Genomic DNA, 67,598 nt, shown 5'->3' with positions numbered 1-67,598 from the left:
CTCCTACAGTCTAATGGTTTAATAGGGTTCGGAGGGTTTCATAAGGCTCAAAGACGGTCAAAAAGGTCCATCTAGGGTTAGGAAATTGTAACTAGATTGAAACGGTAATTAGGGTTTTCTAACGAATTGGTTGGAAACTAATTCTACTTGCCAAGTAGGATTTCTAGCCAAGAAATATAATTTAAAGATTTTATTTAACTCACTAGAAAAGAATACAAGTGCTTCTACAAGCATACTTGTCTTTAGAAAATGACTAGATTGCTCGGCGTGAAAATATATAATTTTATAAATCTCAAATCTAATTATGACGGATTATTAAAATTAAAAAGAAATTTTTAGTAGCAAATCCAAGTAATTAAAATAAAATTTAAATATTTAACGAAATTTTTATTTACCAAAAATCAGGGTCGTTACAATATCTCACCTAATTGCATTAGATTGATTTTCAACACAATCCCTTTAATGTAGGAAACATTAGAACGTGTATATATTTTTCCTATTTATTTCCGAACTCTATACCAATCATGGTGTAAACTTACCATGAAATCTAAGTTAATTAACCATGATTTCTGAACACTTTACTAATAAAATGTGAACATATTGCATGTATATACTCGTTTGAATTTAAATTTTCATTTGAACACATTGGAAATGGAGTTAGTGGGATTGGTATCTACCCCAAGTATGTTTTAAAGTTACTAATAAGCCTTTAATGTATCCGTAATTGATGGGTGTTAATCTACATCAAATTCCACTAATGTAGGTATAATATACGGGCCTATATGTATGGATATTTAATGAATCCCTCTAATGTAGGTATAATATACATGCATATATGTATGGATATGTATGCATATCTCGTTAAAGGGCAAAAGAGGGAACTCAAACACTAAGAGGATGAAAACATAAGCATGAAAAAAGGGCAGGATGAATACTTACATGACATAGATAAAGAGAATGGATATTTAAATATTCCATTTTTTTTGATGAACTTTATTCCGTAGTCGATTGTGTGCGCATACCCGGCGAGTAACTTTCCTAGAGTGTGCACGTGTCGCAATAGATTATTTTCTCCAGTCTAATATACAAATCTACCAGGCCACAATTTTCTTTCCTTCTACGTGGCCCCTTTAACCACCATTTGTCCGAACAGTGATACTGGTACAGATATTATGTACAGATATAATATCTGTATCGATCAGCTTGTACAAATCTTTTTTGTCCTGTTTTGAGTCAACAAAAAGTGATTGGAACTGTTTATTTTGTTTAAAATACATTGTTTACGGTTTCTACGAAAAATAAGCTAAATCCAATATTAGTTAAGGTAGCTACAAAACGTCAAACTTTGTCCCATAATTCAAGCCTAAATTTTAGAGCAAAGTTTGGATGTTTCGTAAATGCTTTTACCCGTGACGGATTGAGCTTATTTTTTGTAAGGACCATAAGCAAAGTATTTTACTAAATAAAATAAACGGCTCCGATCATTTTATTTAAAACCCAAAATGAGCCCAAAAATAATTTGTACCACTGGTACATAATTTAAATCTGTACCATTAGACTTTCTGCATTCCGTTCGGCTAAATAAGCCAAGTGGCTTATTTTTTTGTCTTTATTCAAAAAAAATCGTATTTGTTAATTTTTCGTCAATTTTTTGGAGATTATTGCATCATCATGACGAGAGGAATTTAAAAAGTAAAAAAATATGATCCAAATCAATTTTTTTTTGAATAAAGACGAAAATAAGCCAATGAGCCAATTTTTTCGTCTTTATTAAAAAAAATTTGATTTCGATCATAATTTTTTACTTTTTAGATTCCTCTCGTTATGACAATGCAATAATTTCCAAAAAATTGACGAAAAACTAACAAATACGAAAAAAATTTAAAAATAAAAAAATAAATCACTTGATTTATTTAGCTGAACGGGTAGCCCACCCGCCTTTTTGTCTTTCCCATGTAAGCATGGCTTTACCCGGTTGGCCATTTACCCCACCTGCTTTTTGCCCTCCCAGGCAAGATTCTTTCTTCTCCTTGCTCCCCCACTTCTTTCCTTTCTACCAAGTTACCAAGACAACTCACATCACAGTGCACGAGTCTGGAGACAGAGGGAGAGGGAGAGAAGAGAAGTCTGGAGAAGAATTTTGAAAACAAAAAAATAAATCACTTGACTTATTTAGCCGATTTAGCCGAACGGCTACTGTTTACATCATATTTCACCGCCTGTCGATAATCGACCGAAAAGTGGCAATTATGAAAATGCTTCATATTTTATTATTATTAAGAATTCATATTAATATTAGAACTAATATTAGTATTCCTTTTATTATTTTTATTTGCATGCAGGACACTTGGCTTGCTCCTACACATGTGGAAGTTAAAAGGACACTTGTCATGCTCCTACACATTTGAAGGGAAGTGGGAAGTTATTTTGACAAGTGGAATCAAAAGATTGAATGAAGACTAGTGGAGAAGTTAGGAAGTTATTTCATACGTTTGTTGTTTTCTATAAATTGTCTTTTAAGACTTCATTGCAATTCCTCGCCAACAAATCAAAGTCTATCTTTATTTGTCTTAATTTTTGGCACTACTAACCCATTCGGGTTATAATTAGGAATAGGAGTAGAATTTCATATTCTAAGCTTAATTTAGGATCTTCGATGTGTCGCTCACGGCGATAGATCAATTGTTGAAGATTAATGGAAGTCTCTTCCATTCGTCTTCTTTCTTATCACCAATCTCACATTTGACTCGACTATCATTTCTCTTCCGATGAAGTCCTGAAATACGGCGTGGAACCACGGATCCGTCTTGTAGAGACATGGCCGCATTCGTCCTTATTTTTGTTGTTGATTTTGTTTCCCGAAATCTCTGTCGATTTCAATGGAGGGAAAAATTGGTAAACAGCTACCCGCCTTTTTGTCTTTCCCATGTAAGCATGGCTTTACCCTGTTGGCCATTTACCCCACCTGCGTTTTGCCCTCCCCAGGCAAGATTCTTCTCTTTGCACCCCCACTTCTTTTCTTTCTACCAAGTTACCAAGACAACTCACACCACAGTGCGCGAGTCTGGAGACAGAGGGAGAGGGAGAGAAGAGAAGTCCGGGGATCCTCACCACCACCTCTCTCATCAACACCCCGCCGCTCCAAATCGCCATGCACCGAAATCTCTCCAAAAATCTTTTCCCCGGAAGAGAGGTAGACCGAACTCACCTCCCTATGTATATTTATATATTGCTATGTAATACTATCGATGTTCGGATGTTGTACGTTTGAAGTTCTGTTGCGAGAACGAGAAACCCGAGCCGAACAGTAAACTTTCGAAAAGCTTGGAATTGGAACCTTAAATTGCTATAAAAAAAAAAACTAATTAAATGTTCGGGCCCAGTTTATTGGATGTTGCCCAGTAGGTTAGGACTGATTTTAGCACTCCATAGTGTATACAACAAAAACAAACTACTCCCTCCGTCCCAAATTTTTTATCCGATCCGCAAAATGGAGTGTTAAAAATAATTCAAAATTTTTTCACAAATTAAAAATACTTATTGATATCTAGTAAGTTGTTGAAAAACTTTAGTTTTTTCTTGCAAAAATTATATTATTTTTAACACTCCGTTTTGCAGACCGGACAAAGAATTTGGGACGGAGGAAGTAGGAGAGAGTGCAAATCGAGCTCCAACCAAAATCTGCGTTTTTGTTAAGTTGCTCAAACAGAAGATCTGATCTGTCCATCTTGTTCGTCTCCTCGAGACTGTTCGGATAATGGTATAATAAGCCTCCACACAATGTCTAGTTAGGCCACATGCGCCGATCGAAGTTTTGCATGTGTGAGCTTGCCACACTCTATAATTTTTCATTGGCGTGAGGTATAGAAAGAGGGGACATCATGCGGATGTCACCTCCTGCGTGTCTGATGACCAGGGAACTTTTAAAAAGCTTTGGTATAATTACAGTTTAGTCCCTTGTATTCCGTTTGTTTGTAAATCCATCCTAGCATACTAAGAAAGAAATAATTTTTTAAATCCCAAAGTTAAGTAGTTCCGGTTCGATGTCAGTTTAATCGCATAATTAAATTATTTTCATGATTAATTCCATGGCATGATAAATTTTCTCGCATGACTAATTTCATCACATGATTTGTTAGTATTGTAAAATTAATTATTGTTAGCCTATTAGCATGGACTACATGATATGTTGTTGTACCGATAGATGGACAAATAAGTTCCCGAGTTGGTTGCGATGTGCAGATTTAACACATTAGAAGCGAAAATAGAATTAATGAAAAAGAAAATAATGTGAGAGATTGTGATATTGATTCTGGGCAATCTGGTTTAGAACCCATGGAAGCATATGGTTGGTGGTTGTTTTGTTGAAATTGTTTGGTTTTCGAAACCCTGGGTACGGCATAGTGGTGATTGACTCTCGGATGTTGGGACGGGTCATAAGTGAGGTATTGTGCTTGTGTCACAACCCGGGCTAGAATGTGCTCGTGTATGCATCTGATAAAGTTTTATCCAAACTTATGGTCGCGGATGAGATACTCGAGTACATAACTTAAGTATCTTTCATCCGGATCTGAAAAAGGAGAGTCGGACCACACCAGTGTCTTGTGCCAGAGGTTAAAGGTAGGAGCAGATCTGTGGATAAGATTCGAATTTCACTTAGGTTGAAAAATAGTAATAAAATGATTGATTGTTCCTTTTTTATGTTATGTCAATGCATTTCAATTATATTTTCTTGTTGCTTGTAAGTTATTGGTTTCGGGTGGATTTTGGCTACTGAGTATCATCATTTTTAGTACTATGTTATCCTCGTAACTCAAAAGCTAGGTACTTAAGACGGAACGATAGTGCCGTTCAAGCAAAACCGAATTCAACCCTACTACGGGCGGAGGCGAAGAACCTTGGTTGCCTTACGTTTAGTGGCTCTGACAGATGTTTGGTCAACTTTATTTTGGAAGCTTAACTATTAAATTTGGAAATCGTGATATTCTGACTTATTCGGAACCTTAAATTTAATTTAATATGGTTGTAATATCAAGACTTATACTTTTGAATGACTGACGCAGTAAATCGAATTAATCTTTTGGGGGGAAATTATTTTTTAATATTTATTTAACGTTTTCGAAATTTAAGGCATTTCAACTTGGTATCAGAGCCTAGGTTTAACGATAATTGCGAGGATGTGAGTTATGGGTAGAAGTAAGTTCGTGAGTATTTAGTTTTGGGGTAGCTAAGAATAAGATATATTCACTATCGCCACATTCTTTCAAATTATCAATTTCTTAGAATATTCTATTAATGAAAATTAAATTTTAAAATGTAGGAAGATGAGCCATTTGTCAACATCAGAATCGAAAGCAGATGACCTGAGCTTTGACACCTACGGATCGTGGAAGCAGAGAGGACATCAGATCATCTCTTGAGATGAGCGTCGGCTTAGGGGAAGGGTCAAATGGCAGGCAGAGGAAAGCATCAAATGGGACATCAAGAAGGTGTACGAGAACTCCTCGTATTACTCTCCGGAAAAGCAAAAGTTACTGGTGAGCTACCGCCTCAAGAACCATGGCTTGAAGTATAAGAAAGCTCGAAAGATTCTTGCCAATGACGTGCAGTACGAGCGCCTGAGGACCGAGGCTTTAGCCCAGCCCTACGTGTCTTACTGACCACAATCACCAGAGAGCATCGGCTCCCACTTCTCAGGACAGCCAGCACTGCCGGTCTACATAAAGATTGGACTCTGAAGATAATGAGGACTCGGAGGAGCCGCAGTCAGACTAGGGTGGTAGTCGTTATGCTCTGATAGGACCTTGGACGATTAGTACTAGGATGGAAAGGGTCGTTGTACTTTTGTAGCAGTGCTACCGTGAATAAAATAGTGCCACAAAAGTACATCGACCCTTCCCATCCTAGTACTAATCGTCCAAGGTCCTATCAAAGCATAACGACTACCACCCTAGTCTGACTGCGGCTCCTCCGGGTCCTCATTGTCTTCAGAGTCCAACGAAATCTCTATGTAGACAAGAGGTGCTGGCTGTCCCGAGAAGTGGGAGCTGACGCTCTCTGATGACCATGGTCGGTAAGACACGTAGGGCTGGGCTAGAGCCTCGATCCTCAGGCGCTCGTATTGCGCATCATTGGCAAGAATCTTTCGAGCTTTCTTATACTTCAAGCCATGGTTCTTGAGGCGGTAGCTCACCAGTAACTTCTGCTTTTCTGAAGAGTAGTATGGGGAGTCCTCGTACACCTTCTTGATGTCCCATTTGATGCTCTCCTCCGCCTGCCATTTGACCCTTCCCCTAAGCTGATGCTCATCTCGAGAGATGATCTGACGTCTTCTCTGCTTCCACGGTCCGTAGGTGTCAAAGCTCAAGTCGTCTACTTTCGATTCTGATGTTTACGAATGGCTCATCTTCCTACATTTTAAAATTTAATTTTCATTAATAGAATATTCTAAGAAATTGATAAATTGAAAGAATGTGGTGATAGTGAATATATCCTATGCTTAGCTATGCCAAAACTAAATACCAACGAACTTACTTCTACCCATTACTCACGTCATCGCGATTATCGTTAAACCTAGGCTTTGATACCAAGTTGTAATGCCCCAAATTTCGAAAACTTTAAATAAATATTAAAAGACAGTTTCCCCCCAAAAGATTAATTCGATTTACTGCGTCAATCGTTCAAAAGTATAAGTCTTGATATTACAACCATATTGAATTAAATTTAAGGTTCCGAATAAGTCAGAATATCACGATTTCCAACTTTAACATTTAAGCTTCCGAAATAAAGTTGAACAAACATTTGTCAGAGCGACTAAACGTACTGCAACTAAGGTTCTTCATCTCTGCCCGTAGTAGGGTTGAATTTGGTCTTACTCGAACAACACTTCCATTCCGTCTTAAGTACCTGGCGTTCGAGTTACCAGGGCAACAGAGTACCATGAGCGATGACGCTCAGTAGCCAAAATCCACCCGAAACTAATAACTTACAAGCAGCAAGAAAATATAATTGAAATGCATTGACATAACATAAAAAGGAAACAATCAATCATTTTATTACTATTTTTCAACCTAAGTGAAATTTCGGATCTTATCCGTAGATCCGTTTCTACCCTTAACCTCTGGCACAAGACACTAGTGTGGTTCGACTCTCCTTTTTCAGATCCGGATGAAAGATACCTAAGTTATGTACTCTGGTATCCTATCCGCGACCATAAGTTCGGATAAAACTTCATCAAATGCGTACGCGAGCACATTCTAGCCTGGGTTGTGACACAAGCACAATACCTCACTTATGACCTGTCCCAACATCCAAGAGTCGATCACCACCATGCCGTACCCAGGGTTTTGAAAACCAAACAATTTCAACAAAACAACCACCATACGTTTCCATGGGTTCCAGAACCAGATTGCCCAGAATCAATATCACAATCTCTCAGATTATTTTCTTTTCCATTAATTTTATTTTCACATATGTTAAATCTGCACATCGCAACCAATCCGGAAACTTATTTGTCCATTCTGCACAACAACATATCACGTAGTCCACATTTTATGAAACATGCTAATAGGCTAACGATAATTAATTTTGCGATACTAACAAATCATGCGATGAAATTAGTCATGTGAGAAAATTTATCATGCCATGGAATTAATCATGCAAATAATTTAATTATGCGATTAAACTGACATCGAATCGGAACTACTTAACTTTGGGGTTTAAAATATTACTCTCTTAGTATGCTAGGATGGATTTACAAACATACGGAATATAAGGGACTAAACTATAATTATACCACAGTTTTTCAAAAGTTCCATGGTCAACAGACACGTAGGAGGTGACATACGCGTGATGTCCCCTCATCCTTAACCTCAGGCCAATGAAAAATTATAGAGTGTGGCAAGCTCACACACACAAAACTTTGATCCGCGCATCTGACCTAACTCGGCGTTGTACGGAGGCTTATTATACCATTATCCAAACAGTCTGTAGGAGACAAACAAGATGGACAAATCAGATCTTCTGTTCGAGCAACTTAACAAAAACGCAGATTTTGGTCGGAGCTCGATTTGCATACTCTCTCTACTATGGAGTGCTAAAATCAGTCCTAACCTACTGGGCAACATCCAATAAACTGGGCCCGAACATTTAATTAGTTTTTTTTTTTTATAGCAATTTAAGGTTCCAATTCTAAGCTTTTCAAAAGTTTATGGTTCGGCTTGGGTTTCTCTTTCTCGCAACAAAACTTCAAACGTACAACATCTGAATATTGATAGTATTACATAGCAATATATAAATATACATAGGGAGGTGAGTTCAATCTACCTTTCTTCTGGCGAAACGGTTCTTGGAGAGATTTCGGTGCATGGCGAGTCGGAGCAGCGGGGTGGTGATGAGGATCTCCGGACTTCTCTTCTCTCCCTGTCTCCAGACTCGTGCACTGTGGTGTGAGTTGTCTTGGTAACTTGGTAGAAAGAAAAGAAGTGGGGGAGGAAGGAGAAGAATCTTACCTGGGGACGGCAAAAAGCTGGTGGGGTAAATGGCTAAACATGGTAAGCCATGCTTGGCTTATTAACCTTTTTAGTTCCAAAGTATTAACTTTGTCTCATTTTCGTTCCCAATCTAAACATTGCTAACATTTGGTCCCCATTATATTAATTTTGTACCAATCAAGTCCCCATGCCAACTCTAACGCCGTGAGTCCCATCCGTCAAAACGAGGGACATTCCTGTCATTTTGTCTACTGCCAATTTTCTATCACATAAAAAACGTAAAAAAAAAAAAAAAAAAGAAGAAGAAGAAGAAAGAAAAGAAAGAAAAGAGGTGGAAGAAGAGCAGATCGATGGGGTTGTCGAAGCAGTGGACTATTGGGACCTTCTATAGCGGAACAACAACGAAGAGGAAGCACAAGAGGATTTTAGAGAAGGAAACGACGACGGAGAAGGGTTCGGAAAAAGTGAAGGTGAGGGTTGAGGTTGTGCCGGTGACGGCGGCGCACGGGGACGATTGCGGTGTGGCGGCGGCGGCGGCGGGGAAGGACGGGAACAGGCGGCCGCAATTGTGCGAAAGATAAGACTAGTTGCGTTCTTTGCTATCTGAACGGGTTGAGCAACAATCTTCAGTTCTTCACCCATTTTGAAAGGTCAATTGAGTATTTGAGTTGAGTATGGTTTGTGATTAAGCATTTGGCTATTACGATTATTATCACTTCCACTATTACGATTAGTGGATTTTTACTAATTAGATATGGGCTAATTATTTTTGTGCACATCCGTGGGTGATATGCTTTTGATTTGGGTTTTGGCAAATGATTTGTTTTTGTTTTTGTCTTGGTGCGGAAACAGAGTAAATTTGGGGATCTCTCGAGTCTTGAAACTTGTTTTGATTTTGGCTCGATTCAAGTGGAATAATTTTAAGCTCGATTCAAAAGCATGTGGGGTTATTCTTTTCCAGCCATGGCCGCTGCCGTGGCTTTTTTTCAACTGAAAAAAAAAAAAAAAACCATGGCCGATTCAAGTGGAAAATTCTTTTCCAGCCATGGCCACCACCGTGTTACTTTTTCTTTTTTTTTTTAGTGGTTTTGAGGTTTGGTAGCGAGTTTCTCAGCACAACAGTACATACAGGGGATGAGGATAGGGGAAGGGAAAGAAGATAGGAGGGAGGAGGACGGTGGGGGCAGCCGGCGACCATGGCGGCGGCAGCCAAAACATGCTCTTTTCTTCTCTCTTCTTTTTTACGTTCTTCCTTCGACAGAAACTTGGTAGAGGACGAAATGACGAAAATACCCCTCATTTTGACGGACATGGCTCACGGCATTAGAGATGGGGACTTGATTGGTATAAAATTAATATGTTGGGGACCAAATGTCAGCAATGTTTAGATTGAGGACGAAAATGAGACGAAGTTAATACATTGGGGACCAGAAAGGTTAATAAGCCGCCATGCTTACATGGGAAAGACAAAAAGGCCACGGTAAATGCAGAAAGTATAATGGTACAGATTTAAATTCTACAGTAATGGGTACAAATTTATTTTTGGGCTCATTTTGGGTCTAAATAAAATGATTGGAGCCGTTTATTTTATTTAGTAAAATACTTTGCTTATGGTTCTTACAAAAAATAAGTTCAATCAGTCATGTCTAAGAGCATTTATGAAACATCCAAACTCTTGAATTTTGGGACAAAGTTTGATGTTTTGTAGCTGCCTTAACTAATATTGGATTGAGCTTATTTTTAATAGGAACCGTAAACAAAATGAACAGTTCTGATCACTTTTTGTTGACTCAAAATAGGACAAAAAAAAATTTGTACATGCTGGTACAGATATTATATCTGTACCAGTAGCACCGTTCGGGTAAATGGTGGTTAGAAGGAAAGAAAATTGAGGCCGGGTAGATTTGTACAACTAGACTGGAGAAAAGAATCTATTGCGACAAATGCACACTCAAGGAAAGTTACTCTCTGGGTATACGCATGCACAATCGATTACGGAATAAAATTGAGGTAACGTCCAAAAAAAATTTGCCAGATTAAATAAATTAGCACATAAAATTTTATATCTATATATAAATATATATATATATATATATATATATCTATATTCTTTAAGAGAAAGGAAAAAAATTTCAGGTCGTTACACAATCAAACCCACCCGAAACCCAAATATACAACAAAGCTCAAACAAAATAAACAGGCCAACAAAGATCCACCCAGCTAATCCAACCCCACAAAATCCTAACCCGCCCCCAAACCGCTGCTGCGCAAAGCACCGTAAGCAACACCACACTGCCAATACCACCACCCAACCGCCTCGCCGTTAAGCAGATCCGGTCCCTCCTAGAAGACCGGAGGCAGGAATGAATCCAACAGACCCACCAAAGTAAAACTAATGGTGCCCTACGACGACGGAGAGGAGAACAAAGAGAGGGCATTGGTAGAACAGATCAGCCGCCTAACACCGCCTCTCCATGAACCCCCAGGATCATGAACGCGAACAAAAGCTGGAACCAACACCGCCAAGTCAACCCCTTGTCCGGCCTGCACCTTTGAAGTGATTGCCGGCCAAAATCAGCAACACAAAGACGACCAGAAAATGCAGATCATTGGGGTCGCACACCCTTCGCGGCCATACCTCCAAACCTCCGCCACCACTGCGAAATCCAATTTGCCTACCAGTTTTGAAAAACCTTCAAAAAATAGTTAGAAAACAGAAGAAGAAAAAAAACAACTCTCCTCCAAACTTCAAAACAGATCATGCTCCCAACACCACAACCGCCGACTGCCACCATGACTGCCCGAAGCACCCGAAGCCACTAGGCACGCCGGAGGAGCCAAGAAACGTCCGGCCGGAGGCAATGAGACGCGGGTCACCATCGCCACACCCTCCTTTTTTTAGTAGCATTGCTATTGAAAGGGTAATGATATACAAGCAAAAGTACTTTTATTTCATACAGAATGACATTGCAATATTATGTTCCTTTTTTTACCTTCATAAAACCGAAACATGGATTGTTGTGACATACCACTATAATTCAAGAATAACACTACCGTTGGTCTCGAGGGATGTTTAGAATTAAAATTGGTAAATAATTTTTCTTGATTTAAAGTCCATGTTGTGTTACCATGTGTACAATACCGTATTTGCGTCCAAAAATTTCTCTGCAGAATTTACTAAGCTAAATGACTCGAAACTTAAAACAATCACAAACTGCCTGCAGTATGGGGATAAGATTGTTCTTAGCCTAGACCCAAGAAAACAAGCACGAAGATCAGAAAAAGAATGCCTAAGAGCATAAGCACATGGATAATGTCATACTAAGACGTCAATTTTGGAATATCATGCCGTCTAATACTTGTTTCCGTTAGTTTTTGGAACAATTTCAAAGATTAATTAAACTTTCTTTTGTTCAAAAAAAAGAAGAAAAGGATGCCGATGTCTGCCAACTAATGGTATAATACTAGCAAGTAGCAAGCGCAGACATAGATCCAAATACAAACACTTGACACCGTAATGTTAAAGAAGTGGGACCCAGAAAAATTAAATAAATAAATCTGTTTTTATTTCTTAATTTTATTGTCCAACCATCAATACGAACACTGTATCTACACACACTCAAAAGTAAAAAGACCGCCACTAAACTTAGCAAGTGATAAGTCATATCTATTAACCCTAGCTTGAAATAGTTTTTTGTGTTTTTAATGATCATGACGACATGTCCCCAAATGTGTCTCAAGTGAACCGTGGGTGTCCTCGGTGCATTCTAAATGTGTCCCCCTCCTCAGCATCTGCAACATGAGTACATCGAGTTAGGTGTGTCGGTACTTCATAAATGAGACATAAAAACAACAATGTAAAGTACATGTAGACTACCAAATTACTAATCAATAGGGCCCAGCAACTTTTCAGTTGATCATTCATGTTTGAGAATCAAGTTTTCCAAAAGATTTGTCTGGTTAATCAATTATTTCAAAAGACTAACCCCGTTCCGTGCACTAACTAAAATAAATACTCCTTATTTTATGTTTTCTGAATTAAAAGTGATGTAATGTGAGAGAATGATCTCTCTGTCTCGTAAAACGAAAAAAAGTACTTAATTAAAAAATAAGAATTTTAGTGAAACGAAGCCTAAGTTTGGTTACCAAGCTTTTCCTCTTTGACGATAATTGAATAGCTTAGATATAAATAAATTGGATCCATTTCCTAATAGCTAGCCCGAAATATAACTTACTCTTGAACAATCTATGATCACTTAGACTCATAGAGCTCACATCTATAATTACCTTAAGGTAATATATAACCTTATCCATGCAAAGTATAGCGCCCGTGCTCGCACAGATGCACATATAGTCAAATATAGCTATAGATACGTTATATATATGATCATACCTTGCATAAAATGCTAGTAGTACTGTACGTCCCTTCTTGAATTATGTTTATGGGTATTATAATAAGCTGAAGCAGTTGTAGGGCAACTCTCCTTTGGCAGTTGATCATCACCGGCCAGAGAGGTTAAGCCAAGAGAAGCACATATATGGCATTGCATATATACAGCAGCATGCATGCACCAACAGCCGTCAGAGGGTTGCCCTATAACGGGTTCGCTTACTTGAATCGATCCATCGACCTCCTTTCATGCATGTGGCGGCGCAGCCATAGTTTTGAAGACATGTATAAGCGCCGAGTAGTGCTTTAATTTATAGCCATTCCAAGGCCGTAGCCCTAATGGAATAAACCGTTTAAGAAATGGCATATGCCCCTGGATATCCTTTGTTTAATGCCTTCCTTTTTCACCCATTCCATGCCAAACACTCCTTATAGATTCTCTCTCTCTCTCTCTGTGTGTGGATTTGGACTTCGTAGTTGCAGGGAATGATAGAAAGCATGTCCACTATCGAGAGAAGATGCCAGCATTTGGAAGAAATAATTGAGTGCGAAGTCACCTGCTGATAAAAAGCGGTAAATCGAATTCGTAAGACACCCTTTGTCTTCAAATAATCCAATCGTGTACCAATCATATCGCATGTGAGATTTCTCATTGGTCGGTGATATACTTATCAGATGTATGCGCAAGATGGAGTAGAAATTTGGTCTTTGAGGCATATCCCGTGTTATATCCTTTCTGATTTTCATTTGCTTTATGTTGGCGGCCTTTTGTCTGTTCGAACTGACAATGCATTTCCCAATGGGGAAGGATCCGGTTTCGGACCAATTTGGTCCATTTGTTTGCATCCGAGTTTTGAATGGCTCAGATTTGTTTGGATTTATTTTTATTATAAAATATCCAAAACACTCCGAACAAATTCACTTTTAGACGGCTCAGATTTGTTCGGATTTATTTTTATTATAAAATACCCAAAACACTCAGAACACATCTGAGTCATTCGAGCCGTTCAAAACACTTTTGGACGGCTCGGATGCAAACAATAGACCAAACTGTTCTGAACTAAATGGATTGGATCCGACCCCTTCCCAATGATTCCCGCAGACCCTAAATTTTTTGCAATTACCTTTGTCTTTAATTAATATTTGTCTCACACATATATAGTTGTTTTTTGTATGTACCAAGATAACATTTTTTTTTTTGTGTGCATGGGAAAAAGGCATGTTAGTGGACGATAGTTAGGTTGAATTTCTCATTGCTTGTAGAACATGGAATTTACTGTATTTACAAGTGATAACTGCTCGCAAAATACTTTTAACTGTCATTTATAGCCATGGCAAAAAGAACATGTGCCATAGGAGGTGTAGCACCTGAAGCGGTTAATGATTGCATTTCGATCGTATACAATGTACGTTTTACATGTAACGCCCCGATTTTCTAAAGAATTTCGAAAGTATTAACCCTAAAATACACTGAATTTTATAAACTACTAGGCCCCTATTTGTCGTTATACAAAATGTACATACAAAAAAATACAACAAAAAAAATCCAACATTTTATTTAAATATCTTCAGAGCAACTCCAGTCTTGATTCAGATCTCAAGCATACTTGGTCTCCACTCTTGGTATTCTTCCTGTGTCAAACAGCTCCACCATTGAACCCTGCACCCTCTGGCAAATTGATCGCTGAAGCAAATGATTTACCAGGATACAAACGTATCCGTGAGTGATAATTCACCCAGTAGAATAATCCCAATCCTACCAACCCCTTACTCTACATTTAGCAGATCAACAATATATCAATTCATAGGAGGTACAGAATAATAACACATCGCCCTTTCCTTTACTATCCATTATCTTACATGAAATCTAAGGATCCTTTCCACAAGATCCTTTCCTCCTATATCCACTAACTTTGACCGTCCCATGGAATAACTCTCCATTTATTTGTCCTGCACCAAGGTTTTAAGCGAATACTACTAAATTATGTATCCAGTCTGGATTCGCTGACAACCATAATAAAGGAACAGCTCACCATGACAACTCAGCATTAGCGGTCGCACTATCTCATTGTCAGGATCCTTTACCGTCTCCCAACTCTACACTCTGGGTATTTTACCATACCCTTAATCTACACACTGGGTACTATACCGTATTCAAGGATCCTTCACCGTTTCCCAAAATACTGTACCCGGAGTCTTTTACCGTCCTCCACACACACACACTGAGTACTGTACCGTATTTAGGATCTTTTACCGTATCCCAAATACTGTACCAGGAGTCATTTACCGTCCTCCACACACTCTGAGTACTTTACCGTACTCGGGGTCTTTTACCGTTCCCTAACTCAACTAAAGGTACTTTACCGTACCAGGGTCCTTTACCGGCACCCAACATCCTTAATCAACTTTACCATTTTATCCTTTACTTAACCACGTCTACTTGTTCACTACTCGAAACCACCCATGAACCCAAGCCCATTCCAACACGAACAACATGATACAATCAATAACAGCTCGATTCATAACATAATACATTTCAATGAGATAAAAAGTACATATCAAATAATATTGTGCGAGTAAATAAACACATAATATTTTATGATTGGACCGATACCCTTAAGATTCGTTGAACAAATAAATTAATTAATTATAGCATGCGCTTATTCTACTAAAAATAAATCAACCACATACTTTAGGTTCAAATTGAGAATTAAAGTATATTCAGGGGGCAAACTGCAATTTCATAATATCTCACTTTAAAAGAAAAACGTGCATGCTACAGTAGCCTTCGATTTTAAATTTTTCAGGAAACAGAGTACTTCTAGTTTGACTCGCGGGTATGACAAATCTCATTATAACTTTTTAAATTTATCATATAGAAATTATTTAATACTTAGGAGAAAATAGGAAAGCAATTATTCTACCTTAAATCCGGCCGAAAGAGCGGGTACTAGTTTGTGCACGATTTCGGTAAAATGAAAAAGACGGCGGCAGCAGCAGGGGACTCGAGGCTAATTGGAAGGTGATTTGTGAATACTTGGTGATGTAGTGATTGATTGATAACCTGAATATGATGTACGGAGGGATTTTATGTAGAAATTCGTCTCTCTCTCTCTCTCTATTCTAGACTCAATAATAAAATTGGGAGTGAGATAATATACTGGTGTTCAATTTTCGAATTTATGTGGGTATGTATAATGGGAGAAAATAAGGTAGTGAGAATGTGAGAGGATAAGTGTGAAAGTGGTAGAATGGGAAAGGAGAGTGAATGAGAAAGATACTGATAATGATAAGAGAAATAGAGGACAAGTGCCACATTTGGTGGGGTTTTCTTTAATGTAATGTATGTGGACGCGTATATGTATAAGGTGAGAATGTATGTGGACACGTTTATGTATAAAGTGAGAATGTATGTGGACGCGTTTATGTATAAGGTGAGAATGTATGTGGACGCATATATGTATAGGATGAGAGAGAAAAAGAAGTGGAGAGTTAATTTAAATAGAATTCTAGTTAGGATTTAGATAGAAAAGATAAGAGATGAATATGAATCCCTAATTTTCTGTATATCTAAAGTTTAAATATATATCTTAAACAATAGCGCAAATAATATCAACTGTACACGTAATAATATATTTTAATTATTCAATCTAATTAATTATTGAATTAAAAATTTAACAATATAAATTTGTATTAAAAAAAATTAGGTCAAAAATCCGGATCGTTACATTACATGAACCAATCACATCTGCTAAAACAATTCTACTTGCACATGATCAAGCGCGGAGAGGGCATTTTTTAGGCAATTCGGTTAAGTTACGAGAGAAGAAAGTAAAAATTAACTGACCAACAAGACATGCAGCGTATGTGATTTTGTTTTCATGATCAAGACCTTATTGACAGCCCTGAATATGGGAACAATAGATATGAATAAAAATGCATGCATGCGATAATGTAATTTAAATCATGGCTTATGGATTTTCACCCAATTGTGGGCTTATCTCAACCTAAAAAAAAAAAAAAAATACTCATCAAAATAGTTTTGGATATGAAGAATCTCACAAAATCACGTTTGTGATTGACATGTAATCTCGCGATATTTATATAACACCACAACTTTTTATCGACGACATTTCACTTGCGAAAAATTACAGCGTCGATTAGTAAGCCTATTCTAGTTTCAGCTGATCACTTCTTTTCTTTTTTTTTTTTGCTCCGTGAAAGTCAGTATTGTTAGTTGTTGAACTCGTGTCAAATGCATGAGTACGTAGACACTAAACTACCGCTCCAATTGTGCCGACCACCTCCTATTGGGCTGGGAAACGAAACTTAATTTTGGCCGAAATTGGATAAGCTGGGACTTTAGGGTTGTAGCATTGCCACATGATGCTAGTAGGTCATTTTTCACTACACAAGTGTGAAATCCACACATTATACTGATTTTAGAATGAAACCCACACCCACACCAATATGTTGTGGAAAAGAGTTCTCAAGCAACGTGTGACAATGCCTTAAGAGCAGTAAATAATTTCCGGTGGAAAGTTTTTTAGGAAAATCAACTTTCCTGTAAAATTCTGTATTCAATTACGAGGAAAGTTATAAGACCCATAACTTCAACTTTTCCACTGAAACGAGAACTAGCCCCGCACCCGGAGGCAGCCTTCCTTGAATCGGATAGCCATTGATTCTTGAATGCAAATAATTCTACAAAATAAATCTTTCCAAAAGGAAAGAATTCTAGTTTTCCTGTAAGATTTTTTGTCAAGACAAAACGAAAAGGAAAAACTTCACCTCATTTCACTTTTCTTGAAAATCTATTTCCCATATAACATTCCCGACAACTGAACGGAGCCTAGATTCATTTGATCATCAGAACCGAATATTGAAGTGGTAGACCTGCGAAAGGCCCACACACATATTGTTTAAGAGAACCCACCAGGCCACCACTCGAGTGGATCATACTCAACTCTTCTATATGCTCGTACCATTATTCTGTTGAAATCAATGGTATCTAATTCTACCACACCCCTCCTGCTTCAACATTGGGAAAACTAGAAACAGAAACTTCAGTCCCAAAGGTAGGAAAAAGAAATCACTCACTCTCTTAACTCTACACACATCGCCAGGCAAATGCAACCATTGCTGTAATCAACCAAACGCATCCACATGTATGACTTGCGGGAAAATTTCATAACCATCATTCCATTAATCCAATTACCACTGGGAGATTGGAATACAATTATACGCATTATTAAACATAAAACACGCATAAATCCAATTATCTAAGATCGTACCCGAACTGTGCAGTGGTTGGCAGACATGTACTAACTGGAATAGCTTCTTTTTCTTTTCTTTTTTTAATTTGGAACGAGCTATTTTGATCTGCGTAGGAAAAATCCCCTTTCCTATCGACTATAAAGAAATCTTGTGAAAATCCAAGACGTGAAATCAACTGACAGCAATTCGTCCATTTATCATACTACAAAAATACATTAACAGATTTTGATCGTTATCCAAGCTTTCTTGAAAGAGGCTTTTCAAGCTCCAGTCCCCTTTTGTACTCAGATAGAAAGCAAATAATCCTTGTACATACACAAAGGTGAATTGCATTGAAAGGGCTCTTACAAATCAATATATCAATCTTACAGAGAATGCTTTCCTTACTGGAAACCATCTTGATCAGGCTATTGCAAGAAGGTGGACAAATTACCAGGACAAAAATAGATTAGCCAACTGGTTATGGCCATTGGGACATCAATTTGGGACCTAAAGACATTTTCCAAATGAAGAGACTGAACTAGTAGAGAGAGTTGTAGGTACGGCAGGTCAAAATAATAGAGGATATGCAAATTAACAGAGAAGGAATTAGGGTGAGGTTCAAGAGCCTACTCTCACCCAAGAACCCTGCCACAGTTATTGTTGCATCTGCAATCACTCGCGCAATAGTTCCAGCTTCGGTGGAAAGCAATCCGCCATTGTAGGTTCCACGAGATAGCCTCGATGACATAACCCGAGAGAGGAGAGACAAATTGACACCTGTGTGGAAACAACATAATGAAAAATGGAATCGCAATAGGTGTCAAGTACAGCTTAAAGGTTGTGATGTTCTTCAATGGAGGTGGGAGATTTTCTTATCACTTGCTTGAATTTCCATACTAATATATAGAGGCAACACCTAGATTTGGGGAGGCTTGAAGTTGAATTTGTCGTCATCTAAAAAGAATTACTTATTGTAATCTCTTCTAGTTAATTGTGAGGAGGCATAATGCAAATTGGGTTCAAACCACAAATTCTCGCTGGTAATTGTCAGAATAGCTTTGTTTGGAGAAATGACACCAGGTTCCCTGTGCATTCCAATACGAAGATAGGAAGTACCATATTCAGGGAATACAAAGGTCTATTACCAGACCAAAAGAGCCTTTCTAGGTTTCACTGAGACTAGATATGCCTAAATTGTCTAACCAACCTTCCCTCTTAAGTATTGCACAAAGCAAATCTAGTACTCCATACAAAACAATACCATCTTTCAACACGAGAGAATAGAAGAGGTGCAATTTTTGTCCTTCAGAAGGGGTAATTCCTGTTTAGGGGACTGCCTCCTTTCCCTTGTACACGCGACCATTACTTCACAATCCCTGGTTACATTTGTCATATAAATTATCAAGCAAAATGCTAACCTCAGCCCTAAGGGTGGAGGATAATATGTAAAAGGTGCATTGATATCCGAAAAAAGTGTAATGATATCCGTGAGATACGTTTTGATATCTGAAATTGTTCTTTGCATATTATCCTACGACTATTGGACGGAGGTAAGCAAGACCCAATTATAAAAGAAATAATGAGTTCATCAGATATGTAAACTTACCCTCCAGAACTTCAGCAGACACGAACACAATGAGTCCAGAACATACATATTGTGGCACAGTATAATTACCAATTACATGGAAGCTTAGGAGTATGCCCACGCAAACCAAAATTTCAGAAGCTAACAACATTTGTCTGCAATAAACTAAAATAAGTCAGTACGTCATGGTAAAAAGGATATAAGTTTCAAGGAGTGTCCTTGCAATTACCATGAATTTGTGTTACTACAGAATGTGCAGAACCAACTCTTCCTATTAGCAAGCATACAAGGAATAACAACTTCCATCATTTTTTCAACCGTCATGCTAACAAAATACCGCTATCAAGACAAGCCTTAAACGCTTATTAGGTGTTCCACCGACGAAAAGACAGAGAGATAAACAAGTATGACAAACACAGGCTAAACTTTTAAAGATACCTGATTGATCCAAGTAAGTCTACCAATATTAAAAGGCTAAATAATAAAAGGTCAACAAAAAACCGATATTAAAAGGCTAAATAATAAAAGGTCAACAAAAAACCTAAGTACAAGTCCTCGCTTACTTTTTACTGAGGTCACTATCAAAGAAGTGAAGGAAAATAATTTACATCAAAAGAAAACCCCCAAATTACCTGTCTTCAAACATGTTGCTGAAGTAGCTTCCAACAGCAATGTTTACTGGAAGAACTGTTAGGCCAAGACATGCAAGAAAAACCGCAACTGTGCTTGTGGACCAGCTGAAGTAGTATGTGGTGATGACGCTAGATTCAGAGAGTAAAATCTCCATTACATATTTGAGCATGAAGTAAATAAGCAATTGAACCTGAAAACACACGTAGAAATAATCATGTTTTGGCAAGAAAAAAGACGATTATATTGTGTGCTTTTGAGACGTATATAAATTACACAAAGTAGAGAGTTAGGAGAAGAATGTATCCAGGACATACGAACAACCGAATCTAGCTATCTAAAATAGATAATTTCCACTTTCAAACAAGCTTCTTGCGCAAAAAGCCAACTGTATTACACATTTTTCTGATCTTCAATGAATAACCAATGGGCTGTCTTAAATTTCAGCCCAAACTCCAAAATAATGTGCCACAGGCTACAGAGAAGATATCATTCATCTAACTTCGTCTCAATAAAAACTATTCCCCCCAACTCACGTATCTGCCATTCGAATAACAAAGGGGAATTTTTAGTTACACCCCCCTTACTTTATTATTAGATACATACACCCTGTGAACCTTCGACTAAAGTGAGAATATGAATGGCGTTAGAAAAAGTAACAAAAAGTCAAAATTACTCATCCAAAGCCATCAAATTAGCATGACTGCCACTTTGCTCCTTAGTTTGGCCTAAAAAAAGGGGCCACCTAGATATACACATATATGTACTTGATACTCTCTCTCTCTCTCTCTCTCTCTCTCTATATATATATAAATATATATATATATATATATATATATATATATATATTTATATAGAAATCTTCAAGTAAGGACCTTAAAATAAGAACCTTATATGCGGACCTCCCCATTTTTCGCCTTTCCTGATCGAATTTCGATGATCCGAGCCGCTCAATGTGTTCAGAACGTGATTTTAAGGGTACCCACAAGAAATCGGCAAAAAAAATGACCGGGAAGGGCTTGATTTGAGCAGTTTTTATTTGAACCGTTCAATAAAAAACAAACAAAAACTGCTCGGATGAAACCCTTTCCGGTCTGTTTTTTTGCTGATTCCTCGCGGGTACCCTTAAAATCACGTTCTGAACACATTGAACGGCTCGGATCGTCGAAATTTGATCGGGAAAGGGAGGTCCGTATTTGTTTTTTATTAAAATGAGGTGGTCCTTATTAGAAGGGGACTCATATATATATACACACACACACGCACACACACACTATTAAAATTTCAAAATGAGTTTCCACTAATTTCAAAATACAAAAGTAAATCAATGTATTCCTCTCAAAATTGGAACTCTCACGTCTCACAAAAAATCAAAGACCAAACCCTAGAAGCCAAAATACCCACATCCCCCATGTTTCTTTTCTTCTCTGTTTTTTTTTTGCTCAAACCCACATCCCAATGTTGTGATAACAGTTCACGTCTAATCCAAGGCCCACTTGATTACAACCATGTAATCCCTCTCTCTCTCGCTCCACACTTTTTTCAGGAGGGAAGGTAAAGAAGCATCACAAAGAGAGAGTGAGAAAGAAAACCTTCCGAATCCAACATTCTCCATTTAATTATGTCTCTCCCTCTCTCTCTGGAATTGGTTCGAAGATAGAAGATGCACAGAAGTTCCTTTCAACTCAATGCTGAAGTTCCTTTAGTCCATCCTTAGATGACAACCCAAGGCAACCAAGTCCTCGTCGACACAAATCCCAAGTCCAAATTATGTTGACCACGTAAATAATCCTAACAGTGTTGAACTTAATCAGAATCGATTTTGTTCACTATGTATCCTTTTTGCACAAGATTGATTGAATACAGGGGACTTCCACCATTTTTTAGAGTGATTAGAGAGAGTAACGTAGACCCAAATCTTTTATTCTCAACCTCAAAGATCTAAATATTTGAATCGCATTTTCGGGAAGACGAGAAACCAATTCCAAGTTCAAAAAACTCCTTCCGAATCAAGAGAATTGGTAAAGTATCCAACTCAAAACCAATGGCTATGAGTGGAGAGGCCGCCCAAGCTCATATACTAGTTTTGGAAGAGTTATAATTAACTGATGTAGGACAAACTCCAACACATAGAAACGATCCATAACACATAGATCCCAACAAACAATAGTGCACTTAAGACACAACAAGGGGAAACAAATTCTCCAAAACCTATGTTACCTGGAACGCGGAAACAACAATGCACTTAAGGCACAACAAGGGGAAACAAATTCTCCGAAACCTGTTACTTGGAACGCAGATTGTTCTGGTACAAGGAACGAGAACGCAGTACACCACATGCTTAAATTGTATGCGAGGGGTAGGCTTCTATAGATAGCAAAACTATAACTTACTCGACCAAGCAATAAAGATCCAGTGCAACTAAACATTGTTTGTCAAATTATTCATACAAAACACATTTCTAGGAGTATAAAGACTGAACTTTTAACACTTTCTCCCACCGAAATTCCATTTTCTCTCTATTTTTACTATTATAAGTTGACATTTTAGGGAAAACAAAGGGGATCGCTTTAGATCGCTAAATTTACTGTTTTGGAACAGTAGTGTACCATGTTTTGTACCATGTTTTGGAACGTTCGTACCAAAACGTAATTCGCTAGGGTAGTAGAGTTCCCTGGTAACATAGTCCAAAACCCTAGCTTTGATACCATGTTAAAGCATCCAACTCAAAACCAATTGGCTATGAGTGGGGAGGCCACCCAAGCTCATATACAAGTTTTGGAGGAGATAATTAACCGATGTGGGACAAACTCTAACAAGAACAATCATGCACAAAAGGATGAGAAAGAGAAGTGAGGATTACCACATCAATAGTTTCGTTCATGATCCCATCCCCTTATCACCACCCATATCGATTGCCAACGATTAAGCTTCGGAGAGAGAGAGAGAGAGAGAGAGAGAGAGAGAGAGAGAGAGAGAATTTCTCATTTCCTTACCATGAAATTCATGATAATTTTGTCATTTTTTAAAGAAATTGCTAATTTAGGGTACTATTGTTACACATTCTCTTAGTTTGGATAGAAAGTTTAGTCGAAAGTTCAGGTGGTGTATGTACCTAATAATGAAGTATAGGGGGTGTAAGTTAAAATGGGTTAAAGTACAGGCTATGTAGTATGGATACGAACACGGACATGAATAGGGACACGGACACGGACATAGGACATGAGAATTCTAAACAAATGGGGACAAGGACACCGCAAAGTACACAACTAAAATAAGTAAACAAGTAAATAATATTAATTTAAACCAATGGAAACATAGCTATATGTAGATGCATGAATATCAATATGTATAAACAAGCATCATATATACATCACATTAAACTTCTAACCCAAAATATTTGAAGTAATACACATTTACCCCCCAAAAATATTTCAAAATTGCATATTTAACCCCTTTCGTGTCCCCATACGTCCCCACTGTGTCCCCCTTATCCCAACCATGTCTCTTTCAAAAATTAATTAAATTTAATGGACACGCCATGTGGCGTGTCCCATACGTTTTTTTCGTGTCCCTGCGTCGGACACAAGGACACGCTGGCCTCTTGGAGTGTCAGTGCTTCATAGAGTACATGGGGTGTAGCTAAAAAATCCCCAATAACAAAATCATCAACACAAGCTTCGTCAACGTTTGAGAGTTATACTTTGAAGTAGGAAATTGAAAGTCAAAAACTACCTTTACAGACGGCGTGAGTAATCTATATGCTGACGCTATAGATGCGGCTGGTTGACGAGACTCCTCAGGAGGTTCTTCACTTCCATCACATTCTTGGTCACCATCCTCATCTTCTTGGGTTTTTTCTGAACCTAAGAGCAATGGTTGCGCAAGGCCGTCTTCAAGAGCACCGTCATCTATTTGATCTGCCATCACAAAAGATCCATCATCTAGTTAGCAAACATAAAATATGGGAACATTAAGCAAGTAAAAACGAAAAGCTACACTTGTCTATTACTATAACCAGGGCATATATGAAGGCAAAGATTTATGGAACAACAGTTTGAGCAATTCAAAATGGTAAATGGCACATGCCCATCAGGCGAAAAATGACTGAAAACCAACCAACTTCTCTGCACTACGTAAGAAAATAATGAATATCGTTAATTGCAAGAAGAAATGTTGAAAAACAAAATTACAACAAAGAAACAAGGCAGACCCATTATTCTGGAGATAAAAGGCATAACTCTCCAATAATTTCACGATTTTGGGCAACTAACATGGGATTTACTAAATTACCCAAGCAATAAAATGTTCGAATGAAGTTATGAACAATGTTTTCGTAGAGGCAAGTAAAAAGAAAAACTGCAACTCAAGTATAGCCAGTTTGTAGATGTACTTTTAAGCACTTCTACACTACACGGAAACTCAATAAAATTTCAAGAGTTAATCCAATCTTTTTTGCATTAAAAAAGAAGTGAACAATTGTATTCAGTCATAAAAAATTAGAGCAAGTAACATTACAGAAGTTAAAATACCATCATTTGGTGCTTGGGGAGTATGTTGCTCTTCAGTCTCACGTGAAGGTTCTTTAAATGCTATCCATAACCACACTAAATAAACTAGCCATGCCACAGCCATTATCCACCCAGGCAAAGTATTTTGGTTAAATGTGATCCCGTGAATCGTAAAATCAATTTGAAGTAAACCACCAAGTGCGGGACCACAAGCCATTCCAAGAGCACTGGCACTAACAAAACCTGCTGAAGCCTGCATGCGGATTTTGAGTGGCACACAATCACTAATATAACGCCGGTTAACAGCCCTAGCAGACCCCAAACTGAAAATATGAAAACAAAAACACATTTATTGTGAAGTATATTATGAGGTAAAGTTGCAATTTCAACTGCGACAAACTTGATACAATTAGCCATTAGGGTCCTAGGTTTAATATGAAATACAAGAAAAGCAGGAAGTACCTATGAACAAACACAATTGATAAGAAAAATGAAGCAAAACATCTTAGTATGAAAATTAAATAGTCTTAGTACGAAAATTAAATAGCTAATTATAGCATCCCGAATTGCATATACTTGCTTGATTTTTGTCTGGTCCATAATCTTATGGTTTACCGTTTACCTTCTAACAGCATTCCATTACCGTGCAACTATTGATATCACTGAAAAACCTATTGAGATCATTTGACACAAGAAGTTAGCAGGATTGTGAAGAAAAATGCAATAGAGGGCTATCTACAAATGGACATTGATTTCATAAAGTTGGTTGTCCATGCTTTTTCCTAGTTGCAATTGTTTCATGACATTACACCAATTAGTTGGACATGCTAGTGGTCATGGATTCCAAGTCATGCTACGACAAACATAGTGAAAAGTTAATGTGACTAGGGAGTGCACACCATTGAGGGAAAGGAAAAAGCAAACATTAAAACAAACCACTCCTATAGACTGGAAACCTATTGTTTTCATTGTTCAATGTAGTTGTTTTAACAGGGCTGCAGATGAAAAAATCAGCTTACTGAAAAATAACAAATACAAATCAGCTTGCACGAACCAAAATACAAGGTCAAATAACCAACCCCAACAACCTTTCCATCATGAACCCGCTGTGTAAGAAGGGGAAGAATAACTTGTTCAGCAAAAGTGAAACCAGTGCAATCAGCATTAAGCTAGAAAGATTTGAGAGAGAGAGAGAGAGAGAGAGATCAATGTTTCTAGCAAAAATGACTCAACAAATAATCCTGCAGAATCCGTGACATGCACAAGCATATCCAAAGAGAGAGACTTACCCACAAAACAGACGGCCAATTAGAAGAACCGCAATTGAATTCATATTGTAAGCCAATGCGTACAAGGTATTTCCCACAACCAGGACTATGCTACTAAATATTAGAGGTTTGAAGTATGATTTATTTGACCAAGCACTGAAATATACTGAAGAAAAGATCTGTGCAACAGCCATTGCACCGATAACAATTCCGCAAACAGTGGCTGCAGCGCCAAGGCTCAGTGAATAGTCATCGGCTGTTGGAACAATGATATATGTGTTGACCATATAGAGAAAGGTGTTTGCCAAGTTTAGGAGAAGCGACATAAAATGGTATCTCTGATCATCTTCATAGTCCTCAGTTGGAGTAGGTAACTCGTCTTGCATTATAAATGCATGTCGTGCCAAAAAATCAAGGAAGTTTGTTGAGTGGGTTAATCTGTCTACGGCTGCTTTTATGGAAACAATAACAGAATCCTGCAGATGAACCCCAGAAAGAAATCTTCAAATACTGAGGTGAGAACTCGGTATAAGATGCATGTTACACTACTTGACGAATGCAATGACAATGAAAACAACCAAGTCGAAGTAGATTTAAGGGACACCTGTAGAGGTAGAGCCGCCTCGTCGTAAATGGATAAGTAGCTCCCTTGACGGTCCTGAAGATCTGCAAGATTGCGAGATATGGCCCCCACAACAGCCCCTAACCCCTGCAAATTCCACCCATCATGAGTGACAGGTTGATACAATACAGTACTGTAATATTTTTGGTGACACCTACTACAATATTGGCTGGCCTACCCAAGAGCAAAACCTGTATATAACAAGACTTCCATATATAATCTTACTCTACTGCAAAAAAAGAAAAAAAAAAACCTTGGGGGCTTGTTGGGGGCAAGAAGAGAAGACAGAGATGTTAAACAAAATTTTTAATCTTGACTCAATTCAGCTTTTATGAAGAAGACAGAGATGTTAAACAAAAAATTTAATCTTGACTCAATTCAGCTTTTATGAAGAAGACAGGGATGTTAAACAAAAATTTTAATCTTGACTCAATTCAGCTTTTATGAATCATGAATCTTGAATCACATGGAATCATGAATCATAAAATTAGGAGACTGTCTTAGAAAGAGAGAACATAGATATTTAGAAAAAATGAAAGTATGTGGAACTGAAATGTGTCGTGTTATAAAAAGACCTCAATGTGGTCACAGTGTCATAGCAAACTACTTGCTGAGACAAACCAATAGAGGACCTTTAATGACCAGTTCCCTCTTTTATTGTGCCAAAGATACAATGTCAACAACATGAGGTTTCCTACACAAATCTATTTTCAAAGTAAGCTCTATTAAGTGCTAACGCATCAATTCAACCCCAAGAGAATGAGAGACCATGAGTGTTATTATATCTGAACGCTTTTGAGAGAATCTTCCTTTCAAATAACATTACCCACAATGTGAACAATGTTTCTGTTTGAAAATTGGTGCATGAGTTCGGTAATGTTATCTATGTAGTACGGCTACGGACAAGGACACAACAATTCTCAAAAAATGGGACGCGGACACGGCAGTCAGGGAAATTTTTTTTGTGGTATGATATTTTAGTTATGCATACCGACTTCAGGCTCCTATCGAATGAGGTTATGACCGATGGTGCATCATTCGGGTGTCCCCTCATTTCTAAATGCGTCCTGACTCCTGACGGGTCCCCCAATCAAAATTTTAGAATGTAATGTACATGCCACCGTGGCATGTCCCATACGCACTTTGGGCATGTTCCCCGCATGTCTGACCCGGATACATCGACCCCTAGGTGTGTCGGTGCTCCATACATGTTTATGTAAGTAGTTGACCATCACTACACATGCCCAAATAATTCCGAAAAGTCCTCTCCACATTTCCTTCTTTCAAATAGCTGTGTTTACTATTTTTTCTAAAACCATCTCTCATCTTTTGGAATTTTCTTTAGTAAGATTTGCATATTGAGCCAATACTCTACACCAACTCTATATAATGGTCACAAACAATGCACAAAATTACACCACCTCCATTATCTTACAAACCTCCCAAAAATAAGAACACTTTCTCAAGTTCCAAATTCATAGATACAACCACATAGGGCCTCATGACATGACAGTTCATTACTATTGCACTCACGTGCAATCTCATGCCTTGCCTTGCCTTGCATTTAAAGGAATGAAATAAACTGTAACAGGTTGAGCCATTAAGACAATTAGTGTATTTTCTTACTTTACTACTAGATTCTTCTTAACAACAAATACAATTCAAGATATAGAAACCCTGCAATTATATTTGTTTTAAACACACCATCCAAAGTTTTATGGTCCCAAATCCCAAATATCCTATCTGAAATGTAGTGTAGCATTGCCCACATTTTACTGCCTCAAGTCAATACATGTATGTATTTCATTAGACCAAAAGAGATGACCGTAAGCAATTTCTAATCATCTACGAAGCCTAAGCAATTTGAATGTAAGCTTTCTAGGAAAAAGTAGGCATTGTGGTCATGGTCTTTTCCCTTTAGGTTTTGTGCTGCGTTAATGTTTGCCTCATCTCTCAGAATTTGATAGGGTCTCTTGGTTTTTGAAGAGTTGCTCTTGTTAGTTCTTGGGGGATGAATTAGGCCTCATTGGATATCTTCAATTTTTTGTCCAATAAATCATTACCCCGTTGGTACTTCTGAAGAAACCGATACCCAACCCCCATGGCATTGAGGAGGGGGAGAATACAAGTACCACTATATTATGATCTTAAAAGCCATAGAAATTCTTAGAGAAGTGGGTTTAGAAGGAGTAAAAAGTAGGAAAACAAGTTTTTATGGTTGTTGAACTTTAACGTCTACCGAATCACACAACTAGCATCCCCTGAGTCGTAAGGTCTGAGCACGATTCGGAATATTCAGCAATGTATTTGAACCGATATTGAGGTCAACCTGTAGCTAATTGAAAGATATATAATGGTGAAAAGTAATATTCTAGCACCTATCAAAATAAACAATAAGAATTAGGCAAAAAGAGAGTGAACAAGGATGATTACCACATGCTTGAAAACTTGTTGCAGCTGGGAATAAGGATGATTAGCACGAGTTCTGACATAGTAATCTGTGAATCTATAGCCAAATCGTTTGTCAAACTTCTTGAGTATCTTACGGAGACCAATTGCATTCATCTCAACAAAAAACAGAAGCTTTAAAAGATCTCGCCCCACTTCTCTATAAGCTTCCCGTAGATCAGATAGTTTGGATATATCTGGTTGCTCTTGAAGAGAATCCTGTTGTTCACCTAGCTTCGCTATCCTGCTTGCGAGTAACCCTTGTTGTTCCAAGAGAAAAAGGACGATTGTTTCAATCTGCAATTATGACAAGAAGACCCAATAACTGAATATTCAACAGATAATAACATAGAGATTCGATCTTAAGCAATGCATGGGGAAATACTGCAATTCCATGAAGAAGCCTTTATCAATGATACGGGGCGAGATCCTCAATCATACGTAATCTCAGCAACACAGAGGTAACATTGTAGGAACCTTTCGGAACTCAGCAGTATATATCCATCAAAACTCAGAAACAATTGCATGAAGATAATTTAGTTGGATTAAATACAAGCACATTAAAAAACAATTAGCCAACATAAGGATACAAGCACACCTGGATATCCAGCATTCTTGAAAAATCCTTGAGAACATGCCGACGGTCTAATGATCCGATTTCAATTTGATGAGCGTATTGCTTTACTTTCTTCTTCATTAGTTTGTAGTTGATGTAATATCTGAAAAGTAACAAACTAGACCACATCAAAAATGTTTATACAGATTATGCAAAACTCGATAATAAACTGCCCTCTTTTCGCCCCCACAAAAAGCAGATTTCAGAAGAAGTGGACTAAAACTTGAGAAGAGGAGTAGTAGATAGCATGGTCTCAAGCGAATTAACTAAGTTTTATCTTCCAGAACTTGCATAGCACCATAGTTGGTTCAACCTTGTGCATCTTTTCCACCTCATATCAAAAGATCAGTCTTTTTTTTGTTAATATGCAATAATTTTCTTCTTTTTGGATGAGGGTGGGGTGGTAAGTTTTCAATAATTTTCTAGCATTCAATTGGCATTTCTTTCAGCTTATTCTTCTTTTAGTATGTTTGCATCCTGTATTTGTTTTAGCCTTTGCCACCAACTAACCACAAGAAGCAGCTAAATTGCTGTGTTTATTAGCTTCTTTCAACCAATTTGATTAATCATTCAAACGTTTTCCATTCCGAAAAGTTACCTATGCTCACTGTTACAGTAACTCCATATCTTCACTCAATGCACACTGCTCAAAATGAGCGAATAGAGATGTATGGTATGGTAGCCAATCAAAGAATAAATCATATATAGGTTAGTTATTGCTTGATAGCACACAAGAGTAACATCCCTGTGCATAAACTTCCATGATAAAACATGGAATGATAAAATAATTATCTGTAACCAATGGCTCGATATTTGAGCCTTTTCTTTCTTATTTTTCAAAAAATAAACCTATCAGGACACCCATAAAGATGAATGTACGTATTGACCAACAAAAGATAAGAATTACGATGACACAAAGCGAAATATCAGTAGTACTAGTAAGCAATGGAAAATAATTCAAACCAATACATATAGAAACATACCCTCGCCATTCTTGAATTTGTCTTTCCTTCAACTTTTTCCCAAAGGCAACCATATCTCCCTGCATAAGTGGTATGACAAAAATACAATGAGAGAGCACTAATATTTAGCAGCGAGAAGGCATACAAAACTCTAGTTACAGGTAATCTTCCGATGCTTTCAGCAAAGATAGCAGTGAAATTTGCTCCTTTAGGTTGCAAAATAAGTTTCTAAAAGAATGCCCCGATAAATTATAGCCTTTTGAAGTTGATAGGACATTCATTACACACATACAGTAAATTTAATTACCTAGGAAAGAAAGCCATCACAAAACACCACAAAACAAATCAAAACAAGCAAGAGACCCCAGTCAACGAGGGCAAAAATTCATCCTCACTCCCACTACAAAACTTTCTGAAGGAATGGAAACAACCCTTCATGGAAGAATGCAGACATATTATGAGGTAGTTTTCTGCTTGAATAAATGTGCAATCATTTGAAACACAGGATTGTGGTCGTAAGACTCCAAAGTAACAATTTTTGCAATGGTGTGCTTATGTGGCCTATACAAGTTCTGAAGAGAATTTAGAACAACTAAATCAATACATTGAGTTATAAATGTCTATAATTCATGAATAGTGACTCTTTTCTCATGACTCCGTATTTGAAGTCTAGTTGGACTATATATGTATGTATGTATCTCCTTCCTATAAGGGCGTCCGCACTCAGCAAAGTGTAGACCTCTCCTTTCCCGATTGAATTTCGATGATCTGAGTTGCTCAATGGGATTAGAACGTGATTTAAGGGTCCCCACGAGAAATTAGCAAAAAAAAAGACCAGGAAGGGCTTAGCAGTTTTCATTGAGCCCTTCCAATTCATTAAACTGCTCGGATGGAGCCCTTCCCAGTCATTTTTTTTGCCGATTTCCCGCGGGTTCCCTTAAAATCATGTTTTGAACACATTGAGCGGCTCGGATCATCGAAATTCAATCGGAAAAGGGGACGTCTGCACTTTAACACAGTGCGGACGCCCTTAGCTGAAGATTTGTGTGTATGTATGTATGTAGATAATTTTGTTGAAACTAGTCAGACTATATACTTATAAGTTATACGTATGGCTGATTATATATAATAAGGCTTTGTTTAAATTGCTATGAATTTGAAATGACTAGAGCTCGTAACCCAAACCACCCTACTGCCTGCCCTCATTAAGACTCCAAAGTAACAATCTTTACACAACTTTTTGCAATTATGTGTGCTTATGTTGCCTATACAAGTTGTGCAGAGACAATTTACGACAACTAGATGAGTCTAAAATGTCAAATTCATAACTACTGACTCTGTTCTATAAATTCTCGCTAACTCAGCAAAAGATGCCTCTAAATTTCTCATGACTCAATTGTCTATACTACAATAAGGCTTCGGTTGAATTGCTATGAATTTCAAATGGAGATAATCAACATTATTACTAACCGAGAATAGCTCAAATTTGTACTTGATAGTTCACATAAGGATTCTGATTCAAAGTTTTTGAGCTCTATCATGATGGATAAGAATAATTACTAAATCCAATTGAAACCCTTCACGTCAAGGATTGTAGTCACACAACAGTACCAATAAAATATACATCTCTTTTACTTCTAACTCATCCTCCACTCTACTTGCACAAGCCACCTATAACTGGACCTCTTCTTTTTCATCAAATTGGAACATCAATCGCTTAATTTGATATTCACGTCTCTCCAAACGGAGCATAAGTGACGTACTTGTCAACAAATAACTACATGTAGATCATCATAAGAGAAAAAGCAAAAAACCCGCATGTGGAGCATACAATTTGACTGTCAGCTTAAGAACAATTACATGTTACCCCAAGAGGTCCTAAGGTCGACTCACGAAGCCAAACATTCTAAACTTGGGTCTACAAGAGGCTCATCTGGTCATTAACTTAAGGGCCTCGGGATTAGTAGAGATGCACACGAGCAAGGGCGCTGCAGGATTTTAGGCCAGCGGTGACAAAAATGCATAACAAAATATTCTGTGTACAGAACACCATACACAATAAAGATATTTATTTTGGGTAAAACTTATCGGGCATAGTTTGTTATGTTTTGTTGAGCTATATGATCTGCTTACTTTCAAATTTTAGTAAATTTTTTCATTTAATCTAGTTGTTATCCACACAATATGCACGAAATATCAAATTATAGTATGTAAAAAAGTAGAAAATTGTTAGTGCATTTTTGGACCCCACAGGGTTCTCTTGAAACCTGTGAAAGCCAAAACAATTACAAACATACTTATAACTCTACAACGAGAGATTAAATGAGACATAAAAGAGGAAATAAGAATACAATACCTAAGTGAGGATTTCGAGAGGCCCTGTTTCTCCTGAAAGCTTAGACGACGACCATTAACAAAAACGAAGAATTGAGCTCAGAGAAAGAGCGCGAATTTCAAAGCGGAGAATAGGAAAACACGATTGCGATTGACTTCTTGAGATTCAGATTCGAATCAATGAACGGAGTCACCGCATGCATATAAAAACACGTATTATGTATTTGGATCCAGAGAAGCTTTCCGCCAACCGAAGAGAATCTATGATTCAATGGTGCGGCAACCCTAGAAAGAAGTCGACTTTCGGTTGATTTGTTCTTTTGTTTTGAGGAATCTACCTATATGGATTGCTGCATGTATTTGCACAGAGAGAGAGAGAGAGAGAGAGAGAGAGAGGGGGGGAAGGGAGTGAGAGGTAGTAAAGATATGCACGGGGAGGGGTTTTGTTCCGATTCGGTTTGTGTGTGCTGGAAAAATCATCCAGTGCTGTACTCTCACGTGGAGACTCGAACTAGTTTGTGTCGTTTTGGATCTCTAGACTCAAACTTTTCTTTCTGCACAAAGTTTCTAGTAAAATTCTCTTCAATTATTATTTTCATTTCTCTATCTATCTCTCTCCACTCATAAACCTAAAAATCTTCTTCAAAATCCAAAATGAACACAGCTGAACAATATGCAACTGTATTAAAAAATATGTGTGTGTTATTTACAATACACATTGGAGTGATTATTCAATGCCCTGGGGCACCATCGGCCACCACCACTACATGTGGTGTCTCAGGTCTATTTTTTACTACACAATGTAGTGGAGCTTAAGATCCGTACACTTTATCTTAAGCCCCACTACAATGTGCGATGGAAAAGAAATCCGGGACATTGAACAATTTTTGTATACATAAGTATAAGATCCAAAATTAGTTATATAAACCTCATATTCTTGTATGGTTGTAAAAGGGCAAAAAAGCACCATGTGAGTTCGAGTGGGTTGGAAGAGATTATTCGGTGCCCTGAGTGACCACCAAGTGATGCCGTAGGTCCTTTTTTTCCATCAACATGAGGTACAACATACACATTTTATCTTGAGCCCCGTACTAATAATATGTGGTGGGAAAATAGAGTTGCTGCTCCAGTAGCATCGAATAATTTTTCATGTAGGGGAGAGTTTCTTATTAGTAGTTTTTACCAATCATTGACTTTGAGGTAATTACTATGAGCTCCTTGGAATATGATTTTCAGTGCTTGTGAAAATAGAGGGTGTTTCTGGAATTACAATAGTACCAGTGTAGAAGTTGAAGCTATTCATTCAATTAATTATTGTTGGCTGTTAACAGCACATGGTGAATTAAAGGTGGATTAATTAAATAACTAGAAAACAATTGTAATGAATGTAGCCATGTCATGTCCAGGTCCACCCAATTAATAAAACATTTCGTTTGATGATGAAGCAACAGTTAGGCAGGAATGTAAGAGTTTGGTGGGTCTTCTTATTATTATCTCTTACTCCCTCCCTCCATTTTTAAAGTTCAGTATTTTATTTTGGATTGTCTCTTAATAAGTGTTCATTTTGTAAAGTTAGTGGGTAAAAGTTGATACATTTTTCATTTTGCCCATAAAAGTAGATTCCATTTTAAAAAGTTAGTGAGTAAAAATGTAATGATAATGTTTTCATAGAGGGTAAGTAGAGAAAATGGAGGTAAAAGTTTATGTAAAAGATATAATGATGATGTTTTCTTAATATGTTGGAGTTACGAAACGAAACACTTAAAAATGGACGGAAGAAGTATTAAAAAAGAGTTCAATTCCTTGTAAAAGTCAGGGGAACTTAAATAGGGGTCATCTCCTACATAGATACTTATGTCTTAATCCTTAAAGGTTTGAAAACTTATGTTGTCATCTTGAAATTTAAATAATACTCATCTTACCCTTAATATTTGGTTTACCATGTTTTTTTTAAAACAAATTTGAATGGATAATATCCTATAACTATCAGGAAAAATTGTTTCGTGGAGGTCCTGTTTTCATTAGAATTTGTTGTAGATAATTATTATCACCTTATACACGTTTATTTTGTTTGCACAGGTGTCCCACCACCCCATTTACTCTCCACTTTCCCATTCTCAATCCTTCAAAACAGGGACCCGGGGACCCTGCTGAGCGGCACCCCTGCCGAGCGGGTGTCGAGTGGCCAATCCGACCATTCATGTCAAAATCGACGGCCTAGATCGAAACATCTTTTCCTTTTTCCTTTTCTTTTTTTTTTAAATCTATTCGGTATCTTTGCATCCGGACCGTCCAAAACACTTTTGAAAACACTTTTGGACGGTCGAGATGCGCTCGGCACCCCTGCCGAGCACCCCGGCTTGGCAGGGTCTCCCAGTCCTCAAAACAGGGGAAAGTAGAAACTGAAAAAAACAAAGAAAGGGGAAACGGAAAAAAGGACGGTAGGTCCGTTCGGCGAGCCCCGTTGGTCCACTTTCCCCATCCTTTCCTGTTCGAAACAAAAAAATAAAGAAGAAGGAAACCGAAACGGCCGGCAAGCTCCGTTTCTTCGTTTCGTGCCGAAAAAATCCAAAAGGAAACCACCGCTGACCTCCAAATCCAAGTGATCAGCTTCGACGGTGGCGGACAGCAAGCTGAGATGGTGGACAAGATTCACGAGGCGGCTGGCACTTGGGGGTTTTTCTAGATCTAAACCATGCGTGTCATACATTTTTTTCCCCTCGATAAATGAGTGTCAAACGTTGAGTTGATGAACGGCTAAGTTTGACTCTCTACCTGTTTTTGTCCTCAATGGGTATTTCCAGATCTGAAACCATGTGGCAATTTGTCATGTTTTGCTTAAAAAATGTTTCAACTTATTTGCTGCACGTCCTCATGTCCACGTTGTTCGTTTCACTCATCTTATGAATTCTTTGCATTTGTACTGTCGTGTTTGCAAATTTGTGACCCATTTTATCATGTTTTTAACTTATTTGTCATGGTTGCAGATTTATTTTGTGTATAATAATATTAGCTTCAATTTCATGGTAACTTGTAAAAAAATTCATGATAAGTATTGTCGATTTGATTTTAATGCATGTATTGAGTAATTTTATGGCGAAATTTGTCATGATAAAACATGGTGAATTTGCAAAAAAATTGTCATGAAATGATTGTCATAGTTTGATTCTCAATTGTCATGATTTCGGTATGTTTGTTTGGATTTCACAACTTCATAATGATATCGATTTACAATAGTTTTTTTTTTTAATAGCGGAGAGGGAATGTTGGGTGGGATAGCATGGTGAGAATGTTTAGGAATCCATTTGACTCTTTCAAAAGGGGAACTTAAATAATTGAAGATAATCAAAATATAATATATATATATATATATATATATATATATAAAATTTATCGGGGCGGTTCCGGAGACACCAAAAAAAACACCTCATAGTTCCCGATCAAATTTTGATAATCCGAGCCGCTCAATGTGATCAGAACGTGATTTTAAGGGTACCCACAAGAAATCAGCAAAAAAAATGACCGGGAAGGGCTTGATCCGAACAATTTCAAACAGTTTTTTATTGAACGGTTCAAATAAAACTGCTCAAATCAAGCCTTTTCCGATCATTTTTTTGTCAATTTCTCGCGGACACCCTTAAAATCACATTCTGCACACATTGAACGGTTTGGATCATAAAAATTTGATCGGGAACTATGAGTTTGAGATTTGGGGTGTTTTTTTAGGTGTTTTTTTGGGTGTCCCTTGAACCGTCCCGATAATTTATATTAATATATAACTAGGGTTATAATGGGACAATAAAGCATTTTGAGGATAGGAACATAAGTATTCAAAACCACTAGGATGAACACTTAAATAAGTCCTCCAAATAGAATGCCTATTTAATTTCTTCAAAAAGTTAAGTGGGTCTCATCTAGCATATAAAAAAGTATAATATTTTGCTGCAATAATTTGTGCTTACAAATATACAGTAAATTTTTATTAGTATTTCCAATTTGTAAAGTCTAGTTTTAATAGTATATCCCCCTTTTTCCCTTTGCAATGGGCTTCACCATACGATTGGTGGATTTGGGGGCCCTTTAACAGTCCATTTTCAAGATCAGAATCGTTCATGTTTAAAACTCAACAACACACCAAAAATTATGCTATTCAGATACTAATAACTGGCTTATCAGAAACATATTTGTTTTTCAAAAAAAAAAAAAAAAAAGGTTCAATGAACTTCAATCTAGTGTGCCCACCTCAGTTAAAGACAGGTATTTCAATTAGGTATCGATTTGTATTCAAACAACATGATTTTGGTGTGATCAATGTTATCGACGAGTTCTAAAGTATATATAGTTCCAATCATAAAGACGGATCCGTTAGGGGCCCCAAAATGCACCTACTGTATGGTGTGAAGCCATTCCTTTTCTTAAAGGCTCTTCTCATTAGAGCATCTCCAACTCTAAGGGAGGTATCAAACCAAAATTGAAGAGCCACGTAAGCAAAATGCACTCCAAGGGAAGTAACAAATTTGCTATACAACTTTGGTGTAGCTCTCTCACTTATCAAGTGACTATTTAACTTGCCAATTGCTACATGTGTCAACAAAGTTAATTATGATGTAAAAATTTGATATCTCCCTTGAAGATGCACTTAGAGAATTACTAATCATTGGAAGATAACAACCGGTATTGGAAAGTGGAAACTTACTCTCATGCATATTAGCCTTAAGTAAGAAACATTGATCGTGTTATGATGCCATCGCCATTCGTGAGATAACAAGCCAGACCACATCTTCAAAGCACAACTGTACGACTGTGTCTAAAGCCGTTCGGTGCACATGTGAATTCATGTGCATCAGAGGAATAAATTACTTTTAACAGTTGTGTTGGTTGCCTTGCATGAGCCGAATCTACTGCGTCCGTCTAGAAAATACATCTATATATGGCCATAATATATGGTCCCTATACAGACCACTGATCAAGATAACCCAAAGTTTCAAAAAAACAATCGAGGGCAAGTTGATTAGCCGCATGTGGTCAAAAATTGTTGTCCGGAAAAGTACAAAGTCCAATGTGGGAGCAGTGTGAAGCACATGTGGCTGCTATTATTATTATTATTATTAGTAAAACAAAAGACACGAAAGCGATCCATATCCATGAAACAGACATTCGAATCCATGGTGGGTCATTGGACCGTGACTACACCATTTTGATGAAGATTTCAGTACTGCCTTATAGTGACAATTATTGGGATGATTAATCAACAAGTTTTTTTAAATCAACAAGTTTTGTTAGACTTTTTAAATAAACAAGCCTATGATGCACACTTGATTAATACTTTGACAACGATCACTAGGAGTAGTCAAAAATGAATAGTCCGCCTGGGCTGTCAATATCTATACGTAGTTAACTTGTTAACACGTTAATTCTTCTCTAATTCCCGACTGATATATACAATATTGTCAAAGAAAACAAAAGTTATATGTAACCAACGCAACCAAAAACCGCAACAAATGAAACAAAATACACCTGAAAATGGAACCATATAAAAACTTGTAATACATGAATCGCAAATCCGATGAACTTCATCTCTTTATGTCACACACTCATTTAGACCTACACTAAAAAGATACGTGACATAACCAACAAAATATAGAATATTCGTATAGCGCACGTCTGTTTTGTTCGGTTTGGTTTTGAGTGACTGAGCGAATTGCGGTATTCTAGATTTTTCCATTGAAAACGTAGTCATCAAAAGTCGCCCCTCCCTCTTATCTAAATCGCCTAATGAGTTCTTTTGTAAGGATTACAGATTCTTTGATTCTCATCCTTCTTTCAAAAGGATTTAAGCGAACCCCAATGGTTGGCCAAGTGGTCTTACCTGGGAAGTACTTATGGGTTCGCTCTCTTATGCGGTCTCGATTCCATTCTTCTTGCCAGTAACTTTTTGAATATTAGCTGTGATGCATAGGTCTAAACTAAACTATTATATATAATTCCTTCTCTGAATATCCACAGTGGCATAATAAAAAATGAATAATTAAAAGTTGTTACATCAGTTTTTGATTATCTATTTAAGAGATTGTTAAGGTTAGCAACGTAGAGGTCCACAATGACATAATCAAAAATGAATAGCCAAAACTTGCCACATCACTTTTTTAAATTACAAAAAACTAAAATATCCTGCATTCTTTGGTGTATTTGGCTTGCCAGAAATAAGGCTGTTTTTGAGTCTATTACTTCATCCCCCTCTCAAGTCCTCATTCATGCTAAAAATCTCTTTCAATCTATTTTACAAGCTTTTGCCTCTCTTAAATCTCCCTGCGTTCCTCTCTCACAATCCTTCTCTAATAAGAACCCTCCAACTTGTCCACCACATAGATCCAATAGCTCCCCATATTTTACATCATTTACTTTCCATGTTACTCCATGCATTTGTAATTGTGAAGAGCCAGTTTTGGATATTTTTTGTGCCCATGCTTATAATGTGCAACTCAAAAAATCTAGAGTGGGCATATCCTTCAAGGTTCATTCCAGGCTTGTGGGCTCTTTCCTCAGAAGCTCTTCCTATCCTAAGGATTGCGCTTCTATTCTCCCTTTATTTGAGGAAGTGAGATGGGCTTTAAAAAGACATTATTTGCATATTAACATTCACACTAATGTTGCTTCTCATTTTCACCAGTTGAGAAGCACTAAGGAGTTCCCAGCCATAGCAGCTCCGTTGTTTTTTGATTTCTGCTTCCTTGTGCAATCAGTTCATTCCTGCAGTATATCCCTTTGTGAGCGTGGCAGGATTCATCAAGCATCTTTTTTGGCAAAGTTTGCAGCGTCTTCCAGAATCCATTCTGAAGCTGATACATTTTATCCTTTTGACAACGGATGAGTTATCAAGGATTCTTTTTCTTTGGAAGCTTGTATCTCTTAGGCTTGCTTGATGTATTTACCTTTTGTATCTTTGTTGGACTTTGGATTGTAATAACTCTTTATTTATCTATGAAGTTTTCTTTGTTGTCAAAAAAAAAAAAAGTTTTGAAACTAATACGAACAATTTATTAGAAATAAAAAATAATTTTTGAAAAAACAGTTTTGTGTAACTACAGTTTTTGAAAAAAAGTGATTTTATATAAGAAAAGGTTTTGAAAAAAAAGAACAATTTTTTTGTATAAAAATTCTTTTTGGAAAACAATTTTTGGGATTTTTTTTTCTTTTTTTGAAAACATTGGGGGGGGGGGGGGGATTTTTTTTTCTTTTTTTAAAACATTGTTGGGGGGAAGATTTTTGTATAATGATGGGTGTATTTGATTGAAAATATGTGAGATTCACTAAATTTGGTTATTGACAAAAGATTATTAGTTTTGGTTATCCAAAATCCAAAATTTGATTATCTCTAAAGAGATTGATAAGTTTAATTATACTATAGTGAGCCATATTTTGTACAAATATTATTAACTTTAAAAACTTATTACTTTTGATTATGCCATTATAAATAGCCTTAGTTTCTCCTTGTTTACTTCATTATGGGGTAATTATTATTTGGAGTGACGGCTCTACTAACATTTGAGATGTCCACCTCACCCTAACATGCCAAAAAAACTAGTATTAAAAAAATCGAAACTTGTTAAATTGTTACTAGAAGACTTATCTCTATGATCTATCTAACCTTAAAAAAAAAAAATCAATCAAACACTGAAATGGCTAGGCGTGGGTTTCACCACCACAAAAGTAGAGAACCAGAGATTCTAACAGGGCCCCTTCCGTTCAAAAAAGAAAAACGGCCCCGTTCTCTTCTAATCTGGAACGATCATGCTTTACTGTGCAAGCATATGAAAAGACTACGGAATGAACCGTAGGAATTAGTCTGAACTTCCCAAAAAAAAGAAAGACATAAGGTAATAGCAAACGATTATTTATCAACTTTCGAGAGAAGATAAGAGAATGGGCAGGGCATCTTATGGTCCATTCAATGCTCTACAAGTTTTGAGTTCATTCGGCTGACTCTATTCCGCCTCCTAAAAAGATCTCTCATACCAAAATACGCAACAAAATTTTGAAATATTTGAACAAAACTTCTTACCCAAGCACACACATTAATCGTTTATATAGTTCTTTGATTTGATATCAGCACTATCTCAAGAGTACATCAAATTGCCCCAGCGGTACTATTATCCGACGGGAAATTATATACCCATAAACATTCACACAAACACTTTACACATACTCACATTTATTTGTAAGTTCCACACACACCGAAGGTTGCGTAACTGTGTAACTGTGTAAGTGTTTGTAGTTGTAATGAATTGTTCTCTGCCATATCTCTGTAGTGACGTGCAAATTCTGCCATGTCTTGGCAGCATGCCAAACCACATGCCCAAATAACCAGCAACCCATTTAATTAGTATTTTGTATTTTCTCTGTCTCATTCAATCTCTTTCGTTCGGTTCATCAATAGGTAGTCCGATAACTTAATTTAACACAAAATAAGACTCAATCATGGTCTCAATTCACGGGACATCTCGATCGTTAAGAGTTTGATAAAGTCATTTTTTACGGTTCATAAAAGAATCAACATCGGGCGGTCAGGTTTGTTCTTGTTCTTTGGCATTGGTTTGTTTTTCTGCTGTTGGTTTCAGGTTTTTGCTTAGGATGTCTGTCTTTTGGCGTTGTTGGCTTTTGATTGTAGGTTTCAGGTTTTTTTTTTTTTTGGTGCGGTTGGCTTTTTGCCTTCCTTTGCTTTGGTTCTTGGATGACGTTTTGCCAGTGTACCCGAAATTTATTTTAATCTTTGTAATCTTCTTCAATGATTAATAAAATCTTTTTGCTTAAAAAAAAATATAACGGACGGTCAGAGTACCTATCTACTACTCTCAAAGACAATATGATTCTTTCAGACTGACGAATGGTGCTACCCCTCAAAAGGGTAGTACTGTGATGCTCCGCCGAGTGGGGTCCACTCCGGTCTCACTCTGATTGATTGAAAACGTCCACTACGTAAAGCTCATTGTGTAGAACAAATATGCAAAAAAACCAGTTCGATCGACGCACCCGATCAGAACACATATAACATGGAAATAATGGGTTCCAGTGGGTTTAATCTAGTGTTTCAGATCTATTCTTTTCAAAATTAAGGTGTTCCAATCAGGCACTTTATGATATTCGATCGAACTATTTTTTGCATAGTTGTTCTTTCCGATAAGCTCTACAAAGTGAATGTTTTCAATCAATCAGAGTGAGATCGGAGCGGGCCCCACTCGACTGGGCAACACCATCCCTCTGTCCGATTCTTTCTAAGAAATCTTGATCCATGATCAACCTAACTTTTCAGGTGAATGTTAAACATTTCCAATTCTTTCTAATTAAGAAACCTTGATCCATGATCAACCTAACTTTTTCAAGTGGATGTTAATAAACATTCGAGACCTATAAAATAAACAGTCTTGCTAATAGATGCTCCTGGGTCAATCGTTTATTTTTTGATGTCATTATTGGTAGATGTTAAAATGAATATAAAAAATATATATATAATTAAAGCATTTAAAGAATTGTAAACTTATGCCCTAGGGCACCTTGAAACATTTGCCAAAAACAAAATATTCATCTATCACTCTCAAGACAAACACGATTCTTTTTGAGTAACTTGATTCATGATCAACCTAACATTTTGCAGGTGAATGTTAAACATATTGAGACCTATAAAATAAACGGCTCTCAGGGTTCAAATGAGCAATTATCAGCGTTAGTATTCGAATTTAGCAGCCAACAACTTAGGTTCTTTCAAAAAAGGAGTCAAACAAAAAGCTTCACCCTATCCAACAAATAGCAATTACCAAAACAAAAAAGGCAACACCAGCAACCGGATTTGAACATTCCCAACATGATTTGACCAACATTGGTTATGGTTACAAAGTTAAAAATCAAATCCCAAGCCAACACTGTCTAACGCCAGCTTCTCGGATCGGTCTGTGACACCGCAATTACTTCTTTTTGTACTAATTAAAAACTGCTTAGAAACACGAACGCTATCCACATCAAATTATTTGGAGATACTTGCAGACATACCGAGATCACATTATTTAGAGAATACTTGCCAAAATGAGTATTTCCCATGACAAGAAAAGAAAATGACACAAAACATTGCTACATCCACTAAATCTTCTTTTCATCCGAAATCTTCTTTTCATCCGAAATCTTCTTTTCATTCGAGGAACCGAAGGAAAACAATATTTAGTGGGGGCAGCAAAAATAGGATAAGAATTGGACTGCCCTAATAATTATGTGGGAGAAAATAGAGTCGCTGCTCCAGTAGCATCGAATAATTAATTTTTCATGTAGTGGACGGTTTCTAGTACTAGTAGTTTTTAGTTTTTACCAATCATGACTTTGAGGTAATTACCACGAGCTCCTTGTAATGAGAAAATCTTGTTTACAGAGGTGTTGTACAGCACTCAATTGTGACCGTCCAAAAGTGTATTGGACGGTCGAGATGTTAATGAAACTTTTCCGAGGAAGAGTTAAACTTCATTAAACTCCGGACCATCGAGAACACTTTTGAACAGATGTGATTGATTGGTGCTGTAAACAGGCTGTTTACAGTACCTCCATAAATAAGACAGTAATATGATTACAGTGCTTGTGAAAATAGGGGGGTGTTTGTGGAATTACAATATACTGCTACTGTAGAAGTTGAAGCTAATTCAATTATTGTTGGCTAGCTGTTAACAGCACATGGTGAATTAGAGATAACTACTAGAGAACAATTGGAATGAATGTAGCCATGTCATTGTCCAGGTCGAGCCAACTACTACATTTTCGTTTGATGATGAAGCAACAATTAGGCATGGAAACTACTGGAATGTACCGTAAAAGTTTAGTGGGTCTTATTAAAAAAAAAGAGAGTTCAATTTCCTGTAAAAGTTAAGTGGGTCTCATCTCACATATAAAACAGTACGGAAAATTTCTTTTATATCCTTTCAACTTTGACAAAAATTTATTTTGATCATTCACTTTTTAATTTCTGCATAAAAATACTTCGACTTTTCAATTTTTTTCAATGTCATCCTTTAGAAGGAATCCGTTTTCTTTGAGTCCTGCGTCGGGCCGTCTCCGGCCACCAGACGGCAGATCTAAGCTGTCCAAAAATTCTATAAAAAAATACGAGTGAGCCAACGCAGGAATCAACGGCATCCGATGTGTATAGGGTGCTTGATCAAAACACTCTATTTTTCGTGTATATATGTATATATCCCTATGGATGACATTGAAAAAAATTGAAAAGTCGAAGTATCTTTATGCCGAAATTGAAAGGTGAAAGACCAAAATGAATTTTTGGTCAAAGTCGAAGGGATATAAAAGAAATATTCTCACAGTAACGGTACTAATATTTTGCTGCGATATTTTGTGCTACACTAATGGTACTAATATTTTGTTGCGATATTTTGTGCTAACAAATATGCATAAACAGTACAAACCAAAAGGTATGAATGACTATTAGAGTCGCATGAATAGACATGACTATTGGGATCAATCAAAGAGATCGATGCGATCTTTAACTAATAGTCATAATTCGTGCCTATATAAGGGTAAGGGGTTCTACCAATTGGTAGAGAGATAATCAGAACAAGTCTGATTGTTGTTTCTCTCTAGAATTATTTCTTACTCCCTCCATTCCAATTTATTTGTCCAATATTGGGAATCTAACTTATTTATGGAGCATAATGATTACACCTAAAAGTAGTTTACTTTTTAATATTTACCCTTCACATCTTTTGAAAAGTTACTTTATTTCAAAAAAGTAAAGGCAAAAATGAAATTTTATCCATTTAAAGGTCAAACGGACAAATAAATTGGGACAAAGCAAAGTCTAAAAATGGACAAACAAATCAGGATGGAGAGAGTATATTTTTTCTTGGCGGGCTCGCAAAATCCGAAGGTATTCGGGTCTTTCTTTGTTAGTGCATAACGCAATTAGACAACGGTTTAAGACTGAACTTTATTTATCTTGGAGACGGCTTCGCTGTAACCCAGTGCGCACCAAATTTGCTCGAATTGATGGGGGCGAATATCGTCTCAAGGACATCGACAATGTAATGCAACTTGAAGCATCTCTTCACTCCACTTCGTGTTTATCCTCTTTCATCAGCAACTGGCGAATTTGCACCAACAGATACAAACCATTCAAGATAACCCAAAGTTTCAAAAAAACAATTCAGGGCAAGTTGATTAATCGTGTCGCATGTGGTCAACAATTCTGGAGAGGTATCTGGACAAATCTATGTCCAGGTTGATTTGAATCCAGGATGGGACGAAGCAATATTTAGCTTGTGAATAGGACATCGCCTCTTGCAACAAGGAATTGTAACAAAATTTGCAAAGTAGCATGGAAGGCACGAGACTAGTGCAACTCACTTTCTAGTATTTTGCTCGCTACTCCACCAAGAAGAATAGAGAGGGAGATGAGGATGCTCTCAGTAGTCTTGCATCATATGGTTGGTGGATTTAGAGGGCCCTTAACATCCCATTTTAAAGATCAGAATCGATCATATTTTAGAACTCGTCAACAATATTCATCATGCCAAAGATCATGTTATTTGGATACCAATAACTACCTGATCGGAACATATTTGTTTTTCTCATGCCAAAGATCATGTTATTTGGATACCAATAACTATCTGATCGGAACATATTTGTTTTTCGAAAAAATAGGTTCAATGAACTTCAACCTAGTGTGCCCAGCTCATTTTCTACAAAATAAAAAGAAAAAAAGAAGACATGTATTTCGATGAGGTATCGATTTGTATTCAAACAACATGATTTCTAGTGTGATCAATGGCTTTTTTTGATAGGATGGTGTGATCAATGTTATCAAGAAGTTTTAAAATATATATGTTTTCAATCATCAAAACGAATCCTAATCATTGGAAGATAACGGCCGGTAGTCGAAAGTGGAAACTTCAAACTCTCAATGCATGTTATGCTTAAATAAGAAATATTGTTTTGCCATCGCCATTCACAAAGACGGAATCAGGATTTTACCCTAGCAGTGGCGAAATGTATACTAAAAAAATCTAGTAGTGGCGAGACTATATAAGCTGGGCATAATTTTTTTTTTTACATATAATAATTGCATTTTCTAAAATTCTTGTCGTGGCGGTTGCCACCACTAAACCCCCCCTGATCCCATCCTTGGCCATTCATGAGATAAAAAATCAAAATACAACTTCAAACAACAACTGTGTAACTGTGTCTGAAGCCATTCAATGCATGTGGATTCATATGCATCAAACGACTTAAGGTGCAATTGTGTTCGAAATTGCTTATAACGTTGTGATGGTAGCATTGCATGAGCGGAAGTTACTGCGTTTAGAAAATATATTTATGGCCATAATATGGTCTCGGAGTGATGATATTGTTGGAACATTTCTAAAATATTTAATGAATATTAAATATAATTATGTGTGAACGATTTTTATCCAAAAGGCGTATTTATTCTGGTTAAATAAATAGATGTGAACATTGAATTTAAGCAAAAAATTAAGATGTGTCTATTTAGACTAAATGAATAGGCGTGATCAAACAAAAAAGGTATGACTATTAGGGTCACATGCATGAATAAACATAACTATTATAAATAGACATGGCTATTGGGTTTAATCAAAGAGATGTGATCTTTAGCTAACAAATCCGTGCCTACATAAGGGCAATGGGTTCTACCAATTGGTAGAGAGATAATCAGAACAAGTCTGATTGTTATTTCTCTTTAGAATTATTACTCATATTTATTTTTGGCGGACTGTTAAAATCCGAAGGTATTCAGGTCTTTCTTTGTTAGTGCATAAGGCAATTAGACAACGGTTTAAAACTGAGCTTCATTTTATCTTGGAGATGGCTTCACGGTAACCCGATGCACACCAAATTCGCTCGAATTGATGGGGGCGAATATCGTCTTAAGGACAGCGACAATGTAATGCGACTTGAAGCATCTTTGCACTCCACTCCACTCCACTCCACTTCACTCCACTCCGTATTTATCATCTCTCAAAGGCTACAACGAATTTGCACCAACAGATACAGACCACTCAAGATAACCCTTAGAGAACTTCCATACCCATGAAACAGACATTTGAATCAATGCATCAATACCACACCAAATCTGGTGGGTCATTGGACAGTGACCACGCCTTTAATTTTTGATCATGATCGATTCCCTCTTCAGTACGTACTGCTGTAGTGACAATTATTGGGATGATTAATCAACAAGTTAATTTGTGTTTCTTTAAAAGAAGCCTCTGATGCATATATGCACCCTTGATTAATATATACTTTGACAAATCACTAAAAGTAAATTGCGTTGCTAATTTGTTATTAACCCACTAATTCATTCCCTGCTAACTCCCCACCGATGTCTAGCCAAAAAATCAAGGAAGTTTGTTGAGTGGGCTAATCTGTCCACGGCTGCTTTTATGGAAACAATAACAGAATCCTGCAGATGAAAGCCAGTAGTAAGAAATCTTCAAATACTGATCAGGTGATCGATCGAACTCGGTATAAGATGCATGTTACACTAGCTACCTGACGAATATAATGACAATGAAAACAACGACTAAATCGCAGTGGCTAGATTTAAGGGAACACCTGTAGAGGTAGAGCCGGCTCGTCGTAAATGGATAAGGAGCTCCCTCGACGGTCCTGAAGATCTGCAAGATTGCGAGATATCGCCCCCACAACAGCCCCTAACCCCTGTTAAAAAGACCTCAGTGTGATATTGTGAGATCACAGTGTCATAGTAAACTACTTGCACGCTGAGACAAACCAATATTAGAGACCAGTTCCATCTTGTGTTTTGCCAAAGATACAACGTCAACAACACGACGCTTCCTACGCAAATCTATTTTCAAACTATGCTCTATTAAGGGCTAAAACATATATCAATCCAACGCCAAGAGACCATGTAGCTAGTGTTATTATATCTGAATGCTTTTGAGAGTATCTTCCTTTCAAATAACATTACCCACAATGTGAACAATGTTTGTGTTTGAAAATTGGTGCATATATTAGTTCGGTAATGTTATCTATTTAACACCTATAAAAAAAAAAAGAAAAAAAGAGACCATTATATTACTACTTTTCACCATTATATACTCTTTCAAAAAAATGGAACGTGGGCAAGGCGGTCAAGGCAATTTTTTTTTTGGGTATGATATTTTAGTTATGCATACCAACTTCAGGCTCCTATCGAATGAGTTTATGACCGGTTGGTGTATCATTTTATAACCGTAGTGACCACGCCATGTCCTTATGTGTGTCCCCAGCGTATCCCCTCATTTCTCAGACGTGTCCAAGACTCTAGATTCCTGACGAGTCCCACAATCCAAATTTTAATTAGAATGTATTTGAACCGATCACACAACTAGAGTCGTAAGGTCTGAGCACGATTCGGAATATTCAGCAATGTATTTGAACCGATATTGATCGAGGTCATACTGTAGCTAATTGAAAGAGTATATAATGGTGAAAAGTAGTAATGTTCTAGCTAGCACCTATCAAAATAAACAACAAGAAATGGGCAAATAGAGAGTGAACGATCGATCGAGAATGATTACCACATGCTTGAAAACTTGTTGCAGCTGGGAATAAGGATGATTAGCACGAGTTCTGACATAGTAATCAGTGAATCTATAGCCAAATCGTTTGTCAAACTTCTTGAGTATCTTACGGATACCAATTGCATTCATCTCAACAAAAAACAGAAGCTTTAAAACATCTCGCCCCACTTCTCTATAAGCTTCCCCTGGATCATCAGATACTATTTCGGATATATCTGGTTGCTCTCGAAGAGAATCCTGTTGTTTGCCTAGCTTCGCTACCCTGCTTGCGAGCAAACCTTGTTGTTCCAAGAGAAAAAGGACGATCATTTCAATCTGCAATTATGACAAGATCAAGACCCATTTACTGAATACTCAACAGATACCTTTATCTGTGATACGGGACGAGATCCTCAATCATACGTAATCTAAGCAACATAGAGGTTATATTAATGCAGGAACCTATTGGAACTCAGCAGTATATATCCATCAATACCCGGGAACAATTGCATGAAGATCAATTTAGTACTTGGATTAAATACAAGTACATTTAAAAAAAAAAAAAAAACAATTAGCCAACATAAGGATACCCAAGAGCACACCTGAATATCCAGCATTCTTGAAAAATCCTTGACAACACGCCGGCGATCTAACGATCCGATTTCAATTTCATGAGCATATTGTTTTACTTTCTTCTTCAATAGTTTGTAGTTGATGTAATATCTGCGCAAGAGTAACAAACTAAGAACACATCAAAAGTGTTTATGCGGAACATGCAAAACTCGACAATAAACTAGCCTCAATGCACACTGCTCAAAAATAAAAATAAGCGAATAGAGACGTATGGTAGCCAATCAAAGAATAAATCATAGATAGGTTAGTTATAGCTTGATAGCGTACACGAAGTGTAACATCTCTAGCATGTGCATCAACTTCCATGATAAAATAATTATCCGTAACCAATGGCTCGATACTTGAGCCTTTCTTTTCTTATTTTTCAAAAAATAAACCTATATATCAGGACACCCAGAAACATGAATCTACGTACATATTGACCATGCAAAAGATAAGAATTATGATGACACAAAACGAAATATCAGTGGTACTTGTAAGCGATGGAAAATAACTCAAATTACCAGTACAAATAAAAACATACCCTCCCCATTCTTGAATTTGTCTTTCCTTCAACTTTTTCCCAAAGGCAACCATATCTCTCTCTGCCGAAGTGGTCTGAGAAAAATACAATGGGAGAGCACTAACATTAATTAGCAGCGAGAAGCTCGTCATACCAAATTCTAGTTACAGCCAATCTTGCGATGCTTTCAGCAAACAATATAACAGTGAAATTTGCTCCTTTAGGTTGCAAAATAAGTGTCTAGACAAGTCTAAAATGTCAAATGCATAACTGGTGACAAGTCTAAATTTCTCTTGATACAATTGTCTATGTACTACACACTTATATAGTTATATGTTGGTGATTATATACAATAAGGCTTCGGTTGAATTGCTATGAATTTCAAATGGAGAGAATCAACATTATTACTTACCAAGAATAGCTCAAATTTGTATGATAGTTCAAGTAAGGATTCCGTTTCGAAGTTTTTTTAGCTCTATCATGATGGATGTGAATAACTACTTAATATAATGGGAAAAAAAATACAATTTTTTTGTTAAATTTTTTTTTAGTAAACTTTTTTTTTTTTTAAAACATTGTTGTGAGGGGGGAAAGAGAGAACATTTTTATGTAATGATGAGTATATTTGATTGAGAATATGAGGGATTCACTAAATTTGATTATTGACAAAAAGGTTGCTAGTTATGGTTATATATACAAAGCCTGAAATTTGATTATTTTTAAGGAGATTGCTAAATTCAATTATAGCATTATAACCCATATTTTGCACCAACATTCAACTTCAGAAACATATTACTTTTGATTATGCCATTCTGGATACTCTTATTAGGCATGTAAACTATTGGAATGTAAAACTATTAAAAAAGGGTTCAATATCCTGTAAAAGTTGAGTGGGTCTCATCTCTCACATAAAATAGTACTCCCTTCGTCCCAAATTAAGTGTTTTTTCACTATTTGGGTGGTCTCAAAATATTGTCTATATCTTTTTATCTATTATGTTTTTTTACATCAAATATGGATATTGTTTGATAAATCTGAATTAGTTTTTGCTTCACCACAACCTAACCATTGAAATAAGTTGATTTACCCTGAGCATAAAGCTAGGTCGTTGTCATCATAAATACCAGAAAATCCGGGATCGTACCCACAGAGATAATCTTTATAGCTAATTCGGATTGTAGATGTAAGGGTTTGTGGCGTTTAGGCGGCCAACTTTTAGTTTTCTTTTGAAATGTGAGAAATATCCTTATGAAAAAGACTAAAAAATGAGTTTTAACTAAGAATTAAAGGCGGCAAGGCATAAAAGTTCATAACACTCGTAACTTAAGCTATATATCTAACCATTCTCAACGAAAACTCGGTTGAATCGCACGGCATAGGCTATTAACCGGAAGATTTAGCTATGAAACCAATAAAAGACTAGAAGTGTAGTTTGGAAAACAAGTGAGCTCTTTAGTTCTTTTGGCAAACATGAACCGAGATATCGCTCCGGAACCATGTGAGCAAGCACATGATCACCGGAGATTAACATCGGCAAATTTTGTTACATAAAAAGCAAACCCTTCTCATTTTACAAGCCAAACTTCAAGCCATGAGTTGAGAAAGACAAGATAAACATAAGTCATGAGGTGTTATTCACCCCGATGCCTAGCCTAATCGACTACTTATACATAATGAAAAGACTAGAAAGCATGCTAGAAAAAAGAGACATAAGATTTAACCGTAAGAAACGAAAATAAACTTGATATTAGGAAAGATCTAGTCCATACAAGCAACTTTAATAAGTGAAAAATTAACAAACAACAATTACCTTAAAGTGTTCTCGAAGGAAATGACTTGAAAAGCTTAATAACATTAATGGAGTTCTTAGAAAGCAAAAGGAAAGACTTAGGCCTAAAAAAGACTAGAAATGGCCATGATTTCTATAAAAGGTATACAAGCCTATTTATAGAGATCTAAAGTTAAATTACAAAGGACCAAAAAGTCTCCCAAAATATCCCAGTACCGGTATGAGGCTTCAACGAGCTGAAAAAATGATCTCTGGACACCCAATACCGATACTGGGGGTTGTCCAGTACCGGTACCTGCTTGACAGATTTTTGGGCAAACTTCACAGGTTCGCTCCGGACACTCCCGAACTCGGATTTAGGTGTTCTTTGGACCGTTGGAAAGCTTGTCGAGTCTACTTTCTAACCCAAGTGGTTTAGATCAAAAGTAGTCTGTACATCAAAAGTTATGACGATTCTACCCTCAGCTGGTCTGAAGGTGAATTACTTTGGTGAAATCATCACTTCTCCTTCAATTCCCTTGACCCTTGGGCGACCTGAACAACCTCCAAACCATCTTTCCATGCACCACAAAGGGGTGGCACGTGGCCTTGAGTACTTAGTTGCACCCGGAGCATTCATTGGCGTTCAAACACACCTTATTTATACGAATTACCTGAAAACACTAAAAACACATCTTACGTGCAATATCGCATAAAAACGACAACATATATGTATAAACACAATATACTAGAGGACTTAAGCACCAAGAATATGCATTATTGGGTGCTTATCAGTTCTATAATACAAAATCTTAAAAAAACATTATAAGTTGAAAAATATAAGAGATTTTGTAAATAACACAACTGCTGAAGAATGACACTTATTTTGGGACGAAGGAAGTAATATTTTGCTGCGATATTTTGTGCTAACAAATATACGTAATAGTATTTCCTCCTTTTTCTTTAGCAATGGGCTTCTCAAAGCATCCGTATCAGCCTCTTTATATTTTGGACCAATTTACACCTTAAAAAGTCATTTTATTATTTTAGCTACCTATTTTTCAAATATCTACTGCATCAGACTCTCTATATTATAATTATCTCATTAACAATATCATTTCATTATTCTAAAAAAAAAACACCAAATTAAACCCCTCGCTCTGACTTTACTCTCTGGAATGGTACCTGGACAAATACATGTCCAGGTTCCTTTGAATCCAGGAAGGACCTGGACAAAAGTTCATTTGAATCCAGGAAGAGACGAAACAATAAAATATGAACGAGCTTGTGAATGACTCCTCGCCTCTTGTAACAAGGAACTGTAGCAAAACTACAAAATTTGCAAGTAGCGGGGAAGGCACCAGACTTGTGCAACTCACTTTCTAGCTAGTAGAGAACTTCCATACCCATGAAACAGACATTCGAATCAATGCACCAATACCACACCAAATCTGGTGGGTCATTGGACAGTGACTACACCATTTTTTATCAAGAGAAAAGATATGTGACATAAACCAACAAAATACATATAAAACTTGTACTCCGTAATACATGAATCGTAAATCTCTAGTAACTGATTATGAATATGATTATTATTATTTTTTTGGTAGAAAAAGTGTGATTAACTTCATCTGTTCATGTCACACACTCATTCAAACCTACACTAAAAAGATATGTGACATAAATCAACAAAATATAGAATATTTATTTTTTTTTACTTTAACTAGTCACATTTTTCATGTCTATTTTATCAGGCTCTCTATTGTAATTCTATTTTACTCCATCAAAAAATGGTGGGTCATTTGGAAGGTTTCTCAATGGAAAAAGCGTCAGCCCAATAAATGCACTTCATACTTATGGGACCAGACACAGTGAAAAGGAATGAAGCCAAGCTTACCTGGTAGAAGAAAGAATAAAATAATCTTTAGCTGAGGTACAGTGACTCTTTATTGATAAAGAGAAACTGTAGCAAATTTAAAAATTAAAGTAGTTAGAGCAAGTTTATCAGTTATTAGCAAAAAAAATTCATGAACAGTGCACATTTTTCATTTTACCTACTCATATTTCTTTCAACACTACACCAACACTATCTATTTAACCTATTCTCTATTAAAATATACAATCTTTTCCTTTATTCTATTATTATAATATGAGAGAGAGAGAGAGGGGGAGAGAGAGAGAGAGAGTTAAATAATCAAAAAATAGGATTCCTAATGAACAGTGGTGAGGCATTAATACCGAACCAATACTCGGCAGCTATTTTACCTCCCCTGTTTTCCTCCTCTGCTACAACCTCTTTTTTCTGTTCTTCTTCGGTAAATTAGCTAAAATTGTCATTTTAACTCCTCTGGTAAACTTGCTCTTAGAGCGAGACTGGTGTTTGCACGTTTTCATGGTTTTCCTCACCACTCTAGCAAAAAAGGTAATATAAAGACATTGGTGCAAATGCTCTAAGTGTTTGTTTGATAATCCAAATTCATGCTCTAAGAGCATCCACAGTGGAATAAGCAAAATAAAAAATTGTTAAAGTTAGCAATATTTGATCAAAAAAGTGCTCACATTGAAATAACCAAACCTAGGAACCTCTTAACAACTCATCAAATTTTGACTCTTCAATAATCAAAACTAGCAATATTTTGTCAATGACCAAATTTTATCTCTCAATCAAGTACACCAACATTACACAAAAACATTCTCTCTCTCTCTCTCTCTCTCTCTCTCTCTCTCAACAATGTTTTCAAAAAATAATTTTAAAAAACTGTAACTTTCAGATTTTTTCTGTTTTTTTTTTAAAAAACTGTAAGTAAATGAAGTGTGTTTTTCAAAAAAATAGTTTTTGAAATTTCAAAACTCTTCTATAGAAAACTGTTTTTTACACAAAATCTATTTTTAAAAAACTATATTTATAGTTTTTAAAATTTTAAAATTATTTGTGTAAATACAATTCTTTCAAAATTTCTCAAAATTGTATTTATAGTTTTTAAGTGAACAAAGTGTGTGTTTTTTGAAAAATTGTTTTTTGCTTCGAAAAACTTTTTTTTTTGAACTGTTTCTAACATAAACTATTTTTTTTCCTTCGAAAACAATTTTTTCAAAAAAATATGCGTGAAATGAAGGGAAAAAGTTTGGAGGGCTCATTGGTTTTGATTATGGGCAAAAAATAACCAATGTGGGATTTGACATTGTTAACTTTAGCAACCTCTAAATGGATAATCAAAATCTGATGTGGCATGTTTTGATTATTCACATTTGCTTATTCTACTGCTGATGCTCTAAGTGGTTGTTTGATAATCCAAATTCAGCGTTTTCGAAATTGCTCATAAAGTTGTGTTGGTAACATTACATGAGCGGAAGCTACTGCGTTTAGAAAATATATTTATGGCCATAATATGGTATCGGAGTGATGATACTGACATTCGAATCAATGCATGTGGCTGCTATGGAGTAGTAAAAGATCACACAAACCTTAGAGAACTTCCATACCCATGAAACAGACATTCGAATCAATGCATCAATAGCACACCAAATCTGGTGGGTCATTGGACGGTGACCACACCATTTTTTATCAAGAAAGATATGTGACATAAACCAACAAAATATAAAACTTGTACTCCGTAATACATGAATCGTAAATCTCTAGTAACTGATTATGAATATGATTATTATTATTTTTTTGGTAGAAAAAATATGATTAACTTCATCTATTCTTGTCACACACTCACTCAGATCGACCTACACTAAAAAGATATGTGACATAAACCAACAAAATATAGAATATTCATATTAGAGCATGCTAGCTTTGTTCGGTTTGGTTTTGAGCGAGGTATTTTTTGAAGTAATGAGTGGAGAGAAAGAGATTAAAAAAAATAAGAATAATAATTGGAAAGAAAACTTATTGGGACCACCGTGAGTAGAGAGAAATGATTGGGTCTCTAGACCAAAGCGAACATAATCGTCATGTTTACTATAGCTTTGTACTACTTTTTAAAAATATCCGAGAAAGAGGTTCCAATCTACTCCAATTGGTAATAGGTAAAATTACCTCTAGAATATATTGACGGTGGCTTAGATAAGTGATGTGGAATAAAGTCTAAGTAGTTGTTTGATAATCCAAATTCAACACTTAATAGTGAATCAATTAAGTAATAAATGATTAAGTATGTTTGATAATCACATTCTACACCACCGGCCCCTACCACTACCACACCTCCACCACCACCACCACCACACACCACCACCACCACCTCCACCACACCACTCCTCTACCACACACCACCAACACCGATCCACCAATAAGTATTTATTTGAAAATAAGTACTTATTTTGAGAAAGTAGAATGGACCCCAGCTAATTATTATTGTGAGTGACAGCTCTACTTACATTTGAGATAACTCCCTTACCCTAAGAGCATCTCTAGTCTTGACCCATTTTAAGACTCAAATTTAAAAATGGGGCAAAAATCACAATTATCTCTCTCCAATCTTTGACCCAAACCCTTCCCCATTTTGGGTTTAACCCATTTTTTTGCTCAAATCTGAGACAACTTTTACCTTGACTCATTTCTTCAACGGCTAATTAGAGAGAGAGAAAGAGAAAGAGGGAGGAGGAGGGAGAGAGAGAACCTCGTCAGCAGTGGCGGCAGGCCGAGGGCCGGCGGTCTGAGAGGTGATGCAGAAAGTGGCAATGGCGTTGTGACCTCTAAGCCGTCTTGGGTCCCCCAGAGTTGTCGTTATCTTCTGGCCTCCGATGATGATGAACAAGTTTCAGAGTTGATTGTTTTACCTTATTTACCATTATGCCATTAAGAATAAAAATGTATGTATATTTGGGTTTAATGGTTGAAGATGTGTCTACCTAAAATGGGTTTTTACCCAAAATTTGACTCAAATTTGAAGAAAAATATGGGCGAAGGCTGGAGATGCTCTAACATGCCAAAAAACTAGTATTAAAAAAAATCGGAACTTGTTATCTCTATTATCTAACCTAAAAAAAATCAATCAAACACTCAAATGGCTAGGTGTGGGTTTCAAACATCACAAAAAGTAACCAAAGATTCTAACCGGGCCCCAACACAAATGTGCAAAAAGACTGTGAGAGAGACTGTAAAGATTGGTCCAAAGTATACGTAAATTGACCAGATACACTCTGTATTACCAAAAAGAGACATAAGGTAATAGCAACGAATTAATATTTATCAACTTCCAAGAGAAGATAGAAGAATGGGGCATCTTATGGTCCATACAATGCTCTACAAGTTTTGAGTTCAATCCATCGGGTGACTCTATTCCGCCTCTTACAAATCTCTCATAGCAAAATACGTAACAAAACGGTGAAATATTTGTACAAAACTTCTTACCCAAGCACACACATGAATCGTTTAAATATATATTCTTTGATATCAGCACTGTCTCAAGAGTACTACATCTAACTGCCCCAGCGGCGGTACTATTCTCCGAACTGGAAAATTATATACCCGTAAACATTCAAACAAACACTTTACACACATACTCATATTTATTTGTAGGTTTCACACGTGCCAAAGGTTGCGTAACTGTGTAAGTATTTGTAATTGTAATGAATTGTTCTCCGCTGTATGTCTGCAGTGACTTGCAAATTCTGCCATGTCTTGGAGCATGCCAAACCATATGCCCAAACAACCAGCAACCCATTTTTATTTTATTTTGTATTTTCTCTGTCCCATTATTATGATTCTCGGCAGCCGGTATCGATTGATAACCTTCGGTACATCAATAGGTAGGTCCGATACCCTCATTTAACACAAAATAAGACTCAATCATGGCCTCAATTCACCGGACATCGTTAAAAGTTTGATAAAGTCATTTTTTACTGTTCATAAAGAATCGATATCGGACTGTCAGGTTTCTTGTTCTTTGGCATTGGTTTCAGGTTTTTGCTTAGGGTGTTGTTGCCTGTTGGCTTTTGGTCGTAGGCCTTTTGGTGCAGTTGGCTTCTTGCCTCCCTTTGGCTTTGGTTTTCGGATGGCGTTTTGCAAGTGTGTCCAAAATCCGTTTAATCTTTGGGATCTTTGTAATCTTCTTAAAAAATCAATAAAATCTTTTTGCTTAAAAAAAAATATAGCCGGCGGTTAGAGTACCCATCTATTACTCTTAAAAGACAAACTTGATTCTTTCGGACTGACGAATGGTGCTGCTCCCTCAAAAGGGCAGTACCATGATGCCCAGCCAAGTGGGGCCCTCTCCGGTCTCACTCTAATTGATTGAAAACATCCACTTCGTAAAGCTCGTTGTATAGAACAAAATATGCAAAAAAAAATTAGTTCAATCAACGTGTATAAATTAGAAATAATGGGTTTCAATGCGTTTGGTTTAGTGTTTCAGATCCATTCTTTTCAAAATAAAGATGTTCCGATCAGGCATTTCATGATATCCGATTGAACTAATTTTTGTATATTTATTCTATTCTACGCGACGAACTCTACGAAGTTGACGTTTTCAATCAATCGGAGTAAGAACGGAGAGGGCCCCAATCGGCAGGGCATCACGGTACTGCCCTTTTGAGCAGCACCATCCCTCTGTCCGATTCTTTCGGAGAAATCTTGATCCACGATCAACCTAACTTTTTCAGGTGAATAACATGTCCGATTCTTTTCTAGCTAAAGAAATCTTGAACCATGGTCAACTTAACTTTTTCAGGTGGATGTTAAACATATCAAAACCTATAAAATAAACAGTCCTGCTAGTAGGTGCCCCTGGGACAATAATTTATATTTTCAATGCCATTATTGGTAGATGTAAAATGAGTATAAAAAAATATAATTAAAGTATTTAAAAACCGTAAACTTGTGCCCCAAGGACACCTTGAAACATTTGCCGAAAACAAAATACTCATCTAGTATTGCTCTCAAGACAAACATAATTCTTTTTGAGTAACTTATCCATGATCAACCTAGCTTTTTCTGGAGAATGTTAAACTTATTGAGACCTATAAAATAAACGGCTCAAATGAGCAATTATCAGTGCTAGTATACGAATTTAGCAGCCAACTTAGGAGGATGTTTCCAAAAAAAGGAGTCCAACAAAAAGATTCACCCTATCCAACAAATACCGATTACCGAAAAAAAAAAAAAAGGCAACACCAGCAGCAGGATTTGAACATTCCCAACATGATTTGTTATGGTTACCAAGTTAAAAATCAAATCCCAAGCGAACACAGCCCAACGCCAGCTTCTCAGATCGGTCTGTGTCACCACAAAGTCTTTTTGTATTAAAAAACTGCTTAGAAACACGAACGCTATCCACATCAAATTATTTGGAGATACTTGCTGACACACCGAGGTCGCATTATTTAGAGAATACTTGCCAAAATGAGTATTTCCCATGACAAGAAAAGAAAATGACACAAAACATTGCCAAAAAGACAAAGAGTTACAACATGAAAAGGGCATTACCCTTTCCAAAAGCTTCTCGTTGCTACATCCACTAAATCTTCTTTTCATCCGAAATCTTCTTTTCATTCGAGAAACCGAAGGAAAACAATATTTAGTGGAGGCAGCAAAAAGAAGCATAAGAATTGGACTACCCTAATTACCGCCAGAAGGACTACAAAATTTATTAGATGAAATTAAAGATAAGACCTTATTGTCTTGATTGACCCTCCTTCGTCTCTGTACAAAACCCAGTCTTGGTAGAGAACCTACGGATTTTGCAAGGTCCGATAGCCCTAGGAACTAATCAACCGCCTTAGGAATGCGCTCTGCAACCCAAAGCAGAAAACCCAAACTTAACAAGTCAGATAACTTAAGTTACAAAAATCCAAATGCAAGATGTTGATTACTAATTTCCCAAATTCATTTGGCTACTTTCCTCTAATTCGAAGAAAGAGATTTCACGAGCACCAAAAAAAAAAAATTCCCTCATCAACAAGGGTCAGAAGGGGTACATTAGGTACAGACCTAACCTTCAGTATCAAATGCAAAAAGTGGATGCCCTCAGGCCTCAACGTTGAACCCATAACATTAAGGTACTAAGGCCAGGTCATGACTTCCTTCTAACTTCAATGTAAGTAACAATAATGCATCCCCCTAAACCTTTTCACAATCAATCTATATAACAATGTACATGCACAAATCCCGGATTGCCAAATAACCATTCTTAAGTCATTTTTCTCTTCTAACTATTATGTTACATCGGAAATAAGAAAACAGAAAGTAGGACAAACATACCACTTAACCATTTCATCTGGTAGGGTTTTGCTCTTTGAGGAGCAATTTCCTCCAGAGCATGATGAATGCACTTATGGTATGAGAAGTCTTCAACTGTTCCATCAGTTCTCACCAACGTAAAGCAGCGGGCCTTATCATGCTCAGAGTGATAACCAATCTGTACATAATTCAAAATTTAGTTACAAGGTACCACAGGCACTTCCAAGCTCTTAAACCTTGAATATTCGAATATGGTCTAAAAATCAACTAGTGCCTAGTGGACATTGATGGATGCGAGGATAAAAATGCGGGCTTCCTAGTACCATCATAAGTCCACATTAGGCAATTATATATAACTGTAGGCAAAAGAATCAATAAAATTGCACTCCTATAACAGTAAAGCTTATATGATGTCTTTCAATGAACCTTCACAGAAAAGTGAGGAGTTTTTTTTACACAAGTTTCCATTTGATCATCATTTCTTTCATTTACCTTTATTTCCCGAGCTCCAGTTCCCATTTTCTCATTCCTTCGAGGGTGAAAATATAAAGCCATCATCGCAATAGATTTGTCCACTTCACTCAACCGACGATTGATGGGATAACTTCATCCGTTGAAAGGAAGAAAAAAAACACCAAAATGAAGAAATAGATTGTAAGAACTGGCATACAATAGGAAACTGAAGTACAATAAACAACATCAAGGACAAACTGGAAAATGGTGAAGAGGCAACATGGAGATGATCCAGGTTTAGTATTACTCACGTTGCTCAATCTTGATGCATATGACCAACTTCATGGTGAAACATATATAGGTCACGATGACATAACCGATGTACCGTTAAAATATCAGTATTTTAGTATGGGGGTAGCATTTTCATGAATGATATCCTGTTCCGCTATGAAGTTTCCATTAGAAAAGATTACAGTTGGAAAAGCTGATCACTTCCGTCGAGACAAACCAGCCCACCCACTAAATGACTTCACAAATATACACCCTAAAGAAGCCTCGGTACCCTAGTTGGCCAGCAGACCACTGCATATATTGCTTCAAACCAGGATTCTCATTCGGAAGCATTTTGAGTATTTCATACTTGCAAAGAGAACCACAAGGAATCAAAGTAGACCATAAACAGGAAATTGATTTCCAAATATGCACCTGAGGAGATGCGCCAGAATTCTTAAATCGGACCGAATGGAATGAATTTTGGAGGGGTCGCTAATAGAATTTTTTTAAATTCATGGGCTATGATCTCATGACAAGCAATCCCACTGCTCACATTCTACCACAAGAAGAGACGATATACAGAGGAAATACCGAATAAGTGATAACGGCATTACAACCCAACTATGATGCGCGGACACGGACACGGACACGGACACAGACATGGGGACACGAGAATTCTAAAAAAATAGGGACACGGACACGGCAGAGGACACACCATGTGTATATTTATTTTATTTTTTTTTCAATTTTTTTCCAAGTTTAAATGGCAAAATGTGGACAAAACGAAAAATCCATAGTTCCAATACCATCCAAACAAAACAAGACATCCATAAGTTCAATATAACCCTATTGAAAAATTACAGTTTGGCTTCTAAATTTTTTTCAAAAAATTACAATTTGGCCCCCAAAATTTAAAAAAATTACAGTTCGACCCCCAATTTTTTTAAAAATTACATTTTGACCCCTGCCGTGTCCCCGTCGGTGTCACCACCGTGCCCCCCTCAAAAATTTAAATTAAATTATGGGACACACCACGTGACGTGTCCTCGTGTCCGACACTGCAATACGTCGACCTCTAGACGTGTCGGTGCTTCATTGCAGCCCAATATCCTACAAAATAGAAATGTGTGATCTACTGTGATTAGGGGTGTGCACGGGTCGGACGGGTCGGGTTCGGCCCCGAACCCGTCCCAACTAGTCGGTTAACACTTTTTTGGCACCCGAACCCGAACCGAAGGAGGGGAGATACCCGTCCGTGTAATCGATTTTTTTGGTTGGGTCGGGCCCGACCAAAACCGAAGTAAACTACATGAATTCGTTGCCTTTTTGGTCGGGTCGGGTCTGGTAAGAAAAAACAACACCCTGAGCCCCGAACCGAAAACTGATTTTTTTGGAAAAGTGTACCCGTACCCGACCAAACCATATGTTCGGACCCGCCCGAAACCCCTCGGGTCGGGTCGGGCTTCAGTTTTTTTGCACGCCCCTAACTGTGATATAGAACATACTGCATAAGGAATGACCAATGAGAAGGAAAAACCATTTCAGGACATAAAATAGTTCTGTGTATATGCAGAGTCATTAGCTAAAGTAAATCCACCCATACTAAGTGTGATAGAATGTTCTTCACAGAAGGAAAGGAGCCCAAAAGAGGAATACTTACTTGTGCAGCATATACTTCAATGCTTGAGACAACCTCAAAATGTCTTTCAGTGTTATAAACTTCCTCAAGATCAATTTGGATATTTCCAAATTTTTACGCCCTTTAAGGAAAATTTCACCAGATGTGCAAAGTGGCCGAGGGATACACTTGTCGAAGATGAAATCATGTTCACCTGGTACATTGACCTTCACATTTTGTTCACGAGAACTGAGATGGCTACCCAAAAGTTTATAGATATCTTCAGGTTTAGAAAGTTCCTGCCCCTGATGAAGAGATTAGACATGAAGAAAACCATATCATTCGTAGGAAAGGAATTTCCACCCCACGACCATATGCACAGAAAAGAGCACAAAAGGAACAAGGATAAACAAAAGATGTCATTTCACACCAGTGGCTAGTGAGGAAAAATAACAGCCATAAAATTCCATATGTCTAATCATACTAATGCAAGACGAAATAATTGCTTCCTACAAATTGGCAGAAAGACTCAATATAGTGTTATTTTCCTAAACCTTGTTGCAGTGTGAAAAAAATAGAAGCACTTACAAACATTTATAACCACTGCTTGTAGTTTCCCATAATCAACCACATTTTTGTTCAAAGTTTCTGTTCATGTTACATAAGTTGAATGAGGGGTGAGCAAAAAACCCGTGGATCCGACCCGACCCGAAGGGTTTCGAGCGGCTCTGAATCACTGCTTCGGTCGGGTGCGGGTTGATTTCTGTAAAAAAGTCGGTTCTCGGTTCGGTTTACTGGTTATTATGTTGCCAACGCGTCGGGTCCAACCCGACCATATGTACATATATACTATATATATGTTCTACTCAGTCCTTTTGCTCTCCACCCTCACCCTCTCTTCTCACAGCTTCTCCGCCGCCGACCCACCGTCCACGGCCACCTGCCCACCACCATCGCCTTGCCCTTTTGTCAGTTTGTCTCTCATTCTCTCTCTCATGTAAGATAATTCGCGATATTTTTCTGAGATTGTAGTCCTTAAATCCTCTTTTCTGCTTGATTACGGTGGGGGTTCTTCGTTCTCGTCCGATTATTGTGAACCTGCATCCAAAATCTCTCTTCTTGATATACTTCTGTCGAACCCGACCGGAAAACTGATCGGACGGTTTCCCTTGTTCATTTGGACGGGGTGGGTTCCAAAATACCCCAACCCGATCAGTTCGGGTCGGGTGACAGGTGAGTGTCAAACCCGACCCCACCCGTGCTCACCCCTATGTTGAATACTCTAGCTCCCCCACATTTTTAAAATTTAAAGCAAGCTAGCATAACGACTTTCACAGGATAAAAGGTGATGCTGAATTTCAAAGTTTTACTGCTGTAAGGAATCCTTTTGCATATCCATAATTATCTTATTGACGAGTGGGCGTAAAATCTACCTTTCCAGAATATATGATATCAAATGTTCCACCAGTCCCAATGGAAGGAGTTTTTCCCCATGACAATGCATCAACACTCCCCTGAAGATCATCTGTAACTCCTTTCTTAGCAGCTTTAATGAGGCAATCAGCTGGATTCTGCCAACAAAAATATTTGAACCAGTGGGCATAATATCCGAATGATAGGATTGTTATTATTTTAATGCATGAAAACAAGACGTACAGCAAAGCACGCTTGCATGAAGGGCGAAGAGACAGATGTGCGTTTCCTTTGCTCAGCCAACCCTTTTACATTTAAGGCAACAAACTCTCCTGTAGCTGATAAACAATCCGCAGTAAGAAGCAAATGCTCAGGAAGTGTAGGCTTGCCAATGTCAGATATTGCAGACATCAATGTCTGCATTTGAAATTCCCAATTTTTCCAGTCAATAAATCTAATGATGATCATGAATTGTGAATTTTTAAAGAAGAGAGGCAAAATAACCCACGATGAGAAAATGTTTCCGTGCAACATCTATTCCAAAGGCCAAAGTCAAATCATGAATATCATCTGGATGACTGCGTTCCCAGTCGATTATTTCCATTATTTCGAGACAGTTCTCCTTAATGGCACTCCAGAATCTTCGTCTCTCACAGTTCTCGGACATAAAAACTCTCAAGTACAGTTCACCAGAAGAACTTCTATGAGATCTTGACATTTTCGGTCCATCTTTCCACAAGATATCCACCTTTTTGAATTCCAGGAACCCTAAAATACATGTCAGGAGGTAAATAAAAATCAAGCATTGTGCTAAGCCTACAGAGAAAATTTCTTTCCTGAACATAAGGATGATCACCAAAAGTACATCACGACCGCAAATTTCAAACCTCCGTAATGCTGCCACAACTAAAATGTTTGCAATAGGTACACTATTAAATGCTCACAATAATACTTACAAACAATGGGAGATGCAAGTGACATATGTAAATAAAAAAAATTATCATATTTTCTTTCTTCCCTTTACATGTCACATGTCTTACCTCCTCGCCTCACCCTTCAACTAATCTACAGCCATATCCTAAACAATCAATGTATGCAGTTTTTTTATAAATTTATTACTTGCAAAACTTCTAATTCCACATATATATATTATGCAAAATAACTTTTCAGCATGTGGAAGTTTTGCACAGCCAAGCAGCAAAAGTGATCATACAGAGAAATCTCAACCCTAGCGGTACCAGTCAAACAAACTATAAGCTCACAACGTGATGTCAATAGTGTCTCTTTTTCAACAAACAGTTCTCCTAGTGGTTGAATAAATTTTCTCTGAAGCGTAGGAAAGAGGATGTTTGACAATGCATCACTATTGGAGTTTCAATATGCCTCTACAATGAATGTCTTTCTGAAGATTTTTGCATCCTCTAGTTATACTCTAACAATTCCCATATGACATAACACAATCTTCTTTCCTAATAATTTTCCCAAGGGATCGGCCTATACCAGTAACTAAAACAAAATTAGCAAAATGGAGGGTAGATAATCAAGCATGAGCAATAAATCAGGACTTAAACCAGAGTAGATTTGTACTCTTGGATCACTAATACCTTTTACGACGGTTCCTAGAAGGAATGGAATCACCATGTCTCGGATATTATCAATTTCTACAGCCGGGTTCTTGGAGCATTTGACTACTTTGACGGCAATGCAAAATGTAGCACTGTTTTCTTTCTGCATGTCAGCTACAGAACAATTCCTGGAAATTAATGAAACAAGTTAAAAGTAGGACAAAAAAGCTCCAGTCAAGAATACCCCAGCTTTCATGTGATAAAATTTGAATTTAATATTGTAATAGAATAAAACTTTTTCTTATAATAGAAAAATGCAACTTACACTCTTTTTATTTGCAATTTAGGAAGATCAGTTTTAGATCTGGCACTAGCACACTTCCAATTCATGTCCAGGGCATCAATAATAGATTGAACTTTTATTCTTCTCCTCTTTGTCATCTCCTGAAAAGGTACAATTTTATATGCGAAAGTGGCTTTGAAGCTAGGCCAGTAGTTTATATATGTTAACCGACAGCAATACCTTGCTTATATGGAAGTGGCATACCCATGGACATGTATGTTTACGGCTACAAGCCTTCTCGGAGAAGCTAATAACCACATGATGTGTCAATTAGACAGCAATTACACACTATAAGAAGAGTCAAAAGGGTAAAAGCGAAAATATAAACAAATTAAAATGGAGCGAAAACTTACACTATCATGGAAGTAGAAACAATGTCCGAAAAGAGTAGTCTCTCCAAATGAGACTGGACTTCTAAGGCTGCATACTCAAAACCATGAGTCCATCTCCCGAGTTTCTTGGACAAATATAGAGATGCAGTTTTATCACCGCTCTTTTTCTTCACACCACACTCAAGGACTTTCTGCACAATCAAATTGGAATGCCAGGAGACTATGTCAAGCATTTTGAGAACAATAGCTGCTGATGAAACAAAGACATAAATTACACTGCTTTATTGTAGATTGAAACTTAGAGTAATTGGCTGTTGACAAGTTATCAAATCAATGAGGGAGATAATGGTGTATTCCTAAAAAATAAAGAACCAGATGGCCCCTTGAACAGCTTGAGATTTTTTTAGAGTTATCAGTTTTTAGGAAACATACAGACAATAATGACGTAGGATGTCTATACCACAAAGGAGATTCAATTCATATTTCAGTCACAAGAAGACATGTCAGCCTCGATTGGAAAAAGAATCTAAGTTAACATAATAGTTGCAAGCAATTTTCCAAAGCACAAAAGACAAAACGTATAGACTAAAATCCATTAGAATGCTACAGGGATCCGTCCAAAACTTGGAACAGTGAGTCGATTCATTCCCTTTACTCTTTCAGAGATAACCATTTCATATCTGCGTGTCATATTCCTCACACTCCCATATTAGTATGTATGTGTGTGTGTGTGTGTGTGTGTGTGTGTGTGTGTGTGTAGAGAGAAAGAGAGAGAGAGAGAGAGAGAGAGAGAGAGAGAGAGAGAGAGAACACCTTTAGATTTAGCAATGGAGATGATTCAAGAGCACTAATGGGCTGATCTAAAGCACTATAAGCTGCCTCGGAAATGGCACAAGCAGCCAAAGAACCAACAGGCTGGCAGCCCATTGCACGACGATCGTAAGTGCTATCACGGAGAGAACCATCAGTAGCTTTACTTGAACTGGCAGTGTCATCGATACCATAAGAGAACTGAATGAGTTGATTCCCATAAGCATTTCTCACAGTTCCATCATATCCAATGTACAAATCACGCATGAAAAACATAAGCCTTCGATTCAAAGTCCCTGGAAGATCGGCATTATCGCTAAAAGAAATATCACGAGCGGTTACAGAATGAACAAAACATTCTAGAGGATTCAAGCCAGAGAGGTAGGAACTTCCAATCGTGGCGGATGGAATGTAACGCCCAGAACATTCTGGAATATCGGTAGAAGCAGATGCCTTGTGATCGATCCACGCAGCACAAGAAAGCTCATGTGGCAATCTGAAAGCTAGCGGAACCAATGAATGCTGCAAACCCAAACACATGCTGTGCTGGACTAACCTCAACAAATTGCCCTTACTTCCTGCCTTCAACATGGCCAACAAAGAATTTTCCTTACTTGCATATTGGTATACTAGGTTTTGAATGTCCCAGAAGACTTGTTTAAACGCAGAAGCAAAAACTCGACTAAGGGCAGCTGATTTCTGTTTCTCACAACACATGTGCTCTGCTCCAAAGTCCACAGAATCCAGACCTTCTTCGGTTCCAATAAGGAAATCCTGATGGGAATCTACCATCAACAGTTTGATGTGAGAGATCCTCTCTGCTTCTTGCAAACCATAAGAGACTTCACCAATCATATTTTTCCGCGAGGATGAATCAGAGGAGAGGTAAAGGTCAGATAATGAAACGCTTAAGCCCCTCATTGACAACCACTCGCATAGAACATTCTGAGCAGCATGCAGGAAGTCGATAGATTTTTCTTGACAATGTTTTACAAGACCATGTATAAGGTTTCCATCAGCGTC

At 37.2% G+C, this 67,598-nt stretch overlaps 3 protein-coding genes and 1 long non-coding RNA gene across 8 annotated transcripts in view; all 4 read right to left on the bottom strand.

The window, feature by feature from the left end:
* Positions 1-10,537: 10,537 nt before the first annotated feature.
* LOC131331840 (uncharacterized) lies at positions 10,538-13,258 on the bottom strand. Its single transcript, XR_009201537.1, has 2 exons — positions 12,886-13,258; positions 10,538-11,185 (listed from the first exon to the last, which is right to left on the bottom strand). It is a non-coding gene; the product is annotated as an uncharacterized LOC131331840 (long non-coding RNA).
* Positions 13,259-18,325: 5,067 nt separating this feature from the next.
* Positions 18,326-33,577, bottom strand: LOC131331838 (SPX domain-containing membrane protein At4g22990-like). The gene is made up of 11 exons (XM_058365779.1): positions 33,140-33,577; positions 30,805-30,863; positions 29,804-29,924; positions 29,191-29,502; positions 26,740-26,844; positions 26,157-26,611; positions 24,889-25,190; positions 24,092-24,276; positions 20,359-20,549; positions 19,748-19,881; positions 18,326-18,918 (listed from the first exon to the last, which is right to left on the bottom strand). The coding sequence occupies exons 2-11, from the start codon at positions 30,855-30,857 to the stop codon at positions 18,680-18,682; spliced, it is 2,097 nt and encodes a 698-aa protein (XP_058221762.1). The 5' UTR covers positions 30,858-30,863; positions 33,140-33,577; the 3' UTR covers positions 18,326-18,679.
* A 13,767-nt stretch (positions 33,578-47,344) lies between these two features.
* Positions 47,345-52,214, bottom strand: LOC131331839 (SPX domain-containing membrane protein At4g11810-like). 2 transcript variants are annotated; one of them, XM_058365780.1, is made up of 6 exons: positions 51,629-52,214; positions 49,840-49,913; positions 49,286-49,406; positions 48,702-49,019; positions 47,734-47,838; positions 47,345-47,581 (listed from the first exon to the last, which is right to left on the bottom strand). In XM_058365780.1, exons 1-6 carry the CDS (start codon positions 51,671-51,673, stop codon positions 47,477-47,479), a joined length of 768 nt encoding a protein of 255 aa, XP_058221763.1. In that variant the 5' UTR covers positions 51,674-52,214; the 3' UTR covers positions 47,345-47,476. The 2 variants fall into 2 exon arrangements, with proteins under 2 accessions (XP_058221763.1, XP_058221764.1); XM_058365781.1 differs by having other exon boundaries at positions 47,345-48,219; positions 48,639-49,019.
* Positions 52,215-58,806: 6,592 nt separating this feature from the next.
* LOC131331837 (DNA-directed RNA polymerase IV subunit 1) overlaps positions 58,807-67,598 on the bottom strand; it is a 16,734-nt gene continuing 7,942 nt past the window's right edge. For 3 of the 4 annotated variants that reach the window (XM_058365776.1, XM_058365775.1, XM_058365777.1), the window contains 11 exons: positions 66,579-67,598; positions 65,787-65,956; positions 65,614-65,680; positions 65,416-65,534; positions 65,130-65,278; positions 64,034-64,293; positions 63,769-63,942; positions 63,546-63,683; positions 62,155-62,417; positions 60,261-60,372; positions 59,583-59,946 (listed from right to left, as the gene is read on the bottom strand). The exon at positions 66,579-67,598 is cut by the window's right edge and continues 903 nt beyond it. In XM_058365776.1, coding sequence (XP_058221759.1) covers positions 59,749-59,946; positions 60,261-60,372; positions 62,155-62,417; positions 63,546-63,683; positions 63,769-63,942; positions 64,034-64,293; positions 65,130-65,278; positions 65,416-65,534; positions 65,614-65,680; positions 65,787-65,956; positions 66,579-67,598 — 2,670 coding nt within the window. In that variant the 3' untranslated portion in view covers positions 59,583-59,748. Of the gene's footprint in view, positions 59,321-59,582; positions 59,947-60,260; positions 60,373-62,154; positions 62,418-63,545; positions 63,684-63,768; positions 63,943-64,033; positions 64,294-65,129; positions 65,279-65,415; positions 65,535-65,613; positions 65,681-65,786; positions 65,957-66,578 lie in introns of those variants that run through there. The other variant, XM_058365778.1, reaches the window with a different exon arrangement.

The sequence above is a fragment of the Rhododendron vialii genome, chromosome 7a (assembly GCF_030253575.1).
Source record: "Rhododendron vialii isolate Sample 1 chromosome 7a, ASM3025357v1".
NCBI lineage: Eukaryota > Viridiplantae > Streptophyta > Magnoliopsida > Ericales > Ericaceae > Rhododendron > Rhododendron vialii.
This window is presented reverse-complemented; position numbering and strand designations above follow the sequence as displayed.

Bases quoted from the DNA above. Each gene is read 5' to 3' on its own strand.
- LOC131331838 (XM_058365779.1), bottom strand. From the start codon at position 30,857: ATGGTTGCCTTTGGGAAAAAGTTGAAGGAAAGACAAATTCAAGAATGG. The intron at 29,925-30,804 runs GTATGTTTCTAT...GTTACTTTTCAG, and splicing joins CAAATTCAAGAATGGCGAGG to ATATTACATCAACTACAAAC. The intron at 29,503-29,803 runs GTGTGCTTGTAT...TCATAATTGCAG, and splicing joins CAAGAATGCTGGATATCCAG to ATTGAAACAATCGTCCTTTT.
- LOC131331839 (XM_058365780.1), bottom strand. From the start codon at position 51,673: ATGTTATTAAGCTTTTCAAGTCATTTCCTTCGAGAACACTTTAAG. The intron at 49,407-49,839 runs GTATGTTTTTAT...ACTCTTGCGCAG, and splicing joins CAAATTCAAGAATGGGGAGG to ATATTACATCAACTACAAAC. The intron at 47,839-48,701 runs GTAATCATTCTC...TCTTTTTAACAG, and splicing joins AACAAGTTTTCAAGCATGTG to GGGTTAGGGGCTGTTGTGGG.